Source organism: Adiantum capillus-veneris, chromosome 10 (genome assembly GCF_014529385.1).
Source record: "Adiantum capillus-veneris isolate H3 chromosome 10, ASM1452938v2, whole genome shotgun sequence".
Classification (NCBI taxonomy): domain Eukaryota; kingdom Viridiplantae; phylum Streptophyta; class Polypodiopsida; order Polypodiales; family Pteridaceae; genus Adiantum; species Adiantum capillus-veneris.
The window spans coordinates 85,214,360-85,286,448 of NC_140940.1; the positions used below are offsets into that span (position 1 = coordinate 85,214,360).

A 72,089-nucleotide genomic window follows, 5' to 3' on the forward strand; every position below is an offset into this window, starting at 1 on the left:
AATCTACTTGTTTGGATTTTCAAGTTATGAACATGGAAAGGGTTGATGTGGTTCTTGGTAGGGAGTGGTTGCATAGCCTAGGACCATCACTAAAGAGTAGCTATGAGCACAACAGTTTGATGTTTGATTCCCATGGCACACATGTGTTGTTGTTAGGAGAAAAGGATATACCATCATCACCACTGATTTGTACTGCCGAGCTTATGCATCTCATTTTTGATAATGAAATAGAACAGGTTTTCTTGTGTTACTCACTGTCTCATTTTCTTTCTAACATTGTGTCTGTTGAACATTCCTCAGCGCCGCATGCTTCTCTCTCCTCTATTCCACCAATTTCTAATTCTACACAAGCAAACGTTGCTAATCACTTACAAAAATTGTTAAAGGAATTTCAAGATGTCTTTCCTAATGATTTGCCATCAGGTTTACCACACTGACACGCTCAGTGAAACATGGCATTGACGTGGCTGCAGACTGTAAACCTGTTAGTAAACCACCTTACCATATGAGTTACTCAGAGGCTGTTGAGGTGGAACGTCAGCTTGCTGACTATCTTAGCAGAGGGTTTATACAACCCAGTTCTTCACCATGGGCTTCGCCTATCCTTTTGGTGAAGAAAAAAGACGGCAGTATGCGTATGTGCGTAGACTATTGGGGCTTAAATGCGGTTACAGTTAAGAACAAATACCCATTGCCAAGGGTAGATGATTTATTTGATAAGCTAACTCATACTCTCATTTTCACGAAAATCGACTTGCGGTCAAGTTATCACCAAGTCCGTATTCGGCTTGCCGATATACCTAAGACTGCATTTCGAACACGGTTTGGACATTACGAGTTTTTGGCGATTCCCTTTGGGTTAACCAATGCGCCCACGACATTCATGACACTTATGGATAGTGTCTTGAAACCATATTTGGACAAATTTTTCATTGTGTTCCTCGATGACATTCTAGTTTATAGTGCTTCTGAAGAAGAGCACTTACAACATCTCAGGCAGGTGTTTGAGTTGTTACATGCAAACAAGTTATATGCCAAGGAATCTAAATGCGATTTTCTCAAGGAAGAAATTCTTTATTTAGGGCATGTTATTTCAGCTAATGGCCAATACATGGATCAATCCAAAGTGGATACCATCCGGAAATGGCCACCTCCTAAAAATCTGGAAGAATTAAGATCTTTTTAGGCTTTGCAAGTTTTTACCGAAGGTTCGTTAAAAACTATGCTCACATTGCTGTACCTATGACGAACCAACTAAAAGGAAAAGGTAAGGATTTTCAGTGGGGTTCCGCTCAACAACACAGTTTTGACACACTCAAAGATGCATTAGCTACAACTCCTATACTAGCTATTGTAGATCCTTTGAAACCATTCATTTTGGAAACGGATGCCAGTGATCGTGCTATTGGAGCAGTCCTGTTACAAGAAGGACGGCCAATTGCATTTGAAGGGAAGAAGTTGGATGCAGCTCAACAAAAGTATTCTACTTACGAACGCAAATTCTATGCAATAGTGTCTGCCTTAAAGACATGGCGGCACTATCTGTATGGTGCTGACCATGAAAGCATCAAATGGTTTACACAACAAACATATTTAAAGGGTCGAAAAGCCAGGTGGGGTGAGATCCTTCAGGAATATGACGCCAAGTTAAGGTATCGCAAAGGCCGATACAATGTAGTGGCAGACGCTCTCAGTCGAATGCTAGAGATCAATTTGCTCTTGTTCACAGAACTTCGTAGTGAATTTTTAGAATCTCTCAAGGGCAAATATGAGCAAGATGAAACATATTCCAAAGTGTGGAGCCATGTTCAAAAGAGGGATCCTTCTCACTTCAATGTAAGTAGTGTACAGTTAACCTCCACACCTAGTTCTCCTTTATCAAGTGATGAACTACAGCGATGGAAGTATTCTACCATCGACAATGGGTACCTACTCCACAAGGGGAGAGTTTGTGTACCGACGGACACAGACATTCGGCGCCAAATTCTTTATGAAACTCATGATAGTCCAAGTGCAGAGCACCCGGGGATTATAAAAACTTATTCTCTCGTAGGACAATAGTTTTACTGGCCAGGTCTACACGGCTTTGTTCAAGCTTATGTCTTGCATTGCTAAAAATGTCAAGTTAACAAAGCAGAGCGCCTGAAAGCAGGAGGACTCTTACATCCTTTGGAAATTCCCAATGGAAAATGGGAAAGTATCTCCATGGATTTCATTGTTCGTTTACCAACCACTATACAAGGTCATGACTCAGTATGGGTGGTCGTAGATAGGTTGACTAAACTATGTAAGTTTATTCCGACCAAATCAACGGTTAAGACACCAGAACTAGCAAAGTTATTTGTGGAAAATCTATACAAATTGTATGGGTTGCCAAGTAACATTGTTAGTGACCGTGACCCCAAGTTTAACAGCCACTTCTAGAGAGCTATATTCAAACGATTGGATACACAACTCAACCTCAGTACCGCTGACCATCCAGAAACAGATGGTCAAACGGAACGGGTTAACCAGGTGCTAGAGGATATGCTAAGAGCATACATCAGCAAAAAACAGACAGACTGGGAAGAATACTTACCTATTCTCGAGTTTTCCTACAACAGTTCTAAGCATGTCACAACAGGTTTTAGTCCTTTCATGCTCATGTACGGGTTTCAACCTAGGTCACCAGTTACGGTGGGGTTGGCAACCAAAAAACTCCAACAGGTTAAGGATTTTCTCCAAGACCACATGGATATGCTGAAACTTGCTCGTTAGAATGTCCGACAAGCACAGGATCGGTATAAGAAATACGCTGATGAGAAACGTCGACAAGCTACCTTCGAAGAAGGGGAGGAAGTATTTTTACGGGTGCCAGAACATTCAAAAAGTCTGAAAACTGGACTGACACCTAAATTATCTCCCTGATATTGTGGGCCTTTCAAAATACTCAAGCAAGTTGGTGATCGTGCCTACAAACTACTACTACCATCACATTCTCGCATTCATCCGGTGTTTCATGTAAGCCGTCTACGAAAGTGGTTACATGGGGACGACAACGTCATTGACCAACAGGTTTTGGTTGATTACATTGAACATCCTACTTTACCGCATGAACCTGAACGTGTTATGGATTATCATGAGTTGCGTACACGACATCACGTACGACAACAAGCCTTAATCAAGTGGAAAGACCGACCTGAAGAAGATACCACTTGGGAAAACATTAGTTTTCTTAAGAAGAAGTTTCCCACTTTTGTTTTCGAGGACGAAAACTCTTCTTTAAGGGGGGAGTAATGTCAGGACAAGGCTCCTGTACCCTAAGAACTAGGATAGTCATGGACTTCGGCCAAGGGTTGGGCTAGGCAGTGTGGACAAGGGATCCGCCGTCTAGGGCAAGGGGCTAGGAGCCTGCCTATATAAAGGGAGGTTGGGAGGAGGATCTCAAGGTCTAGTTCCCTAGTTCTTAGATCAATGGCCCACAGTAGGCGTCATTTGTGTATTTGTGAATCTTTGAATGACGCAACCATGCTTACACAAATAACAACCATGCTTTTCTCTGTACATTCTTGTTATTTGTGTAAGCATGGTTGCGTCATTCAAAGATTCAACAAGTGTCACTATGGAAGAATGTTGCTGTTACCGCACAACATTACCGCATAAGAGGAGAGAGAGAGCTTCAAGAAAGAGAGAGATTGTATGGTGCAGACCCGCTGGCGCGTTTCCCGAATTTTCCGCGAGCATTACCGCATTTATTACCGCAATAATAACCGCCCAGATTACTGCAACAGGAAAAGAGAATCCACGTGGCCCATTCCTCTCCCACTTTTCCCTTTCTATAAATCCGATTCTAATTTGTTACTTTTCAGAAATTGGAACCCCCTTTTTGCATGGAGTGTAAGAAATCCCATTCTCATTGGGATTTTTAGTACCTCTCTTCTCTTTGCTTGCCTCATCTATTGGTATGATTCTCCTACTCTACTCATTTGTACTCCATGAGATTCTATATCAAAAAATATTTTGTTTCCACCTCAAAATCTTATGTCAACTATGCATTCATATGGAAATGGCAAGCGAACGATGATCAAAATTGTATTGTCACCCCCTTTTTGCACGGAGTGTAAGAAATCCCATTCTCATTGGAATTTTTAGTACCTCTCTTCTCTTTGCTTGCCTCATCTATTGGTATTATTCTCCTACTCTACTCATTTGTACTCCATGAGATTCTATAAACAAAAATATTTTGTTTCCACCTCAAAATCTTATGTCAACTATGCATTCATATGGAAATGGCAAGCGAACGATGATCAAAATTGTATTGTCTTGCGTTCATAAACAAATTGTATTGTCTTGCGTCCCTCTCCCTTTCTTTCGTTGTACGCACCTCCACATACATATCCACCCATTTGCCCATGATGGGAGCATTGAGTAGACAATGGTTGTTGACTATGGCTTGAAATTCCCTATCCAAAATCAAGAGAGAACCTTTCCCACTTGGAATGTTTGCGTGTTTTCTTGGATCCTCTTCCTCCGTCTTTAAACGAGGCAATGATGGGTCTATTGTGAAAAGATATTGAGAGACATACATAAAAGCCTCTTGTACAATCCAACCCTCTGCAATGCTTGCCTGAACACATGTACATGAAACCATTAGTGATTAAAGTAACCAATAAAAAGCGTTGTGAATACAATCCAATCCTAATAAGGTTTAAGGCTTAAGATTGATGAATACCTCTCGTTGTGATCGTAGCCTTACAAAGTCTTTCAAGGTCTTTAGGAACCTCTCAAGAAAGAACATCCACCTGGAGTGAACCACACCACAAATGGCTATCTCCTCAACAAGATGGAGCAATAGGTGAACTTGGCTAACAAGGATAGAACGTGGGAATGCATCCTCAATAGCACAAGTTGCTTCAATCGCTAGAAGTCGAGCTGTTGGAATGGCTGAAACTTCGATTTCTTTGGAACTCACAAACCTGTAGCCAAAAAACGCTTCATAATCTTCATAGTAAAGTTAGTCTTCAAAGTAAAGTTTAGGAGGGAGGATCAAATGTTCTATACCTGACAACTTCTCCCACCTTGAATATTGAAGTCTTTACCTTCATGTCCGCAAATCCACCAATGCTAATTGGAAGCACAAACTATTGCACAAACAAAAAGACTTTTTAGTATCCATAACCCTAAACCACATACACACACACTCACATATATACACACACACATTACCTAAAGAATCTTGTGCCAATCATGGGATTTAAGACTTTTTAGTATCCATAACCCTAAACCACATACACACACACTCACATATACACACACACACATTACCTAAAGAATCTTGTGCCAATCATGGGATTTGAGCCCATACAGTTGTGTGGATCCTCCTTTCTTAGTTTTAGTGAAGGTACCCTTGAGCGAACGCATATAACCTGTTGGAGTATGGATGGATGCAATGACTTGTTTCATCCGCTCTTGATCCACCCTTGATAGAATCCAAGGTGCCTTTGGAAGAACCATCTTCCCCCGAGGCCCCATGCGAGGTGTGGCCGAAGCAGGGAGACTCCTTATGGCCCTCATGTCCTCTCTAGCCCCCAATGAATCTTTCTTGCCTACTATGTGATCCCATATAGCTTGCCCAACATTTTTGAACACATGCATTGGATCCAATAGGTGTTGAATCTTTCTTGCCTACTATGTGATCCCATATAGCTTGCCCAACATTTTTGAACACATGCATTGGATCCAATAGGTGTTGGATTTTTAATGAAGCCCAATAGGGTAGTGATAAGAAAATAGAGTACCTAGACATACCCCTAGGTGGATCATTGGGAGGAGGCAATGTGTTGTGATGCTCGTTCCAATGTCTTGCCCAATCGGCCATGGTCCAATGGAGTGGCTCCATCCATTGCACGGTGGAGCATAAGATGGATGTGTGGGCGGCAAGAAGCGATGGTTATTGGGGTAGATCACCTTACCAAGTAGAGCGGGTCTCTCTGTCATGAGTGAGGGTCCACAAGTTAGGCATGCCCTATGTCCAAATGTTGATAGTCCTACAAAAACAAAAGACACAACCGCATATAAGTGACCAATGCAAAGACATTAAAGAGCGTCACAAAGTATAAGCTTACCAGAAATCTCTCCAAGCCCGGGGTAATCATGCATGGTCCACATGAGAATGCACTTGATCATTGTGCGCCGATCACGAAGTGGTCTTGATACATCAAAAACATCTATGCCGTTTCATAGCTCTTGAAGCTCTTCAATCAAAGGTTCTAAATATACATCCATGTTCTTTACCTTGTGTTTTCCTGGGACTAGAAGAGAGAGAAAAATGTTCCCCTTCTTGGTTGACTCCCATGGTGGAATGTTGTAGTTCACAACAACCACTGGCCAAGTACTCCATGAGGTAGACCGATGCCCAAATGGGTTTACCCCATCACACACTATTTTGTGCACAATGCATGCATTATACACACACACACACACTAATGCTTGCATTAGTGTGTGATTGTGCACTAATTAGTGAGTTTGCACACACTAATTTATGCACAATCACACACTAATGCAATCATTAGTGTGTGCATGCATTAGTGTGTTTCCACACACTAATTTGTGCACAAGAACACACTAATGCAAGCGTTAGTGTGTTCATACCTCTCTAGCACACACTAATGCTTGCATTAGTGTGTGCTTGTGCACTAATTAGTGTGTTTTCACACACTATTTTAGGCACAATGCATGCGTTATACACACACACACACACACACTAATGCAAGCATTAGTGTGTGCATACCTCTCTAGCACACACCAATGCTCACAATAGTGTGTGCTTGTGCACAAATTAGTGTGTCTACACACTAATGCATGCACAAGCACACACTATTGTGAGCATTGGTGTGTGAAAAAATTGCACACACTAATGCTTGTATTAGTGTGTTCTTGTGCACTAATTAGGGTGTGTGTGCATGCATTGGTGTGTTTTCACACACTAATTAGTGCACAAGCACACACTAATGCAAGCATTAGTGTGTGCATGCGTTACAAGCACACACTAACGCTTGCATTAGTGTGTGCTTGGACATGCATTAGTATACCAAAACATACCTCCATTAGCATTAACATACCAAAACATACCTCCATGTGAGTGTGCGATGAAGTTGATTGAGACCCCAATGGTCACCGAGAAGCCCAACGGTAGATTAAGGTCCAACACACACATACTAGATTAATTTCTTTGCCACACACTAATGCACACACACAATAGATTAATTAGAACCACACACACACACTCTCTAAATGGATGCAAAAAAAAAAAGCACATAAACCATTTCTTAAATAGGAGATAAAAGGAACCCTATGCAGGGAGGAATCCTATGCAATAAAGAATCTCACTTTGACTAGAATCCAATGTTAATTAGGGTCCCTTTTTTTGTGAAATTATAGGATATGGCATCCTCTTCCACGCCCGGCTATCGATCCATAGAGGACTTTCTCGCCGAGGGCCTCTCTTACGAGGACGCTTGTGATGCTTACTACTCGCAGTCTTCCTCCCACCAGTCACAATCCACCTTCGGCTTTCGATGGTTCCGAGATGCAGTACATGACCCCGCCTCGAGAGGGCATACCGCACCCAGGCAGAGTGGCTATCCTCGCAGCAGAGTCTTCGAGGGCGGTACACACCAGCACAGTTGGCTGCCTGTGGGCTCTCACCGCTTGCGACACCGGGCGTCGGCACTGCGATCGTGCAGAGTGTGCCTCCCAGTGGGCCTCCCTCTACCTTGCATTCACAACGATCCACGCCTGCATCGTCGAGTTATCCGTCGCCTACACCACCCAGCGGTTCGGGCTCGGCGGGCCAGCGCTCTTCGGGTGGCCAGCGCTCTTCCCGTAGTGGTGGCTCACGCTCTCGTGGAGGTAGTGGCTTGTGCTTCTTTGGTGGTGGAGGGGGCAGTGCTACAGATTCACCTCCTCTTACACCCCGACCTCCTCGCTCACCCCTTGGAGCTCCACATGAGGATGAGGACCGCGATGCGCCCGCCCCGGACGCTCGTGGCTACTACTATTATATACATCGAGGGGGGGGGAGGTGGATCTAGGTTCCTCTTTGGGGAGGACATTTCGAGGGCACCTTAACCAGCTGATCCACTCGACATACCAAGATTGCTTTAAATCTTTCAAAGATCAGGACCCAACCGACTTGACGTACATTCACACGACATTGCTCATGCAGTTCCCTAATCCGCAAGTGGAAGAGTTCTCCAGGCAGTGGCTCAAGGAATACATCAAGAATTTCTTGAAAAATAAGAAGTCCAGTGTGCGGAGGGCGGCAAAGCGAACATTTGAATTTGAGGGTCACAACTATCGCCCTGGAAATGTTCACGACGAGAAGTGGGAGAAAGCCCAGGGCAAGCTGGAGGACGAGAGAGCGGCAGGTGCTAGGGCGCACACTCGGCAAGTGGAGGCGAGGGCGCAGCAAACACCCACGCATTACGGCTCGGGCGGAAAAGCAGCATGGAAAGATAAATTTGTGAGTGTGCGTATTTTCATTTGAATTGATTTAATTTGTGGTAAATAAGGTTAGGTTTGTGATATTTTTTAATGGATATACAGCAAAATATTACTATGACCCGTCCAAGCTGAGAGATCCAGAGATACAGAGAGAGCCACTCCGAATATCAGACATGGTGCTGGCTGTATGAAAACAACAAAATCAATCGCGATGATTTTGAAAATGCATGTCGTACACTACAGCCTGTAAGTGTGAATTTTTTTTAAAAAATCATTGCATGCATTTTTATGTATCCATTTGTATTAATTAAAGGTTTTGTTGTTTTTTTCTTTTCCAGAGTCAAGGAGTCCCTCGAGAGGTCCCAGGATCCGAGTAGCTCAATCCTCCAAGTGTTTTTGGGCCCGCGCGTCTTCTTTTTGCCATAGTTGTATAGCCCCCATGTATCGCCTATTTGGGCAATTTTGTAATATCCAATATAATTAAACACTTGATTTTGGCCCAAAGTCTTCTTTTCGCCACAGTTGTATAACCGCCATGCATCGCCTATTTGGGCAATTTTGTAATGAACAGTTTCTCCAATATAATTAAACATTTGATTTTGGTCCAAAGTTTTGGTGCAATGAAATTGTTGTTTTTTTATTTATTAAATGTATAGGAAAAGAAAAGGCAAATGACCATTTGGATGGGTCCTACCAAGGACCATCGAAATGGTCATCTACTTTTTTTTAAAAATACTCGCGTGTACGGTAATGGTCACGGTAATACTAGCGGTAAATACGGCAGAAATAAACGTGGAAATGTAGCCGGGCCGATTACCACGTGCATTGCTGAAGGACCATTACCGCGAGGATTGACTCCAGCATTACCGCTCCCGAGATTTTTTGACTTGAACTTTTCCTTTGTTTTTGTGCATCTATCTGAGCGGTAATGTGCTCCAAATGTCATAGTGTGTATATATTCTTAGAGAAGAAAATGGAGGGGAAGAGAGAGAGAGAGAGAGAGAGAGAGAGAGAGAGAGAGAGAGAGAGAGCTTGTTATCTTTCGTCAAAGCAAATTTTTTTGTTTCTTAATTGGTACTGTCTCAAGTGCGTTACAATTGTGATGCAACAATTTTGAGTCGTGTACCTCGCAAAAGAACCGTAAGAAGGGTTAGAATTTATATAAAGTGATACGGATCGATTAAAATATGTTCATTTTTAGATATTGTCCCCTTTTTATGTTCGGAAGAAAAAGAAAACATGCAAGTCTCCTTGCAAGGGAGAGTTTGCACAGTCCTCCCTAATTTTAATAATACGAGGGAACGTGCCATTCCCACGGCAGCGTGCAATTTCCAGTGTGTTCGTTTCACTGTGTTCTCAGTAATGAGTAAAGAACACAAAGTATTTACATACCTTCTATTTCTACATTCATTTGTCGGTTGTCCTAACCAACACGATGATGTCAGCTAAATCTTCCTTTCCAAAGAGTCTCCTTGTCTTTGTTGCTTCCATGGATCCCACCATCTGTCTCACAAGAAGTCTGCACGTCTTTGCCTCTGTTAAAATAGCAAGAAAGATAAAGAGTCTACCACATCCATGTTGAGGATATCTTGCAGTCAACACATTCCAAGACATAACATTCCAAAAAAAGAACTTCTCATGCTTTCATGTGGGTACCAGATTTGGCATACGAACTTCAAAAATGTGTTCCTCAAAAATTCGTGAAGCTCTGTTTGTCCTATTGGATCTTTTGACGCTCTATCTGTCTATGTTGTCAACCATAGTATCACCAATCACATCTTTTGCCATAGCCAACAATCTTGTTGTGAATTCTCCCACATGTAAGTGTCTTGCATTAGGCCGTAAGTCTTCATGGTGCAAGCATAGGAGATTGCGGTAGGAGAAAGGCCTTCCCTTCACATCTGGTTAAAATCACCTAGAGCTTCCTTGTCCTAGCCGTGTTGGACATATCCTTCAGTCAATTCATTCCGAGTGAGAAAAGTCCAGAGAGAATAAACCAAAGCGCCACCAAACATGTCATTTTGCATATGGAAACAGGCCTTCCCTTTGCATCCAATGTGCATCTTTGCCACAATTGTGTTGGACATATCAACCATGACATTCAAGGCAAGAAGCCCATCGAGAGAAAACTTGTGCTTTTGTGAGCTTCATAAATCTATGTCTTTTTTAGTTGTTGAGGAGCTTACTGTTTATCCTCCTGATCTAGTACCAATCCTTCCTCTGAGCTCTCGCAGTTCCTGCAATCAACACACTCCAAGAAACAATTTTGATGAAATGCCCTTGTGTTACATCAAAGAAAAAGTTTAGAGCTTTCTTAGTAAGATAGAGCTAGGCATCAAACTTCTATATGAGCACTCCAAGATTTTTTACCTAGTGAGAAACCATCAAGACGAAAGTATAGGTGACCCAATTTGGAGAGATATACTTGCTTTGCATCTGCTGAAAACAGCCTAGAGGTTTTTGGCTCGGCTCTGTCGTGTGTACCCCGCTATCAGTGCATTCGAAGAGGCGACATTCCGAACAAGAAGCTCCTAAAGCAAGCACACCACATTTGGCATACATATCGACTGAGATAGTGGCAAGCACGACATTCTTTTTCACGAGCCTCTGACTAAGAATATAATTGTGAATTTTTGTACCCATATTAGCATCTTACATAGAGCCACATGACTTCAAGATGCATGCGTAGGTGATTGCATTTGGAGAGAGGCCCCCGCTTCGCATTTGCTATAACATTTTGGCCCTGCCCCTATGGGTCAAACCTTGCAATCATTGCATTCCAAGAGTCCACACTCCAGACAGGAACCTCTTCAAGCACTTGTGTAGAGCCACATGCCTTCAAGACCAAAGTTTAATTGGCTAAATTTGGAGAGATACAGTTACTTTGCATCCACTGAAACAAGAGCTTTCTGTACCTTCTCCTGTTGTGGGTATCCCCCAATCAACTGACATCATTTCGAACAGTAAGCTCCTCAAGCACCCGCTAAAACCAACCCAGAGCTTCCTGGCCTGGCCCTTGTCGGGCATATCCCTGCAATCAACGCGTTCCAGAAGACGACATCCCACACCACATTTGGCATACATATGGACCAAGGCATTGCCAAGCATGGCAATTTTTTGCAACAACGCTTGACTAACAATATCTGAATTTTTAAGCCCATATCGACATCTTACATGCTTTCAAGATGCACGCATATGTGACTGCATTTGGAGAGAGTGCCTCACTTTACATCCGTTGAAAACAGACAGATCTTTCTGGCCCTGCTCCTATTGCACGTATCTTGCAATCAAGGCACTCCAAGAGACGGCATTTGCAGGAAGCTCCTCAGGCACGTTTTGTGCTTTTTGAAGTGCACCACATTTGGAATACATATTGACCAAGGGTAAGCGAGACTACGATGGAACATAATAACATTAGGAAGGTCTGAAATTTAAGTAGGATTCATGAATCCGGCGATGAAATGATCCCATAAGTGAAGCGCTAGCAGCCTGATGCAAAAATGTTGACCTGATCTGCAAAAACGCAAGCTGATCTGCTTCTTGGGAGTGCAACATTCCAGACATCAAGGCAATGCCACATGCTTTCAAGCCAAAAGCATAGGCCATTGCATCTGGAGAGATGCCCTCGTTTTGCATTTGTTGGAAACAGCCCAAGGCTTTTGCCCATCTCAAAATCTTCCAACAACTTTGCAATGAACTCTAACTCGCACCAACTTCTCCATGCAAAAAATATAAGTCGAGGTTTGAGCTTGGGTCTGCATAAACATGTAGCAATGTTGTGTTGGAAATTGGAGGCCAAAAGTCACAAAGCAAGTGAGAGCTAGAGGAATGAATTGGCAAGGCAAGTCTTAGTTGATCCAAAAAGGCCTAAATTGTTTTCAATAGCCCCTTAGTAACAATATCATCATGAATTTTGTTGCCCATATCAGCAACTTGCAAAGCGCAACCTACCTTCAAAGACGACAGCATAGGTGATTGCATCTGGAGCAATATCCTCGCTTTGCATCAGCTAAAAACAGCCCAAGGTTTCTTGGCCCTGCCACATTTGGCGTACATGAAGGATCAAGGCAGGCATAACATTTTGTTTTTGACAGCCGCTGAGTAACAATATCATCCTGAGTTCTTTTCCCATCTCGGTGTCTTCCTAATTGCTTCATATCAGGTGAAAATAGCCTAGAGCTTCTGTGTTGAGCATATCCGCAATCAGGGCGTTCCAAGAGATAACATTTTGGACAAAAAGCTTCTCAAGCACTTTTTGGTGCTTTCTCGAGAGCATCGCATCTCGCATATGTGATCATTGCTCCTACGCAGTGCCACATGCCGTCGAAATGCAAGCATAGGTGATTACATCAGGAGAAATGTCCTCGCTTTGCATTTTTGTTGGGCATATTCCACAATCAATGCACTTGAAGAGACGACATTCCGCCAACTAGCCACAGCAGCTTGGCCCTGTCTCTGTTGCGCATATCTTACAATTAGTGCACTTAAAGAGACAACACTCGGAACATCAAGGCAGTGCCGCATGTCTTCAGGACGAAAGCATAGGTGATTGGAATCTATTGAAAATGGCTTTTGTCCATCTCATTATCCTCTAAAAACTTTGCGAAGAACGATAACTCGCTCAATCATTGGCACCAACTTCTCCATGCGAAAAACATAAGTCGGAGTTTGAGCCTGGATCTATGTAAACCTATAGCAATGTTGTGAGGGAAATTGAAGGCCAAAAGTCGCGGAGCAAGGATTGGGTTCTGATATATACCAAGAGGAAGACAAAGACTGATGTTGGGAATAGGAAGATTGAATTTTGTTGCTCATATCAGCATCTTGCATAGCGCCACCTACCTTCAAGGAGATGGGTTGAAGCAATCTCCTTGTGCTTGGTATGAGAAAGCTGACATTCATTTGGTCAAACAAGGTTTTCGTAATAGTCCAACAATAGAAAGCACATTGTATGTAAAGCGTGAGGGTGATGTACTTCTCATTGTGGTTCTTTATGTTGATGATTTGCTGATCACTAGACCAAATGAGAGACATACTGCTGAATTTAAGGCTGATTTGAATGCTACTTTCAAGATGAAAGATTTGGGGCTGTTGCATCATTACTTGGGTATACAGTTTAAGCAGTGTGATGATGGTATTTCCTTGTGTACAAAGCCTTCTTACATCTACACACTTTGTCCTCTTGTCCTTATATGACAAAACCGAGAGGCTACATTACATAAACTTCCTCCTTCCTAGCCCTACCACATTTGCCATACATGTCGACCAAGGCAGTGCAAGCAAAACATTTTGTTTTCGACAATCGCTAAGTAACACTATCATTGTGAGTTCTTTGCCCAAATTGGCGTCTTCCAAATTGCTTCGCATTCGCTGAGAGCTTTTTGTGGTGAGCATATCCCACAATCAGTGCGTTCCAAGAGACGAAATTCTTGACAGAAAGTTTCTCGAGTTCTTTTTGGTGCTTTCTCGAGAGCATCACATCTCGCATATGAGATTATTGCTCCTACGTAGTGCCACATCCCTTCAAGATGCAAGCATAGGTGATTACATCAGGGGGAAAATCTTCGCTTCGCATGTTGAAAACAGCCAGCTAGAGTTTCTTGGCCCTTTCCCTATTGGGCATATCCCACAATCAATGCACTTGAAGAGATGGCATTCGGACAACCAACCACAACAGCCTGGCCCTGTTCCTTGTTGCACATATCTCGCAATCAGTGCACTTGAAGAGACAACTCTCTGAACATCAAGGGCCAAGTCAATGCCACATGCCTTCCAAGACAAAAGCATAGGTTATTGTATCAGGAGAGATACCCTCGCTTTGCATCTGTTGAAAACAGCCCACGGCTTTTGCTCATCTTAGCATCCTTCAACAACTTTGGGAAGAACACTAACTCTCTTGATCATTGGCACCAACTTCCCCATGCGAAAAACGTAAGTCGGAGTTTGAGCCTGGATTTGCATAAACCTGTAGCGATGTTGTGAGGGAGATCGGAGGACAAAAGTGTGGAGCAAGTAAGGATTGGGTTTTGATATATACCAGGAGGAAGACAAAGAAAGGGAAACGGAAGATTGAATTTTTTTGCCCATATCACCATCTTGCATAGTGCCCCCTACTTTCAAGCCGAAAGCATAGGTGATTGCATCTGGAGCTATGTCCTCGCTTCCCATTGGTTGAAAACAACCCAAGGGTTTCTGGCTGCCACATTTTCCATACATGTCGCCCAAGGCAGTGCAAGCAAAACATTTGATTTTTGACAACCACTAAGTAACAATATCATTGTGAGTTGTTTTGCCCAACTCGATGCCTTCCAAATTTGTGTTGAGCATATCCGGCAATCAATGCGTTCCAAGAGACGACATTCCTAATAGAAATTTTCTCTTGCACTTTTTGATGCTTTCTCAAGAGCACCATATCTTGCATATGTGGTCATTGCTCGTATGTAGTAGTGCCACATGCCTTCAAGATGCAAGCACAAATGATTACATCAGGAGAAAAATGTCCTTGCTTCACATGTTGAAAACAGACCAGCCAGAACTTCTTGGTCATGTCCCTGTTGGGCATATCCCACAATCAATACACTTGAAGAGACGACATTCCGACAACTAGCTCCAAAAGGCGACAATTCATAGAAAAAGCTCATCTATAACTTTTTGTAGTTGCGTGAAAGCACCACATTTAGCATACATATTGATCAAATCATCGTCAAGCATGACATTCCCCTTCAACGGCCGTGACTAGCAATTACATCAAGGATTCTCAAACCCATGTGAAGGTCTTGCATAAGGTGACCAACTTTCAAGGTGCAAGCATGGGTGAATGCAGTTGGAATTGATTTGATTTGCGAGTTTTTCTTCTTCCCTAGAGTTGTTAGTGGATTTTTTGCCCCCCTATAGATATTTGTTGGCACCACAATTGGTATACATATCGACCAACGTACACACTCACCAGTATGATCCTAAATATGCGACTTTATAATGCGAAGCAAAATATCTCACTGTTGACTTGGTACAAATCCTTCTTTTGAGCACCTACTTCTAGTCCAAATGCATGAAGACCATGATGAGGACTCAAGCACGCGTATGTGATTGCATCTGGAGAGAGCCCCTCTCTTTGCATCCGTTGAAAATAGCCAAGAGCTTTTTGGCCCTGCTCCTGTTGTGCCTATCCCGCAATCAATGCACCCCAAGAGACGACATTCAGGACCAGAAGCTCCTCAAGAACATTTTGTGCTTTTTGAAGTGCACCACAACTAGCATACATATCAACCAAGACATTGCCAAACACAAATTTTTTGCAATAGCCCTTCACTAACAATATCATAGTGAATTTTTAAACTCATATGAGCATCTTGTGTAGAGCCACATGCCTTCAAGATGCACGCATAGGTGATTGCATCTGGACAGAGGCCCTCACTTTGTATCCGCTGAAAAAAGCCTAGAGCTTTCTGTCCCTGCTCCTGTTTTGTGTATCCCGCAATCAGTTGACGTTGTTCCAAACAATAAGCTCCTCAAGCACATTTTGTGCTTGCTCAAGTGTCCCACATTTGGCATACATATCGACTAAGGCAGTGCCAGGCACGCCATCTCTTTTCAAGGGCATCTTGCAGAGCCACATGCTCACAAGCTACACACATAGGTGATAGCGTCTGGAGAAAGGCCCTTGCTTCACACCTGTTGAAAATAGCCCACACCTTTATGGCCCGTCGGCCCTTGTTGGGAACCTGCGAACTGCTTGTGGAGAAGATCTTGTTGCTGCTGAGAGCCTTCTCTCTCTCTCTCTCTCTCTCTCTCTCTCTCTCTCTCTCTCTCTCTCTCTCTCTCTCTCAAACAGTGGCCAGAGACAAACCTGCAGACAAAGCTCCGAGCTGCTTCTGGGAACCTGTGAACTGCTTGTAGAGAAGATGCTACTGAGAGCAACACTTTTGACGTTGTAGTTTGGTAGTGGTTTTTTTAGAAGAGAGCAGGCACGCCACGTGGGTTAACGAGAGGGCAGGGATTTGATATTGCCTCCTACGCTAACGAAGTAACAAGGCAAATGATAAGGCTCCACTTTTTATTGGTTAATACCAATAATCTCCTTAGTGCACAGTGAGACCGGGCTCTAAGTGACGAGCGACTTTAGGAAATGAGAAGGCCCATGGAAGTGGAAAATCAAAAGAGTTTTTGTGTCCATATAAATAGAGATGCATTTGTTGTTTTCTTTGATTATTTTTCCTTTAGTGTTTTCTTCTCTTTAGAGTGTACTTGCACTATCTAAGTAGTGAATATATTTCTTTTGAAGCCATTCTACTATTGATTGCACAAATCTCTTCAATGCTTTGGACTCGCCGACGATGTCGACGACGAGACAGGCTGAAATATGGAAATAGGAGGGCCGTATTTTAAATTATTTTAAGCCATATTTTTATGGTGCTATTAGAGGGCCCTCCAAAAACATAATTTGAGCCTCATAGGGTTACGGAAAAGTAAAGGGCCCTTCACCTAAAATGTTGCACAAAAGTTTTAGGAGTCCTACCACCCCCTACATTTCAAAAACACCATTACAACTTGCTATAGGAGTCAAATGTGATGGTGTGCTCTGAAAATTATTTGTACAACCGACTGAAAAACTTCTCTTGAAAGGTATGGACACAGATTTTGAAAGGGCCCTCCAAACTTTGGAGGGACCCTTTTAAAATTGTTTCTTTAATGGGTGTATGGGCGAGCTCTCTTAGCAGGGCTAGTATCCGCATTCGATTTCCATGCCTCCACGCCCCGTGACTAGGGGGAAGGCCAGTTGTCTCTAAAGAAACCTCATGAAATCTATGGTTGAAAATTGAAATCACATCAAAAAGAATTTTGGCCATCAATCCAAATGTGAGCTTAGAGTGAACTCGGAAGTCGTGATCTTGGTGTGAACTTGTATGCGAACAACTTGTCAACTAAATTGTGAGCTAGATGTGAATGCAATTATATGAAAGATGTCAAAAACAATGTACAAATGGGTTCATAATTGTGAGTGCTAGCTATAGAAGCTCTCTCTCTCTCTCTCTCTCTCTCTCTCTCTCTCTCTCTCTCTCTCTCTCTCTCTCTCTGTGTGTGTGTGTGTGTGTGTGTGTGTGTGTGTGTGTGTGCGCGCGCGCGCGTGAGAATAGGGGTTGTATCCTGTGTATGTAAGAGATGATGAATGGCCTGTCACCTAGAAGAAGTACAAAAGAGGAGCGACAATGTGTAGGCTATGAAAACATCAAGGTGGTCTATACAATGAATGGAGAACGAACCATTGTGGGGGTGCATAATGCCATGTAATGTGACCCTGATCCTGATGGAAAAGGATTGATGGCCGCACCTAAGAGTGAAAGAAGACCCATCGACCGCTACTCCGTAGCCTTGGAAGAGCGAACTAAACAATTCCAATGACTGCGAAGAGTATGTAGTAGCTCATTGTGGGGGTGCATAATGTCATGTAATGTGACCCTGATCCTGATGGAAAAGAATTGATGGCCGCGCCGAAGAGTGAAAGAAGACGCATTGATGCTGCTCCGTTGCCTTGGAAGAGCCGACTAAAGAATTCCACTTACTGCAAAGAGTATGTAGTAGCTCTGTTGAGATGATGGTTGTCAAAATGGTGGATGTAGGGGAGGACTGTGAGCCCAGAATGTGGGCACATCGAGCCTTACACATGGTCCAAAGCGTGATGCTGTATATCATGGTAAGAATTGTATCGCGCTGGCAGGAAAACCAATTGGTGACATGTATATGGATCAACTGTAAAGTCCCCAGTCTATAACCCAAGGAAGTAAGCAGAAAGACCGGATCTGTTGGCAAGCCTTGAAAAAGGTGTGTCCCTGCAAAAGCCATGCAACTACCCCCACATCATGAACCCATCGCGGTGGATACCCACTCTGATCAACAATCAACAAACTATCATCCACACTGGTTGTGCAAAAGACCAAACACAAAAAAAGTGCCTCAAAGACTTAGGCTCTGAAGTACATTTGTGACAAGTCAGATCATGACCAATGATTGCCGACCTACAGACAATCATGCATCGGCTATCATCCACATATCCTTCGGCTGATCCAGAGGATCCAATGCATGACCAAATCTATCTCTGGAAAGCGAGGAGGATGCACTGATCCTGCTGAGCCTCAGACTGCTGGCATGGACAGTGAGGAGGGTGTCGAGTCTGCAAAAGAAGCCTCCTCCCAAGGGAGACAAAATACTCAAAGAAGGATAGAGGGGCTCCTTTATCGTTCAGCAAAGACCACTGCCACTCACCAGGATCCCAATCCAACTGAACAAGTGGCTTTTTTTGCCAAATCCATAGTCTCCGAAGTGGTGCCTTGTCAGTAGTGAAAACAGGGTCAAATCATGACCTCCTCTCGAAAGAGCCTACCATAACAGGCTGCCAATGGGCAATCTCTCTCTCTCTCTCTCTCTCTCTCTCTCGTGATGTGTGTGTGTGTGTGTGAGAGAGAGAGAGACTACCACATGCTGCCAATGGGCATTCTCTCTCTCTCTCTCTCTCTCTCTCTCTCTATACACACACACACACTGCTATGCACCCTAGGTTCTAATTTCTATGTTCCTAGAAGATCTATAGAGCAAATACAATACACCTACTAAAATTGGTGTTCTACCCATCAACAATTTCTATGTTCCTAGAAGATCTATGCAGCAAATACAATACACCTACGAAAGTTGGTGTTCTACCTATCAACAAAAAATAGAAATCTAAGTAGGGAGTGCATGTCATAAATTAGAGGCTACAAGTGCCAAAAGCAAAGTGAAGATTCATGTAGGCCTGCTAAGGACAAGGTAGTCTAAACAGGCCATCATAAGTCTATTTGAAAAATAGTTGTGTGTGGGTGCTCCTTTTTTTACAAGCCCCCAAAAATTGTGTGTTGTGGCCTTTCATAATTGACAGTTGGCAACCTCTTTCTTCTGCTACAATGTTGTTGCAAATGGACAAGCAAATAGAAAGAGCTTCAATAATCTTCCATGGGCATTGTAGATATTATTTTAAAATAGATTTATTGTGATGGTCCATGCAAATAGATATAAGACCAAAAAGTAGAGAAGCACATCATTTTCCACATAGATAAAAGGATCAAAGTATTAAGCTTGGATGATCAAAATGATATACAAAGTCATGTAGAAGATTTGTGCTAAGGCCTGCATCAAAAAGATAGATGATCAAGCTATACGGCTTTGCAATTGCAAGGACATGCAATTTTTATGGTTGTAATGGAGTCATAGAAATTCCATGTTACTGTCCCACAGCTCCCAAAGTTCTATAGTTGTGTTACACTTTGAGTTAACTAAAGCTGCTGTCACTCTATGTAAAGAGATTAAGGAAGCCCCCACTCCTTGCTCCTCCCAAACTGAGATACAAAAGAACCCGAAATGGTAGCAGTGGGAAAGCAAGATTTACTTGTCCTTGAGATTAAGATGAGAGATTCCATCATTTGATCTACTATTTTGGGGATATCCCTTCCCATTCTTGAGGGATCTTTGTACTTGTCTTTCTCAATTCACCACCTTTTCTCCATACTCCACTAGGGCCACTTCAACTATGCAAAAATGTTTCACATTCCATTATTCCTTCATTTCATATTTCATCCTAGCATGTATGCTTGCATTCTTTTTAAACGTTTTCTATGTAAAGTTTTTTTTTCTTCAATACAATTTCCTATGTCTTGCCCATGTTAGTTTAGCCCAAAAGGTTCAATGTGCCGGTGTGTTATGGGATGTATGAGTTTGAGTCTGTCAAGACAAGGGGACAAGGGTAGTGTAAGGGCAAGGCGGCTAGGAGCCACATGTGTTGGCATGCTGATCTCCTCCCATCCAACTCCCTTACGTAGAGCTCCTTGGCTCAACTACCGAAGCCCCTTGCCATGCATGCCATAGATGTGGCTCCTAGCTGGCCTTTGCCCTTACACAACCTTGTCCTAACTGAATGTTGTACCAGCCGGCTTGATCAGATACAAGTCTGGTAAAAAAAAAAAAAGTGAACCAAGTCTGGTCATGAAATGTCCAAAACCGGAGTCGGACAACTAGACTTCAAAGAAATCTTTGAGCCATTTATAACCATCAGCCTGTTAAAAAATTTGATCAGAGTCAAGGCCAGAAAACTATATGAACATCGATGGGGTACACCTACATACAGTACATGTTACCATTATCAAACAGAATACAGGATATCATTCTTCTCTGCGATTACTTACCCACATCCAAGTCACTGCTCGAAATCATGCCATTGATCTACACAAAACAATCGGCAAATGGACCACTAGCACTGTACACCAAAGACTGTTTACTCTACTCAACAACTAGCACATCAACAAATTTCCAATCAAAGGATAGAATACGCAGTAACATGATACAACCTTATGGCAGTCAAGTTACCATTGGAAAGAGCCAACCAAGCTAAATTGTTGACAAATACCAATATTGCAGATGTGAGGACACCCTATGCATTTTAAATGTTTAAACCTACGTGGCTGCCAAAGAGAAATGAGAGTATCATATGCCAGCACCCTGTTCAATCCATTCACCATTCCCAGAGAAAGTTGTCAATGCCATGATCCCCCGCTCACCCTTTTACACAGAAAAAGGTAGAGCAAAAGAAAAGGAAAGACTCCCTTCTATGCCCTACTTTCATACTTCTTACCAAGGACTTCCTTGAAAAAGGCCAGCTCTCTACGTTGCGGCGCATAACAGTTTCCACAAAAACCAAATTCTCAAAAATGCCCTCCACAAAATGTGGACCATTCGGCAAGTGTCTTGCAATGCTAATCCTCCTTACTTGCTACCTATTCCGTCTTTTGTAGACTCTCCTAGCATCAGCACATGCAATATCCCTGCTGTCATTCACCTCTGCGTTGATGAGCAAAGGCTCCACCTCACCTTGTTTCCTGCTTCGCCGGCTGTAAACTCTCTTCAAATCAGGGACAAACTTTATTGCCTTGGTCATGATGCTGTCAGAAGGGGCGCATGATCCAAAATCAACTGGTTTGATGGAAGAAGTTTGCAATGCCTCTGAAGGTGAAACAGATCCACTGGTTTTGCGTTTTTTGGGCTGTCTCAATGACTGAGAAGACGACACATCTTTTGTTTTATCATCACATTGTGCAGTATGATCACTAAACTTACTGCTAACATCAGCATTGTGATGAGGTGAAGAGGGCTTCTGATCTGTTCGACACATTCTTGATGAAGCTTCACCATTACCAAGTTCAAGAGCCTGCTCATTCACAACCCTCCTCGACTCACAATTCACGTCAAGTCGGAGAGGGGGTTCAAGCTCACCTGCAACCTCACAGATGAGGTTCCATTCGGCAGTCGAAATGGGGATGACAGAGAGCCGCGGCTGACGAAACATGATGAAGTTGAGTAAGCCATCTTCCTGCTTGAGACGGGAAAGAGAAAGGGGTTCTGAGAGCTTCGATACAGCTTCAATGTCGACCATGCCGTGCTTTCTGGAGGCATCAGAGGGGTCAGGATAGAAGGTTTTGCAGACACGGGCAATGCCCACGATTTCTTTAGCCCTGGAGCCGCTGTGGTAGAAGAAGCAGAGATCGCCTAGCTCCATGGCACGGAGGTGCTTCTGCGCCTGCGCATTGCGCACGCCATCCCATTGAGAAATGCCCCGATTCGCTTGCTGGTGCTCCCACGACCATTCTTCTGGTTCCGTCTTCAACAACCAGCGTCCCGCCATTGATGGGGCCACTACTAGTAAAACTCGGGCACATAAAACATACAATAGTCTATGCTGCCCTCAGCACTATCTAACAAGGGGTATTGAATGAGATGGGATCTAAGGCACTAAGGCACTGAAGTGAAGCACACTTCCCCACGAACATCGTCCGATTGTCTTTGTTTATTTTTGCCCTTGTCCGAGTTGAGTTCCATTTATGAGAGAGTGGCTTGGCTTGGGGACAAGCAACCCCACGCGGGCGTAGGGCGTTGGGTTGCCAAGGAGGAGGTCTTGGGTTCGAGTCTTCGGGAGGGGGGGGAGGAGGGGTCGCGGGTCAATGCACTAACTTTTTTCTCCTCCGTTCGTCCTCCTCGAGATCTGCGCAGCCTGTCAGAACCATTGATCCCGCCGCCCTAGGTCTTAATGACCTCGTGTTAGATAGTGCTAAGGCTATCCTGCAGACGCGAGAGAGAGAGAGAGAGAGAGAGAGAGAGAGAGAGAGAGAGCACATGAGGACTTGGTTGGCCTAAACCATTTTCCTAAAATGAGGCTTAAAGATGATCCAAGTAGCATGGGGCCTCTCGTCAATTCAAAAATCAAGATCGCATGCTACTCGACAAAAAGTAGAGCTACTCTGCAAACAGCATTGATGCACGTACCATAATCTTCTCCCCTATTGCTTTTCCAACAGGACGCCAAGCTTTTTGAATCACCATCCATAGGGCGACGATGGGCTGAAAGCTTTAGAGTACTTGTCCCTTGTTTCGAAGATTTGCATAGAGCTAAAAGCCAATATTTATTGTTCTAACAAAGTGTTAACAGAGTTCATCACCAACGTGTTAAAAGAGTTCATCACCAACCTTTCACGCCATGAGACATTAAAGAGAATGGCATTGAGCTTAGTAGTACCTACTATTGTGAAAGGGAAATACCTTGTGGGCATTGGCATCTACACAACAAAGGGATTGTTGGGCTCCATATTGGTGAAGGAAGCGGGTGGATAAGAAGTCGAGAGCGATGATGCAACATATTTTCACAAGGTAGAACCATGTTTGTTTGCTACTTTGCAAAGCTAGAGGCAACCCTAGTAGTTGAAGAGGAGGACATGGAGCCAAGGTATGCACTCATTGTGGTGATATCTTTTGAAGTGCCCCAATGTTAGGGTGCGGGTTTTGTAGTACCTAGTATGTGTGAGCACCCTCTTACATGTGAATGCTTAGTCAACTTGTGACGTGTGATAGACTATGTGATCTAGCCTATATGGAATCCTACCGTGCAGCCTACTTGGAAATCCATGTGGTATCATCCCTCGTGTGCATAAATGCTTAGCTCTAAGCTACAAATTGAGCATGTATCTAGTCTTTTCAATAATCCAATAAATGTACCTATGCTATGCTTCTATATATTGACTATCTAAGTGTGATTAGAATTCTTAGTCTCTGAATTATGCCACTTGCTTCTATATATTGACTATTTAAGTGTGATTAGAATTCTTAGTCTCTGAATTATGCCACTTGCATGACTACCACATTGGATTACCCACCTCAATCCAACAACCGTATCAAAGATTACTAGTGATTAGCATTTCGTAATTACACTATTGATCTTAGTTACCCTCTCTAAGCTACATTGTTTGGCACATTGTCTTTGCCATAACAGTCGCCATTCATACTTCTGATAATGCTCTAATTAGTTCTTGATCATCTCATCAAGGGAATGTCTATGGGCCACTACCCTCATGAGGTGATTAAGGCCAATTAAAAGCTTAATTAGCTCTTTATTATGTTTAGGATCAATTTCATGTTTGTAAGTGCATTTTTGTCACTTTACATCAAATTTCTTCCAATTGTAACCCCCACTCTAGTACTCTTTTGTTGCTTATAGTGCTTATTAATGTGTTCTTGTAGAGCTCATAAAAGTACCTTGATTGCACATTTTTGGGCTTTCAATGCTCTGTTCAAAGACCCTCCATTTTTCAGCTTTGGCTTTACAACTTGAGCTCTAGAATTTGGCATCATTAGTCCCTAATCACTTTTTCTTTTTTCTAGGTGTGTGTTTGAGAAAGGAAATTATATATATTTAAGTGTGTGTGTGTGTGAGTGAGAGAGAGAGAGAGAGAGAGAGAGAGAGAGAGAGAGAGAGAGAGAGAGAGAGCCTCGAGGGCATGTGGAACCCTAAACAAGTGAACTCTTCCACAACACGCCAATCTTCAATCACATCATGTGAATGCCCCAACCTACTCGCGTGCGCACTCCTTGCCGACATTGATCGGTTGATCCACTCTTGCATTTTGCCATCACACACCAAGATTATAGCTCTTGGCCTTGCCGACACCTGCTGCCCCAATTTGCTGAATTACAACACGTTGTCATAATCTGCATGCCCTAGCTACCCCAAGGACCTGCAGCCTTTGCCTGAAACTAGCACCCCTCAGCTTTTGCAATCCTACAATCAACACAACTCCTACAGTCCTACATCATGCGATTTCTACTTCAGAATCACCCCACCCACCCCAAACCCACTGCTCAAGCATTGACATCAGCCATCAAAGATCCCATACACTTGCCTCCAACTTGTGCTTGCAGTCTACTTCTGCATACGCTCAGCCTGCTGCAACTAACGTCGACCTTGACAATCTGCATTATGCTGCTACCTCAACCATAGTCATCATCAGCCACCATCCACCTGATGTGTGCATTTCCTCTTTTGCTCTTCGTGGTTTTCTTGGGTCCAATTAAGCTTACATTCACACTTTACTTATAAGTCGGCCATTTCCAAGACCGTCAAACTCTTCTTTTGGCCTTCATGACTCGTTCCCACAATAGTCAAGTTTTCCACAAAAAAATGGTTTCATCACTCCCTCTCTTGCCTTAATCAAAGGCTACGCACATGAGATTTACAAAACACAGACAATGGTTCAGCCAAGAATTCAGGAGGCTGCCGCAGAAGCCCCTTCACGCACATGATGTACGTCGACTCCATGGAAATCGCTCTCTCCTTATGTTGCTTAGCGACTAAATTTCCCAGGCCGCAGCGGCTAACTGTGTAGCAAGCCCTACTTAAACGCATTTGACGCAGCGGTGTTAAGATTCTTGCCACATCACAGTTTTTAGCCGTAGCGGTGAACTTTGAAGCTCATGTGCGCACCCTTTCAAAAGGTTGTGCGCTCACATGAGGGTGGGTCTTCACCAAAGAAAATTTCACATCCAATTTCTTTTAATCTAAAGGAGGACCCATTGTGCCTAAACCCTTGTAATTGACATGTATGCTATCACCTTTGAAGTGACTTGATTTGTAAATCTTCGACACGAGAAGTCGACACTACGTAGCTCAGCAATGGGTGAGACCTTCCTCTTAATGACACAAGGGTGTGAACATCATGGGAGGTGACAAGGGCACATATACATTCGCTTGCCGCAACTTCCACACGTGGCAAGCCAAACCAAAAGGTGCCTCATAATCAAACAATTGTGGTCTATGGATAAAGCACTAAAATAAAGTGAGAGAATCCATACTAGACAAAGCGTTGAGCAATTTTACACCAAATACGAGCAAGCTTTGGACATACTCCTCACATCACTTGATAATTTTGTGCACTATCTAGATAGTTGTACCACTTCTTATGAGGCTTCATTCACACTAGAGAAATACTTTGGAGCCAAAGCCAAAAACTCTAAAACTGGATCTCTATAGCGTAAACATGTAACCCAATGAAGAAATGGCCTCACTAGTCAATGAACTTAAAAGCATTTGCACACAACTCACGTATATCCAATGTGATGTAGATGAGGATGATCAAGTGGTAGTGATTCTCAAAGAACTCCCAGATGCCATGTATGGACAATTGTGATGTACTCGAAGATAAGGATCAAACAACATCTCTTAGGATGTCATAAAATCTTTACAAGGAACAACAACAGTGGAGGAGCATTTGTGGTGACCAACCACCACTCCCACAAAAAAATTGGGCGAACTCAAGTGCACTCACTGTGGCATACAAATAAGTTTTGTTATGAATCAAACCCTTGCAAGCATTGTGGAAAAACCAATCACTTATTCAAGTATTTCACATACAAAGGTAAAAACAACAAACAGAAGGCAAACACAAGCAACAACCACTACAAAGACAAAGGCAAAACTTAAATCAATGTAGCTATTGAAGATTTTGACATGAAAGATGAATCTGTTGGTTTAGTTTAATTGATGTATTGTGAGAACTTTGGCCATGTTTTCCTCACCCCTTTGTGTTGTAGGGGAGGAGTTTGTGTATCCCACCTTGTGTCGAGGGCATTTTGTGCATCTTTTCTCTATGTGTGTTCAAGGCAAAGAATCTCTCCTATGTACCAACTCCTAGTGTGTTTTAATGGGAGGCAGTATGAGTGCTTTATTGTGACATAACCCACAAGGGGAGGGTTGTTAGGGTGTGGGTATTGTAGCACCTCATATTTGTGAGCATCCTCTTACATGTGGATGCCTAATTAACTTGTGACATGTGATAGACCATGTGATCTAGCCTATGTGGAATCATGTGTCCAACATACTTGGCAATTATCATGACATCATCACTTTTGTGTGCAAAAATGTCTAGATCCATGCTATAAATTGAGCATGTTTCTAGTGTTTTCAATAATCCAATAATCATTGTGTGCCTATGATTTTGTGTGTATTGATTTTCTAAGTGTGATTGGCTACATTAGAACAAAAAGCACGTGTTTCTCCTTGTCTATAGTCTTGCTTTTAGAGGGAAGAACAACATTTATACGGGTAAGTAAAATTTTGACGAACTACTTAGGAAGTTTATCTCTGAGGCTTTTAAATAATTGTTTCCTGATTGTGGATGAAATGTTGGGTGTTGGATTAAGGTGGGAAATCCAATGTAGCATTCATGCTAGTGGCATAATCAAGAAGAGGAACAACATAGAAGCAATGGTGATGGTAGACATGATAATACAAGGGAACATGGTAGTCAACACAATGGAAAAAGATTGTAAAATAAAGATTGTAGATAAGGAGAAGCACACACATTATGTCCGTGATAACAAAGGGAGAAGTAAAGATCTACAAAAAGGAGCTTGAGCATGAGGCTAAAATAAAAGAAGAAGAACAATACAAAAGTAGTGGTGATGGTAGACATGACAATAGAAGTGACTGCAACAATTGACACAAGCTTTTTGGAGTAGGAATATAATCCCTCTATTATGAATCAGCCTTCAACAAGTTGCATAGACCTTTCTACGATTTGTTGAAATTATGGTTGCAGGGAGCACAACTTGGAGAAGATGGAGAAGCTCAAGGCACACAACATAGAGTATATGTCTTAGTGCACAATATAAAGATAATTCAGCCCTAGGATGATTGATGTATATACAATGCAATGGGGGAAAAACCTCCTAGTGAGGGAAAAAATGCCTCGGTGGTCCTAGGTGTGTTCATCCACATCACTACCACATATATGGTAACAAATCCCCCTGGGAGTGATGGGGTGAATGAGAGCTGGGAAATAGTGTATAGGGAATTGCCATGACCTGAGGAAATGATCAATCCACAAAGAGAAGCAAGCCTAAAGCTTTGCAGAAAGCTTTGAACTTCTCATGAGGCAATTCCTTCATGAATAGATTTGCAAAGCTGTCCTATGTCGGCATATAAGCCAAGTTCATCTCTCCCGCTGAGAGTCTCTTTCTAACATTGTGATAATGCATCTGAATGTGCTTTGTGCAAGCATGAAAAAGTGGGTTCCTTGCAATTATCGATGCGCTTTGACTGTCAATGTAGATGATGTTGGTAGTGTCCTATCCAACCCCCAAATCAACCATAAGGTGTCTCAGCCATACACACTCAACCGTAGCTATGAAGACTTCCCTGTACTCAACTTCACAATTGAAGGTGGCCATAGTAGGTTTCTTTTTGCTCAACCATGATATGCAAGAACTACCGAGTATGAAACAAAACGACTTGTGGACACTCGCGTGCCATAACAACCAGCCCAATCTAAGTCCGAAAAAGCATGTAAATCCGGCGGCAATGATCCCCCCTTGGGATAAAACAAGCCAAGATGTAAAGTTCCCCTCAAGTATCAAAAAATCCTCTTAACCGCCTGCCAATGCTTAAACCTTGGGCTATGCATAAATCTGCTAACCTATGAGATTGCAAACTGAATATTTGGCCTCGTATTGCATACATAAATAAGGCATCCAACAATAGTGATAAAGAGTGACATCAGCAGGATCACTAGTATCATGAAGACTTAATTTCAAACTTGTTTCCCCTAGAGTAGTAATAGATATGTGGTCATCAAGGCCAAACTTACATAGAAATGTCTCTATGTAGCTTGTTTGACACAAGGCAATACCTCCATCGCACTGCTTAAAGTGTATGCCCAAGTAATGATGCAAAAGTCTCAAGTATTTCATCTTGAAAGTAACAACCTTCAATTTAGCAATATGCGTCTCTTTTGAACAAGTACTCATCAAATCATATACATATAGAACGACAACGAGAAATACATCACCCTCATGCTTGACATACAAAGTGCTTTCAGTTGGATTGTTACAAAAGCATCATTTAACCAAATGAGTGTCAACTTTCTCATACCAAGCACGAGGAGATTTCTTCAACCCATACAAATATTTCTCATTAAGAAGAGAATGGGGTCTAGGAGGGCCCCTTTATTTGGAAGTTTAAGGGAGTCAAAACTCTAGTATTAAGAAAGCAATCAAAGGAAAACTTTTGAGTTCAAACATGCCAAACGACTACTTTATTTGAATCTAAATCTCCCCCCAAAATGGAATTTAAAATCTAGTGGGTAAAGCCATATTGTGTAACCTACAAAAAGAGCTCAACGTGTGGATTACAGATCTATAATCTGTGCTCAAATCGGAGATCGTATGTAGGAGCTATGGAAGGCCAAAACTTATCATAAAGTTGTCCACCCCCTTATTTGGGGGGAAAGTGCATCCTTTGACCACTCTTACACACCCACCATTCTTGCACACATGGCATGCATCTATTTGTCGAAATGTTAATCACCTCCATAATCTCATGGAAAATAAAGAGGCCCTCCTCTTTATAATGTTACATTTGCACACTTTATATTGTTGTCCTTTCTTGACAAAACCACGAGGATGCGCTACATAAACTTCCTCAAATATATCATCATTGAAGAAAGTAGTAACAATGTCTGATTGATGTACATCCCATCGAAAGTGAGATGCCAATGCACATAGAAAATGAGCAGTAGTCATACAACAAGGAGAAAAAGTCTCTTCATAGTCTATGCATTTATGCTGTGCATAACCTTTTCCAACAAGTCAAGCCTTGTAGCGATCAATCTCACCATTCGGCTTATGTTTCAACTTGTAAACCCACTTCGTACCAATGGGATTTTTCCCAGGAGGCAAATCACATAAAGTCCATGTGTCATTTTTTGTAAGTGCATCATATTCTGATTGCATGGAAGCCATCCAGTTTTTGAGTTTTGGGTAGAGTGATCCTATGGGTAGGGAGGGGCACCACCTAGCATAAATGCGGCTAGGACGCAAACATACATGACCTAGGGTAGCAAACGTGAAAATTCTGTCTAGGTGATCAACATGAAATGGTGGTGTAACAAACGTCCACATGTAAAGAAATGCCTAATCATTAGTCATTAGTGTGTGCACGAGGGAGGTATGTGAAAAGCTCAGAACAGGGCACACTGACTGGCGGGAGAGATTGCACATGATGGAGCACGAGTAGGGTGATATACAAGAGACGAAACATCCCGTAAACATGGGAAATCAAAATAGAGAATGGACCCCAAAGATCAAGACAACATTACACCCTTTATTGGCAATGAAGATACTTACAAGTGGCGGTCTTGACGACTACAAACCTGGCTCTTGGCATTAGGGATGCAACATAGAATACGAGAACCATATGGTGCTTGGCGAGGTTTGGAGTTAGCGGGAGGGTTAGTTGAGGGAAAACAGCAAGACGATGCAGCCACCGACGACATCAATCACCAACATTGAGAGGGGGCCAAGGTGGCATGGCGTTGATGCCTTCAATCCAAGCGTGCTCATGTTGTTTGGTGGGAGAGTCGCGACTTCTTCATGTGCATAGAGTGGTCGTGCTTAGTAACTCAACGTGGTGTGGCGAATCACGGGGAGAATGGTGATGTTGCCAATGCTAAACTGCCCAAAACTTGCAACCACACATGATGCCATTAGCTCTCAAGCATGGGTGCACTACGTGCGTAGTGGTGCTCACAATGTGGAGTGCATGGAGCTAGTGTGTTCCTCCTTCACTTGTTCCTTGTGTCTGTCTTGTGTGTTTTGTGCTAAGCGGAGGCCTCTTTATATAGACTTAAGAGGTGGTTCTTAATTACTGGTCATTGTAAGTATCCCTTGGTCGTTGTAGAAGATCTAGATGCCTCTCTAGAGAGAGAGAGAAGGTAGAGATAGAGAGAGAGAAAAGAGTGGGGTGGGGAGATTTTTTACAATCCACTAGCCATGGCTAGGTTATTAGGGAAGAGTGGGGGTTTTAGGGTATTTACACGGGTTTTGTCGATGGTTCGGGTGGTCGGTGTGAGGTTTCATTGCTGTGGTAGTTGGTTTTTGTCGTGCGAAGCCGAGATGTTATGTGTTACCTTCTTTGTTGGCCGGGGCATGCCTTCGGCGCCACTTCGTGTTTTGGTGTTGGCGACGTGCGAGTTAACCGCCCTCTTGCCCTTGATGTCGATGTTGATTGTTTTCCTTTTTTTTTTTTTTGTTGTGAGTGCGTATATGTGTGTGTGCATGTATGTGTGTATGACTGGGGTATATGTGTTGTGGGTATGTATGTAGTGCACGTATGTGTTGTGTTGTGTGTAGTGCGTATCATATATATATAATGCACATAATTGATTAAAAAAACCCACCCCCCTCCTTCTCTCGTTCCCACACACGGCACTACATACTTACCATATATTATATATATACATATATATGTGTATATATATATATATATATATATATATATATATATATATATATATATAGTGTGTTTACTGCGCAAGGAAAATGGAGTGGCGAGAGGAGACATCGTTGGGGAAGGGGAAGGGGAGAAAGTGTGTGTGTGTGTGTGTGTGTGTGTGTGTGTGTGTGAGTGTGTGTGTGAGTGTGTGTGTAAGAGATGGCCTTCGGTCCTGCGAACTGCGCCTACAGGCTGGCCGAGCACAGAGAGCGAGAGAGCAAGAGTGCGGGGGTGTGAGGTGGTGAGGGAGGGAGTGGTTGTGTGTGGGTTGTGGGAGATAGAGAAAGAGGTCATCTCATGCACCTACAGGCTGGTCCGAGAGGACGCGCAAGGGGGGGGGGGGGGGAAAGATAGGGCTGCTTTCGGCCGTCTTTGAGCGAGGAAGGGGGGGGGGGATTAAATGGGGTCAATGGTGGGGTATGAGGGAAAGGGAAGAGTGCATTATTATTGCTCCCCTTATGGGTTGTTCACACACACAGTGAGAGATCAACAAGGGCGAGGAAGGAAAGAGAGAGAAAGAAGGGGGGGAATGGAGGTAGTGAGAGAGGGGAGAGATGAGGGGGTCGGGCTCGGTCTGCCGGTGGAAAGAAAACAAGGGGGGGGGGGGGGGGGGGGGGGGGGGGGGGGGGGGGGGGGGGGGGGAATACGGATCATAATGAAAGAGAGGGAGATTTTGAAGAAAAAAAAGGGCGTCTGCCATTTGTTTTCTAGAGCCTCAGTTATCTGGTCGGGCTAGAGAGCTTCATTAGCCCTCCCCCTTAGGTTAGGAGCATTCATGCCTCTAACTCATCTGTTTGATTATTGTCGTTGGAGGTGGCGGTTGCTGGTGTATCCTCATTTGGAATGTCGATAGGTGGAGCCTGGTCAAATCGAATAAAATAAGGTTTGAGCTGCCAACCATTCAACCTGGTTTTATGAAGTTTTCCATCAGCTTCCATAAGCTGGTAGCTTCCATTGGCATACTTTTTCCTGATGATGAAAGGGCCTTCCCATCCGAGTAGGAGTTTCTTATCTTTGCGCGTGGAGAAGCGATTGTCATGGAGGAGCACCAACATTCCTTTATTTAATTCTTTTTGCCGAAGATGCTGGTTAAAGCTAAGCCGTCTGTGCTCTGCTTGTGCCGCATAATAATTTATTTCTTCTTCTCTGTCCAGCTGTAGTCTTTCCAAGTCGATGATGTGATCTCTCAAATGCATGTTAGGTCGTTGAACTTGGCTTGCCATTTCTTTGAGACTTTGTAGTTGCACTTCAATGGGCAAGATTGCTTCCATACCAAATACCAGATGATACGGTGTGAATCCCAACGATGTACGGAATGAGGTTCTGTAGGCCCACAAAGCTGGTAGTAGGTACTTATCCCAGTCTCCAGGATGATTGTTTACCTGCTTGGTAATAATTTTAGAAACCATTCCATTCACCTTTTCAATTAGGCCGTTACATTGAGGGTAATATGGCGAAGAGTGTCTCCTTGTAATGCCAAGTTTCTACATTAATTCTCCTACCAAGTCTGCTTTGAAACCTAACCCTCTATCAGAGATGATCTCTAATGGTGTGTGTGCCAAACCTACATCATATGTGCTCGTAGATAAACTTAGCTACCTCTACTGCTGTGATTCTAGTAGTGGTTGTAGCTTCCGCCCATCTAGTCATATAGTCGACCCCCATGATGATGTAAAATTTTCCTGAGTTGGCCCTGGGTAATGGTCCTATGACATCGATACCCCACTTTTCAAATGGTCCATATGAAAGAATAGGTGTCTGTGGTTCAGGCATAAGTGACCTAGTGCCGGCCTTTTGACACAACTGACACGTCTTGCACTAGTGGTGTACATCGCGATTGAGGCTAGGCCATATGAAGCCAGCCTGCAAGATTTTCCTACTTGTTATGTCTAGGGCAAAGTGAACACCACAAACCCCGTCATGACAGCTAGATATTACTCCCGTGATTTCATGAGAGAGAGGGACCTTTCTGAGTATTTGGTCCTTACCCTTACAGTACAAACCGTCATTGATGAGCCGATACCTTGTGGCCTTCCACGTCAGCCATTGCTTTTATCCCTTTGTTAAATCCGATGGGCATTCCCTTGTTTCCAAAAAATGCATGATATCAGGTAAGGCATCACTACCTTGAAATAAAGGGAGCTTTAGCTTTATAGCCCCAACCATCACTTCCTGCAGTCTTTCACTTACTAGGGCATGTGCTTCATGGTTTTGAGTCCTTGGGATATGGTGTATTTGAACTTCTTCAAACTTACCCAACACGGTTTTTACACAACTTAAGTGAGTCCTCAAGCTAGGATTCTTGCATGTCCATACTCCATTTACTTGCCTTACCAGAAGTAGAGCATCCCCAAATACATTAAGGCGTTGTATCCCTTGCGAGACGCACCATTGTAGACCCTTGGTTAGTGCTGTGTACTCACCTTCATTGTTAGAATGTGAATCTAACAATTGGCCCTGCAAAAATACCTTTACCGCTTTGTCATCAAAGACCGCTATGCCTGCAGCTGCTTTTTTGGATGCTCGCTTGTAGGCTCCATCAAAGTAGAGAGAGTGTGCTCCTTCTACCATCGGTGGTATTGGAAGTAATCGAATTTCTTCCCCTTTAGATTGCTTCTCCTTCCTCTCAAAGCCTTGGTAGGTCATGAGTCCTCCCAAGCTTGTCGTGCTTTCCACTTGTACCGTGTAGTCAAATTCTTGCAGACGAACTAGCCATTTAGTAATCCTAGCAGACACATCCATGTGTTGTACAACATAGGGAAACATCTCATCTGTGGTTAGAATCACAAATTGCTTAGGCAGCAAATATGACCTAAACTTTGTAGTTGCAAATCGTAGAGCTAGGACTAAGTGTTCCACCTGGGTGAAACCTTTCTCTGCTGTTGTTATCATTCGACTAGAGAAGTAAATTGGCCTCATGAATGATGTTGTTGTATCCTTTTGGAGTAGCACAGCCCCCAATGAGTCATCACCCACACTTGAGGTGACATAGAATTTTTCATCCCACTTAGGTGGTGAGATAGCTGGCAGGGTGGCTAAGACCTCCTTTACCTTGTTGTAGTGATGTTCGCTTTCCTTGTCCCAAGTGAAAGTTGATTTTTGTGTGAGCTATTGAAGTGGTAGAACAAGTTGTGATAGTAGATGTATGAATCTACTCAAGTACCTCACTTTTTGTAAAAAAGAGACCAATTGACGTGCGATTGTTGGTGAAGGTAGGGCTATGAGTGCAGACACCTTACTTGGATCGGTGTTGATATCTTTTGCTGAAATTTAATGGCCTAGTAGAATGACTTTAGTCTCCCCAACGTGGCATTTATCCACATTTAATTGCCCGCCTAGGCTTTGCAACCTAGCCAAACCTTCAGTTACCTTTTCTAAGTGTGAAATGTGAGAGCTATATATACAAAAATCATCAATGAACACTCTTATGGATGTTCCAAAGAACGGTTGAAAGACATATGTGACATATCTTTGGATTGTGGCAGGTGCATTTGTGAGACCAAATGCCATAACTCTATATGCAAAACAACCCCATGGCGTGATAAAAGTGGTTTTTAGCTGATCTTCCAAGGCTATGCGTATTTGAAAATATCTAGAATAACCATCACACACAGTGTAGCATTCAAAACCCGCTACTTCATTCAAAATTTCATCCAAGAAAGGGAGAGGAAAGTGATCTCTTTTTGTAGCTTCATTTAGTGGTTTGTAGTCAACACAGACCCTCCACTTACCATTCTTTTTAGGTGTCACTACTATGGGTGACACCCACTCCGAGTTTTCTACAAGATAGATGAACCCTGCTTCCAGTAGCTTCCTTACCTCGGCCAAGAGTGCCTTTTCTTGTATGACCCCCAGTCGTCGTAGCTTTTGCACCACTGATTTCACCCCTTCCTTCAGCTTAGTATGATGTTCCACCATTGTAATGCTTGTGATTCTTTCATAGTTGTCAATGAACAGGTTAGGAAATCCCATCAACATTTGCAAAAAAACTATCTTTCTCCTCAAGTGTTAATTCCGTGGACAACATACCCTTCAACCTACCTTCTCCTAGGCCAGGTGATTTGCTCTCTTTTTCATTGCGTTGCCCTTCTGGTGATGAATTACCAGTTGTGCTTACCCTTTGTGGATCCTTTATGATGATACCCATCACATCGATGGAACTGTCACTTTTGTCGGTGGATGTGGTCTCCTCCTCATAAGTGGAAGACTCGCTAGTGGTTTCATCTGCTGATGTTTCCAGATTCATTTTCTTCTGCTTGCCAGTCTTCATGTCGTAGTAGATTGTCTCCCCTTTCTTACCGGTCATGCGTAGAAGGCCAGTGCCCCAGTCCTGTTTTTCCTTCATGGCCATCAACCATGGTCTTCCCAAGATTAGTGGATAGCCCTCCCCTTAGTAGGCATTACAAAAACATCTACCTCTACCTCAGTGTTGAAAGATTTTATCTTCACAGCACTTACCACACCTACACACTTTACTTTTGTGTTGTTTGCCATCTTTGCCTTGCATGGAGAAGGCCTGTCAACCTCGAGCCCTAACTGAAACATCATAGGTTCGCTCATCACACAGATTTGTGCACCTCCATCAATGTAGGTATTTCCAATCCTCTTTCCTTTTATGTTGACGTCGATAGTTGGAAGGATGTCGTCCATGTTGCAACCCAAAATTGCTCCGGCTACCTTTGCTTTGGAGCGTCTTGTACTTACCATTTTGGACCATTGCTGTCTTACCTTTGGTGCGAGATGTAGTAGCTATGGACATGTAATCTTTGGTCCTTTCTCTGCAACATCCAATGTTAGATCATAGGGCTTAGAACTTTCCCCTAACTGGAAGTCGGTGATGCCCAATTTCTGTCGTGGCCTGGATGGCCTCTTTCTAGTCTCTCCTTTTATGATTCTCTCATCATCAAATTGTGTAGCTTTTTCCCTCCTAGATCTTTTCACAGTCATGGATTCAAATGGTTCTAAAAAGGTTACCTTCTCCTTACCCTTGTCCCTCTCCTTTGCTCTGGGTGGATCCACTACTACGGCTTTTCTTTTATCTTCTAGAATTATGATGTTTACAAGGCGATCAGGTGGTGGTGCTAGTGGAAGAGGTGGAATCGATGCTTGTGATGGTGCCTGGGGTGGACGTAGAATTTTTGTTGGTGGGGCTGGTGGTCGGGGTGGGGGGTGTTCTTTCTCGAGGGGGTGACAATTGGTTCCTCCTACCTCCTCTATTATAGTTTTGTTGTGGTTTGGGATAGTAGTACATACCGTGACCATCTTCTCCGCAGTTGTAGTAGTGATACTCCCTGTTTTGTCGTCGTGCTCTTCCTGGGTCTTGATCTCTTTCTTGATTCCTTCCTTGCTGTATCAAGTGGACATACAAATTCTGTAGTTGGTCAGTAATATGGGCCAACATATCTTGTTGGTCATCTCTTACCCCAAGAGCCGGTGGTGGTGGTGGTGGAATGGTGGTTGTCATGGTTGTTGGTCGGTGCGATGTTCCTGCTTCTGTTGACTTGGTTTCTTTGGCTTTCATTCGCAACTTCTTGTCCTTAAGGCGAGCATTCTCAACGGCTAACTCGTACATAGCCGAGAATCTACCCTTTACCTTCTCCTTGAGAAGCATCCATAAGCCATGCGTGAACCTGCCTTTCTTTAGGAAATCGGGTGCAACCTCCCCCCTTGCCAGTGACTCAATCCACCGTTCCCACAAATCCACAAATTTGGACTCATAGGTGGCATATTCTAAAAGACCCTCTTGCTTCAAGTCTCTCAACTTGTCCCACAACTTCTATGAAGTGATATCTCCCCCAAAGCGCCTCTTAAAAGCGGTTTTTAAGGGCTCCCATTCATCCTTGGTTGCTTGTGGTAGTGCATTGTACCATGATTTAGCTTCTAGCTTCATGAGATGCTTAAAGATTTTAACCGGGACTCATCTGTATCTTTGTTGCTCACTACACATGCTACTTCAAAGTCATCTAGGAAGTCTGTTACTAAATCCTCCCCCTTCTTTCCTTTAAATGTTGGAAATGCTACACTTGCCATGATTACTGAGACATAGAGGCGTGTATACCCTCTTATACTAGGACATAGATTAAAACTTCAAACGGTACATTGCCTTGTACAAAGGTAAGACAAATGGCTGATTTGATGCCAGAACCTCAAAAAAACACTCCCCACCCAGCATGGTGTTGATGACGTGCTGGTAGTGAGCTTTCAAGTCCAATATTACCTTGATTGAGCGTACTCGTGCCGGTATGTGTGATCTGTCTTGAGGTAGGTTGTACTGATTCATGTGAAGCTTAGAGGTGCTTAGTCACTGTCCAAGCTTGTGGGAGAGGGTGGTGTTCTTCCCTGAAACAAACTCAGTAGATCCCTAGTCTCTCTAGTAAGAGCGTGAGCAAATGCTTCTGTTATTTGTGATGCAGCATCAAGTGCGACTTGGAAATTGACTACCTCGGTGTCTTGAGTTACCCGATTCTCAAAGTAGAACAATGTTGATTCTCTATTGTGTAGAGCTCCCTCCATCTTGTTGTTGCGGGTTGGTTGTAGGTTGCGGACATGGTTTTGACCTTCTTCTTCTTCTTCTTGGCACCTGGCCTATGTATATCCACTGAGTTTCGCGTGTTGGTTGACTCTCCCACTGCAAATCGATTACCGTTACTCCTGGCACTCGAGCTTCAATGGAGATGCAGAGTTCTTCTAGTTGTGCTTGGAGATCTTCTTCTTCTGTCGTCCAGTTAGCGAACCTTGCTAGCCATTTATCCATCCACAAAATTTTATGGGTTTCAGTCTTCTAAACTGGAGAGTTTTATGAAAGAACCCTCGGTGGGGGTGCCAAGAAAATGATGGACGGAAATGACATGCCATATGGGGTGTGGGGTGGCCTCTACACCACACATAGCCTGAACATCCCCAAGCATCATCTCAAGGTAGGAGTAATCCTATGGGTAGGGAGGGGCACCACCTAGCATAAATGCGGCTAGGACGCAAACATACATGACCTAAGGTAGCAAACGTGAAAATTCCTTCTAGGTGATCAACATGAAATGGTGGTGTAACAAACGTCCACATGTAAAGAAATGCCTAATCATTAGTCATTAGTGTGTGCACGAGGGAGGTATGTGAAAAGCTCAGAACAGGGCACACTGACTGGTGGGAGAGATTGCACATGATGGAGCATGAGTAGGGTGATATACAAGAGACGAAACATCCCGTAACCATGGGAAATCAAAATAGAGAATGGACCCCAAATATCAAAACAACATTACACCCTTTATTGGCGATGAAGATACTTACAAGTGGCGGTCTTGACAACTACAAACCTGGCTCTTGGCATTAGGGATGCAACATAGAATACGAGAGCCATATGGTGCTTGGCGAGGTTTGGAGTTAGCGGGAGGGTTAGTTGAGGGGAAATAGCAAGACGATGCAGCCATCGACGACATCAATCACCAACATTGAGAGGGGGCCAAGGTGGCATGGCGTTGATGCCTTCAATCCAAGCGTGGGCATGTTGTTTGGTGGGAGAGTCACGGCTTCTTCATGTGCATAGAGTGGTCGTGCTTAGTAACTCAATGTGGTAGGGTGAATCACGGGGAGAATGGTGATGTTGCCAATGCTAAAGTGCCCAAAACTTGCAACCAAACATGATGCCATTAGCTCTCAAGCATGGGTGCACTACGTGCATAGTGGTGCGCACAATGTGGAGTCCATGGAGCTAATGTGTTCGTCCTTCACTTGTGCCTTGTGTTTGTCTTGTGTGTTTTGTGCTAAGCGGAGGCCTCTTTATATAGACTTAAGAGGTGGTCCTTAACTACTGGTCATTCTAAGTATCCCTTGGTCGCTGTAGAAGATCTAGATGCCTCTCTAGAGAGAGGGAAGGTAGAGATAGAGAGAGAGGAAAGAGTGGGGTGGGGAGAGTTTTTTACAATCCACTAGCCATGGCTAGGTTATTAGGGAAGAGTGGGGGTTTTAGGATATTTACACGGGTTTTGTCGATGGTTCTGTTACCATATACATGTGGTAGTGATGTGTGTGAACACACTAGGACCGCCGGGGCATTTTTTCTCTCTTTAGGAGGTTTTTTCCCCCGTGCATTGTATATACGCCCATCACTCTAGGGCTATCTATCTTTCCATTGCACACTAAGTGAAACACTCTCTATTGTGTGCCTTGAGCTTCCTTCGTCTTCTCCAAGCTGTGTGTGTTTCTCTGCAACCCTAATTCCAACAATTGGTATCAGAGCAGGTCACGTCCTCCCGGGCTTAGTCGCCAACTGCTCCAGCACACGCCTGCTCACTTTCTCCGATTTCAGTGAGCTTTGGCGAGCGTTCGCAGGTCGACAAATATTTTGGGAGAGCTCGAAGATCTTGGTCTGCTCAGAATTTTGATTTGGGCTCATTTCGGCCTCCGTTTCCACTACAGGCAGTACTGCACAGGCTATTTCGTCATTTTGTGCAGATTTTCTGTCAGTGCCGTTTTCTGCATAACAGGTGCCTTATAGTCTTCTACGGTTTGTGCTATATAGCACAAGTTGTTCCCTCTCCATTTCTCCTATTTTCGGGCAGTTTTCACATCAGGTGCAGCATTTACCATGGCTGACAACAACAACACAGATGTGTTCAAGATGTTTGCTGCTGAGGACAGGTTAGATGGGGACAACTACCCTATGTGGGCTTATATGATGCAACATGTTCTTGTGTCAAAAGGTGTCTGGAACATTGTGCAGGGCATTGATGTACGTCCTGGTTCTGAAGATGTAGGCGATGTTGAGGATGTTGCAGGTCTTGCTGCAAGGATTGCAGCTGTTAGAGTTGTTTTGCCTACGGCAGAACAAGCTCGTTGGGATATTAAGGATGCGCAGGCTCATGCATTGATTGCGTTTTCTATGAAGTGCACCATTATTCCTCACATCCGTTCAGCAAAATCTGCAAAACAGGCTTGGGATATTCTAGCAGGTCTTTATGCAAGCCGCAATGAGGCTAAAATTGCTTTGCTGCGTAAAGAGCTAGAGTCGAAGATTATGCATGAGGAAGATGATATGGACACTTTCCTTGCTAGTGTCAAGGATATCAATGAGCAACTCATTTCTGCAGGTGAAGTCATTTCGGACAGTTCCCTTGTGCAGACTGTTCTTGATGCCTTACCAGATTCCTACCAGACTTTTGCTAGTACTTGGAGACTGATGACCCAAGGAAATCCTGAAGTTATCAAGTTTGATGCATTATGCACATTGCTGTTGCAAGAGTCACTTTCTAGAAAAAACAGGACTAGGCAGCGTGCAGTTGAACAGGCTTTTATTGCTTCTCAAAGAAAGGGTGGTAACAGTAATGCAGCCACTTCTTATGGTTCTGCTGCGAGTGGCAAAAATTCTGTTCCTAATGCTTCTGCTGGCAGCACTTTGTCTGGCAATTCTGGTGATAAGGGCAAAAAGAAGATGCGTTGCCATTATTGTAAAGCCAATGATCACTTGATCAAGTCGTGTCCTAAGTTGAAGGCTAAAGAGGCTAAGAAGAAAGAGGGTGGTTCCACTGCAAATGCTGGTTCCACTACAAATGCAGCCATTGTTGAGTCTTCTGTGAAAGGAGATTGTGATGCTGATGTTGATGCAGAATAGGCTTTTAGCGCAGAGTGCACTTACAATCCTGCTATCCATGATGCATGCTTGTCAGTTGCTGCAGATTCACATGTGTGGTATTTCGACAGTGGCGCTACAAAGCACATTACCTCACATCGTGAATTGTTTACCTCTCTCGAGTCTGTCCCTCATGGGAATTCAGTCACTTGTGCCAACAACGCCTCTTATCCAGTTCAGGGAGTTGGAAAGATTGTGCTCACTGCTGCTAATGGCAGTTCCTTCACACTTGTTGATGCACTTTATGTACCTGGGATCAAGAAGAATCTCTTGTCTGTATCCGCACTTGCTAGACTTGGACTTGTAGTCAAATTTGTGGATGACAGATGTACAGTTCATGATCTCAGTTTTGGTGATGAAATTGTTGCATCTGGGCTTTTGTGCCATGGGCTGTATAAGCTCACTTTGTATGACAAGTGTGGACAAAATTTTGCAAATGCTGTTGCAGATTCAAAGGCTATTTCAGATTCAAAACTTTGGCATGCACGTTTTGGTCATCTGAATTTTGCCAGTTTGCTGCGTTTGCAGAAATCTGATATGGTTGCTTCTTTGCCGCCTCTTGAAGCACCTGTCAAACATGTTTCTGAAGGCTGTATTCTGGGTAAAATGCAGCGTTCTAAGTTTCCAAAGGATGGTTCAGTTAGGGCCACATGCAGGTTGCAGCTTGTGCATAGTGATGTTTGTGGGCCCATGCAAACTCCGTCCTTGGGCAATTACCTGTACTTCGTGACTTTCATTGATGATTACTCTAGGCATGCATGGGTATTTCCGCTTAAAGCGAAGTCCGAAGTTTTTATGTGCTTCAAACAATTTTTGGCTATGGCTGAAAATGTCTCAAAATGTACTATGGGCACCCTCCGTTCCGATCGAGGGGGGGAGTATATGTCTCATGAATTTAATGCATTTCTGGCTAGTCGTGGGATAAAACACCAATGTACAGTGCCTTATACACCTCAGCAAAATGGTGTTGCTGAGAGGAAAAACAGGTCACTAACGGAAATGGCACGATGTATGGTCAAAAGTCAAGCTTTGCCGCATTCTTTTTGGCTTGAGGCCATCATGTGTGCCACTTATGTACTTAACAGGTGTCCTACGAAAGCTTTGCAGTCTATTACTCCATATGAAGCATGGCATGATAGAAAGCCTTCTATTGAGCACACGCGTGTTTTTGGTTGTTGCATCATTACTTGGGTATACAGTTTAAGCAGTGTGATGGTGGTATTGCCTTGTGTCAGAAAAGTTACATAGAGACATTGCTATGTAAGTTTGGACTTGAGGATTGCAAACCTATTGCCACTCCCATGGAAACAGGTTTGAAGTTGAGTCTACATGATGCTGGCGATCCTACTGATGTCACTCTTTACCAAACTGCTGTTGGCTGCCTCATTTATGTATGCAACACGAGGCCAGATATTCAGTTTGTAGTCTCGCAGGTCAGCAGATTTATGCATAGCCCAGGGTCTAAGCATTGGCAGGCTGTCAAGAGGATTTTCCGCTACCTTAGTGGCACTTTACATCTTGGCTTGTTTTATCCCAAGGGGGGATCATTGCCGCCAGACTTACATGCTTTTTCGGATTCAGATTGGGCTGGTTGTTTTGATACGCGAGTGTCCACAAGTGGTTTTTGTTTCATGCTTGGCAGTTCATGTATATCATGGTTGAGCAAGAAGCAACCTACTGTGGCCACTTCGAGTTGTGAGGCTGAGTACAGGGCAGTCTTCACAGCTACGGTGAGTGTGTATGGCTCAGACGCCTTATGGCTGACTTGGGTGTTGGACAGGACACTGCCAACACTATCTACACTGACAGTCAGAGCGCATTGGCAGTTGCGAGGAACCCAGTTTTTCATGCTCGCACAAAGCACATTGAGGTGCATTACCACTATGTCAGGGAGAGGCTCTCAGCAGGAGAGATCGGCTTGGCTTATGTGCCAACACAGGACAACCTTGCAGATCTTTTCACAAAGGCATTGTCTCGTGAGAAGCTTGAAGCTTTCCGCAAAGCTTTGGGCTTACTCCCCTTTGTGGACTGATCCTGTCCTCAGGGCATGGCACTTCCCTTTACTCATGTGCCAGCTCTCGTTCACCGCATCACTCCAGGGGGGATTTGTTACCATATACATGTGGTAGTGATGTGTGTGAACACACTAGGACCGCCGGGGCATTTTTTCCCTCTTTAGGAGGTTTTTTCCCCCGTGCATTGTATATACGCCCATCACTCTAGGGCTATCTATCTTTCCATTGCACACTAAGTGAAACACTCTCTATTGTGTGCCTTGAGCTTCCTTCGTCTTCTCCAAGCTGTGTGTGTTTCTCTGCAACCCTAATTCCAATAGGTTCGGGTGGTCGGTGTGAGGTTTCAGTGCTGTGGTAGTTGGTTTTTGTCGTGAGAAGCTGAGATGTTATGTGTTACCTCCTTTCGGTGTTGGCCGGGGCGTGCCTTCGGTGCCACTTCGTGTTTGGGTGTTGGCAACACGCGAGTTAACCGCCCTCTTTCCCTTGATGTCGATGTCGATTGTTTTCCCTTTTTTTTTTTTGTGAGTGCATATATGCGTGTGTGCATGTATGTGTGTATGACTGGTGTATATGTGTTGTGAATATGTATGTAGTGCACGTATGTGTTGTGTTGTGTGTAGTGCATTTCATATATGGTAAGTATGTGTAGTGCCGTGTGTGGGAACGAGAGAAGGAGGGGGGTGGGTTTTTACTTATCAATTATGTGCATACTATATATATATATATATATATATATATATATATATATATATATATATATATATATATATGTTTATTGCACAGGAAAAAGGAGCGGCGATAGGAGACAGCGTTGGGGAAGGGGAAGGGGAGAGTGTGCGCGCGTGTGTGTGTGTGTGTGTGAGTGTGTGTGGCGAGTGTGTGTGTGAGAGATGGCCTTCGATCTTGCAAACTGCGCCTACGGGTTGGTCCGAGCACAAAGAGCGAGAGAGCAAGAGTGCGGGGGTGTGAGGTGGTGAGGGAGGGAGTGGGTGTGTGTGGGTTGTGGGAGATAGAGAGAGAGGTCATCTCATGCGCCTAATGGCTGGTCCGAGAGGATGCGCAGGGGGGGGGGGGGGGGGGAGGTAAATTGGGTCAATGGTGGGGTATGAGGGAAAGGGAAGAGTGCATTATTATTGCTCCCCTTATGGGTTGTTCACACACACAGCGAGAGATCAATGAGGGCGAGGAAGGAAAGAGAGAGAAAGAAGAGGGGGAACGGAGGTAGTGAGAGAGGGGAGAGATGGGGGTGGGGGGGGGAGAATACGGATCATAATGAAAGAGAGGGAGATTTGGAAGAAAAAAAAATGGCGTCTGCCACTCATTTCCTAGAGCCTCAGTTCTCTGGCCGGCGGGCTAGAGAGCGGTACGGATAACCGGACATCAGTGCATCCAAATTTTGTCATGCGAAGTATGCACCAGCAGCCATTTTGGCATATCTCTAGCCCTCGGGGGGTTTACCATTCACAATACCCCCTATATATCATGCGTTCGCTGGGTATTAAAAAAATTCCCTCTTTTAACATGTTTGAATGAATAAAATGACCCTTTATTTTAGGATTTTTTTTCTAAAATTGAATATAAAAACCCCTTATTTTAATGTATCTGTGTTAAATTCCTAAGATTTTTGCATTTTAAAACCCCACCTTTTGAACTCACATTATACATTGACGAAGGAAATTTGGAATGGCGGCCTCTACACCAAAACAAACTCCATTGTGCCACAAGGGAAATGAGATGAGGGCACCACCTAGTCTTGGAAGCGTGGACTAGGACCGCTACACAAAGGGAGAGAGAGAGAGAGAGAGAGAGAGAGAGAGAGAGAGAGAGAGAGAGAGAGAGATCACTATGAATGAAGCATTAACCGTGGTGTGTGTACAAGGAATGGATGACTTCAAACACTCCCAACACAAATAGCATATAGATTACCAAACAATCACTCAAGGATTAGCCAAGATCACATCAAGCACTCTCACACGCATATAAAACATTTCTCTTAATTAACATAAGTAAGAGGGGGAGAGGTTACTAGCATGAAACCATTTGCACTCTAGGATGTGCAAGAATAGAGTGAATGAATGAGCTTATGGGCTCATGGTGAGTGATACAAAGGCTCAATGGGCTGAGGGAGGCTTGAAATTACAAAGGGGAAGGCCTCTTTATATAGGAAAGAGAGTGATTAGGAGTGAGGTTAAGATCCAAGTGTAATTTGTACAAATGAAGCTTGATTAGGGACATTCAACCAATGAAGAAGCTCCTTCCAAGTGATTTGTTGACCAATTAGCTCCATCATCACTTGTGTTGTCTTCACTCCTTCCTCCATAGCTTGAGTCCAAGAGCTTCCTTATTTTAAAATGTAAAGAATCTACATAAAATCAATACATGTCTAGTAATAATAGAAAGGGGTTGAATGAGAACTTATGAATTACAACAAGATTAAGTATGACTTGAGAGGTGATAAGAAGAGGAACTTTGATGGGTTTTTGAGCTTGAGAGAGAGGAGGAAGGAGAGGAGGGTGAGAAGACTAATGGCTGATTTTCAAGAAGGTCTCAATGTGGAAAAGGAAGGGTGTGTGTGTGTAAAGGTAGGGGGGTGGTCTCCACCACACTTGAAAAACTGGCGTCCACCATTTTGGCCATATCTCCTAGACTGTAGATGCAAAAATTATAAAAAAATATATGGCCAGAATCTTCAGCTCGTCAGTTACAACTTTGATGAAGACAACTTTTCTTGGATCGGAGTGGAAGTATTTTTTAAAAATTCAACAAAATCATGTGCCTGGTTTCTTCCTTTACCAAGTCTTCCACTTGGGTCCCATTTGTTTGAATCATCATATGGCTCCAAAGCCATGATGATATGAGCCACTCATGACCCTTGAATCATGGGTGCATGGCTCCACAACCACATCATATCTTTCCTTTTCACATTTACATATTTTCCCTTCCCTTTACCACTAGGTTCTCCCTCTACCTTTCACCTCCGGTGAACTAGTCAAGAAAAAATCATTTTTTTTAAATTTTTCCAAGAGGTTGTTCTCACTCTTTCTTTTATTGTAAACCTCTAGAAGCAAGGAAAACCAACAAAATATGATAAACAAAAATTTGTGATAGGCTCGGATCATAGCCCCCCCAAACCTGGCTAGGGGTATTTATGCCTCTAGCCTACTTTCTTTGATCTTGAGCTGACCTTATCCTGATGTGATAAGGCTTTAGACGCCATCCATTTGTCCTGGTTTTGTGCACTTTACCATCAATGTCTTGAAGTCTGTAAGAGCCATTTTTGAACTTTTTGGTGACCAAGAACGGGCCTTCCCATCGGAAAAGAAACTTTCCATCCTTACGAGTGTCGAAGCGATTGTCATAACGAAGCACCAGAGATTCCTTTTTGATGTCTTTGGATGCTAGCTTTTTGTTGAACTTTTCTCTGCGCTTCTCTGCTTCTTGAGAATAGTGGTTGATGGCTTCTTCACGATCCAATTGCAGCCTCTCTAGATCCATGATCCTTTGATGTACTTTCTCCTTTTGAGAGCCTACCTGGCTACCCAATATTCGAAGACTTGTTAACTTCACTTCAATGGGCAAAAGCGCCTCCTTTCCATAAACCAAATGAAAGGGTGTGTACCGTAATGTGGTTTTGAAGGAGGTTCTATAGGCCCATAGAGCTCCATTCAGGTGTTTGTCCCAATCTTGGCGCCTTGCATGTACCTGTTTGGTGAGAATTTTGCAAATGATTCCATTTACCTTTTCCACCAAACCATTGCACTGAGGGTAGTAAGGAGTAGAGTGTTGATGCTGAATATTTAGCTTCTTCATGAGTTCTCCTACCAAGTCTGCTCTAAACCCTGGTCCTCTATCAGATAGTATTTCAAGAGGGGTGCCAAACCGGCAACATATGTGGTCAAAGATGAACTGACTCACATCCTTAGCAGTAATTCTATTGGTCGGCATAGCCTCAGCCCATCTAGTCATGTAGTCTACTCCCATGATGATGTACTCTTTACCTGACTGAGTGCGTGGTAGAGGCCCTATGGCATCAATTCCCCACTTCTCAAAGGGCCCATATACCTTTATTGGGTTCTGAGGTTCAGCTATGAGCCGTCGTGGTCCTGCTTTCTGACATTCATCACATGTTTGACACCAATATTTGACATCACGATGAAGACTTGGCCAAGTAAACCCAGCTTGTAGAACCTTTCTACTAGTGACGTCGTGTGCAAAGTGTCCTCCGCACATATCATTGTGACAAGCTTTTAAAATCTCTTCAATTTCACTCTTCAAAGGAACTCTCCTAAGCACACTATCCTTACCAAGACAATACAAGTCATCATTTACTATGCGATACCTGGTAGCCTTCCTAGCTAACCATCGCCTTTCCCCTGCATTCAAGTGTTTAGAGCCTCTCCTTGCTCCAGAATGTGCATAATATCTTCCAAGTCCTCCTTGCCTTGCTGAAGTGGAAGTTTGATGGCCACTGCTCCCACTATTGACTCATTTAACTTTGATGATGCTAGGTGGTCTGCATCCTTGTTCTGGTCTCTTGGTACATGATGTACTTGTGCCTCCCTAAATCTCCTCATAAGAGCTTTTGCTTCTCTCATTTTAGTAGAGAGACGGGCATTTTTGCAAGCCCATGTACCTTGCATTTGCCTTACCAAAAGCATGGAGTCACCAAAAGCGTTTAATCTCTTAATTGAATTATCGAGGCACCAGCAAAGGCCATGAATTAGAGCATGATATTCTGCTTCATTGTTGGAGTGGACATCTTCTAGAGTGATCCCTTCACCATGGATCCTCTCTCCCAATGGGGATAAGACCACGATGCCTGCAGCTGCCTTATCCTTGGTTCTCTTGTATGCTCCATCAAAGTAGAGGCTATAAGCATTGACCAAAGCCTCTAGAGCTGGAGGTGGTGGAAGTTCCTTTCTCTTCAAATGGCAAACTTTTTCATAGAACTTGTTTGTTAAAATGTCTGCTAAGCACGCTCGAGTTGTTCTTTCAACCTGTATTGTATAATCAAACTCTTGAAGTCGCACCACCCACTTTGCTATTTTGTCAGAGATTTCCATATGTTGTAGTGCATAGGGAAACATATCCTCCACAGTGATAATTACAAACCTCTTCGGCAGCAAGTATGGCCGAAATTTTGTTACTGCAAACATGAGAGCTAACACTAGCTGTTCCATCAGGGTGTAGGCCTTCTCTGTGTTTTCCATGAGGCGGCTAGCAAAATACACATGCCTCATAAAGGAGGTTTTTGGATCTTTTTGTAGGAGGGCAGCACCAATGGCTTCTTCTCCCACACTAGGGTTTACAAAGAATGTTTCTTCCCAACAAGGTTGGAGGATTACAGGGAGTGACCCTAACATTTTTTTAATCTCTCTAAAATGCCCTTCACTTTCTTCAGTCCAAACAAGCGTCTCTTGACGAGTCAGCTGTTGTAGAGGAAATATCACCTGGGAGAGTAAGTGTATGAATCTACTCAAATATCTTAGCTTTTGCAAGAAGGAGATTAATTGTTTGATGGAAGTTGGGGAAGGTAGCTTTAGCAATGTTTCTATCTTTTCAGGATCTACCTAGATTCCATCAATGGACACTACATGCCCTAATAGTGTAACCTTGCTTTCCCCAATGCGACATTTGTCCTTGTTTAGTTGTCCACCCAGCTTAGCTAAACGAGTAAATCCTTCATCAATCTTGCCGAGATGCATACTTTTGGAGCTGTAAATACAAAAGTCATCTATGAAAACCCTTATGGACTTACCAAAGTAAGGTTGGAAGACCATGTTCATGAATCGTTGAAAGGTGGCTGGAGCGTTGGTGAGACCAAAAGGCATGACTCGAAATGCAAAACATCCCCATGGTGTGATGAAAGTAGTCTTTTTTTGGTCCTCCTCTGCAATGCGTATTTGAAAGTAGCCAGAGTAGCCATCACACACTGTGTATCTCTCATGGCCTGCTACTTCATTTAGAATCTCATCTTGAAATGGGAGAGGGAAGTGGTCCCTCTTTGTTGCAGCATTTAGTGGCTTGTAATCCACGCACACTCGCCATTTACCATTCTTCTTTGGCCTCACCACTACTGGGGAGACCCATTCTGAATCTTCTACTGGGTATATGAATCCTGCTTCTAAGAGTCTCTTCACCTCAGACAACAGTGCATTTTGTTGCACAACTCCTAATCTTCTTAGTTTTTGTACTACTGGCTTGCTCCCTTCTTTTAGATGGATATGATGCTTCACTGCCGTGACACCTGTAATGTGAGTGTAATCAGAAATAAACAATGATGCATGCTTCTTGAGAACATTTACATAACCCTCCTTTTCTTCTTCCTTTATATCCTTGGATAACATCTCCTCTAGGCTGGCATCCCACACATTCTCCATTTGGATCCTTGGGTTGTCTTCTGATGAGGTAGTTTCCTTTATGGTGACGCCCATGACTTCGAGAGTGCTATCACTCTCTTCACTTGAACTCTCTTCCTCGTCCATGGATGAGGAGCATCCACTTGAGCTCCACTCATCAGCTGACGTCTCTAGTTCAAGGTTCTCTTGTCGCCCATTCTTAAGGTTATAAACCACCTTCCGGCTATGGCCACCCATACGAGGCCTCAACTCCAAGTCTCCTGTTGCCCAATCTTGCCTAGCTCCTATACCCATGAGCCAAGGTCGTCCTAAAATAAGGGGGTATCCTTCTCCCTTTACTGGCATCACATAAGCATCAACCTCTGTAGTGATTCCAAAAACAGAAACTCTCAAAGCTTTCACTACACCCACACAAGTGACAGAGACATTATTGGCCATTTTTGCCCTAAAGTTTGATGATTCCATTACCTCTAAACCCAATTGATGCATTAGCTTTTCTGTCATGACACAAACCTCTGCTCCACTGTCAATGTAAGTTTTTGGAATCCGTTGTCCCTTGATTTGAGCCTCCACCAAAGGCACTATATCCTTGAGACCATATGCTTTGATTACACTTACTAGCTTACTTCGCTTTGCCCTCGTGCTCACCATTTTTGACCATTGTCGTCGAAGCTTTGGGGAGATATGAAGTAGTTGTGGCCAAGTAATCTTTGGTCCTTGAGAACTCACATCAGCTGTCAAGTCATAAGGTTGTGTCCGAGATCCCATAGGGAAATCAGAGATGTCAATTTGAGACCTAGTACGGGTATTTCTCTTCTTGGCTTCATCTTTAGTTGCCCGAGATGTACTTGCTTCATTGCTTGCATCCTTGCTTGTTTCTTTACCTACTTCATCTTGGACACGCACACGTTTGATAGGCATTGTAGCCACTTCATCTATCTTCATCTTCCCTTTAGCTATTTCTTCCTGGTTGCTTCTGCCCTTGAGGACCTCCTCCATCCTTATGATGCTCACATTTGGTTGAGTAGCAGGGGCTTGAGCTTGAGCATGAGGTGGCTGCAAAATTTGAGGTTGCGGTTGCTCTTGTGCTTGAGCTCTAGCACGGGGTGGACTTACTTGTTGTCGAGGACCTCTGACAGGGTAGTCATATCTTCTAGGATGAGGGCAATTATACATGCCGTGGCCAATTTCCCCACAATTGTAACACAACATTTCCCTTGCTTGACGTCGCATTGGTGGCCGATTCCCACCATTTCCCTCAATAGGCCTTCTTGCACCCTGCACAAGATTTACTCTCAACCCCTCTAGCTGGTTTGTGAGATTGTTTATTTGTTGGAGCATATCTTCTTGTTGACCTCTATTGAGGTCTGGTGCATTAGGCACATTTGGAGGTATGTGAGAAGCTTCCATAGTTGTGATATTGCCTCCCAAAGCTAGCTGGCCAGCTTGGGCTTGATAGAGAATCTTTCTATTCTTTTCCCTAGCAATTCTTAAGGCATCTTCAAAAGCATTTGGAAATTTGCCCTTTACCTTCTCCCTTAGCAAGGGGTACAAACCTGAGATAAATCGATCCTTTTGGAGGCAATTGGGAGCTCACTCACCAGGGTTTAGTGAGTCTGATCATTGCCCCCAAAGTTTCAGAAAACCTTCCTCATAGGTTGCATAACGATGAGGGTCAACTTGATGAAGGGACAGAAGCCGTTGCCATAGTTCTTCTGCCGAATTGGCCCGTTGAAATCTTCGTAGGAAAGCCACCTTCAATCCCTCCCAATCAATTCTTTGGGTTGGATCTAGAGCCTGGAACCATACCCTAGCTTCTTCTTTGAGCACCAAAGGAAAAGCTCTCAATTTCAATGCTTCGTCATCCCTCCCGGAGACAAGGAAAGCCATCTCCAAGTTATCCAAAAAATCCCCAGCATTTTCCCCACTACGCCCAAAAAAATTTGGGAAAGCCATCATAAAAGTGGGTTGCCTTCCTCTCAATACAGCACAAAGATGAAAACGTCTAGGCCCAAATCATATCTTATTAAGGGTAGAATAAATGGATTGATAGATGCATTAATCTCAGCTAGACGACGAGGGCCTAGTAAGTCCCTTATGATGTTTTGGAACCTAAGCTTTGTGCTAGCTATAATATGCACAGTTTGTCTAGCAAGAGGTTGGAAAGGTCCATATAAATCCCTATGATTCATGGAGTATGCTTAAAGCAAGATGAAGATGTGAACATCAAAAGATACATTATACTCCAAAATAGGAAATATTATAGGGTCAGGGGACAGCAATATCTCTCTCAACCTCTCAGCTCCAAAATAGAAGACCAATCTTTGTTGGAAAAAAATCTTTCTATCAATGCGCACATTCACCCTAATATTCTGAACTGATTGAAAGTTGTAGAAAATGGGATTATTCATTGGTGCATTAATTACAAACTTCCATGAAGCACTTCATTGAAGTTGAGCTCTCTTGGATCCCACCATTTGAGAGATGCGAAGAATTTGCTCACCAGTGATTAGCCTAGCTTTGGTGTGACCATCTTCAGCTTTGTAGAGTTCATAGGGTTCGATGGCTACCCTCTCAACCACCTTGAGCCTTCTTGCTAGTAGTAGTTGGAGTGCATCACCATATGTAGCCTCTTGCCAATACCGCATCCCATTGATGTGTAGCTCCCCCTCCAAAAACTTGTTAATACTCGAGTTTGAGAGTGCTTTCACCACCTGAAGTCGAGGCTTCAAAGGAAGTGTCTTCACACTAGCCACAAAACACTCCACACAATTTTTTGACCTAGGGACTTGATGATTACAAGATTTTCCTTGAAGCAAAGAAGGGTGTGTGTAGTTAACTCTCTTTACCCGCATACGTGCCGTTTGTCGATAAAGACGCTTCTTTTCTCGAGCTTCTTGGGGAGATTATAGTGGAAGTCTCGGAGAATTTGATGGATCTTCCTTCATAGGATTGATAGAGCGCTGCTTGAGAACTCCTCCGTGGGGGCACCAATTTATGACGAAGGAAATTTGGAATGGCGGCCTCTACACCAAAACAAACTCCATTGCGCCACAAGGGAAATGAGATGAGGGCACCACCTAGTCTTGGAAGCATGGACTAGGACCGCTACACAAAGGGAGAGAGAGAGAGAGAGAGAGAGAGAGAGAGAGATCACTATGAATGAAGCATTAACCGTGGTGTGTGTACAAGGAATGGATGACTTCAAACACTCCCAACACAAATAGCATATAGATTACCAAACAATCACTCAAGGATTAGCCAAGATCACATCAAGCACTCTCACACGCATATAAAACATTTCTCTTAATTAACATAAGTAAGAGGAGGAGAGGTTACTAGCATGAAACCATTTGCACTCTAGGATGTGCAAGAATAGAGTGAATGAATGAGCTTATGGGCTCATGGTGAGTGATACAAAGGCTCAATGGGCTGAGGGAGGCTTGACATTACAAAGGGGAAGGCCTCTTTATATAGGAAAGAGAGTGATTAGGAGTGAGGTTAAGATCCAAGTGTAATTTGTACAAATGAAGCTTGATTAGGGACATTCAACCAATGAAGAAGCTCCTTCCAAGTGATTTGTTGACCAATTAGCTCCATCATCACTTGTGTTGTCTTCACTCCTTCCTCCATAGCTTGAGTCCAAGAGCTTCCTTATTTTAAAATGTAAAGAATCTACATAAAATCAATACATGTCTAGTAATAATAGAAAGGGGTTGAATGAGAACTTATGAATTACAACAAGATTAAGTATGACTTGAGAGGTGATAAGAAGAGGAACTTTGATGGGTTTTTGAGCTTGAGAGAGAGGAGGAAGGAGAGGAGGGTGAGAAGACTAATGGCTGATTTTCAAGAAGGTCTCAATGTGGAAAAGGAAGGGTGTGTGTGTGTAAAGGTAGGGGGGTGGTCTCCACCACACTTGAAAAACTGGCGTCCACCATTTTGGCCATATCTCCTAGACCGTAGATGCAAAAATTATAAAAAATATATGGCCAGAATCTTCAGCTCGTCAGTTACAACTTTGATGAAGACAACTTTTCTTGGATCGGAGTGGAAGTATTTTTTAAAAATTCAACAAAATCATGTGCCTGGTTTCTTCCTTTACCAAGTCTTCCACTTGGGTCCCATTTGTTTGAATCATCATATGGCTCCAAAGCCATGATGATATGAGCCACTCATGACCCTTGAATCATGGGTGCATGGCTCCACAACCACATCATATCTTTCCTTTTCACATTTACATATTTTCCCTTCCCTTTACCACTAGGTTCTCCCTCTACCTTTCACCTCCGGTGAACTAGTCAAGAAAAAATCATTTTTTTTAAATTTTTCCAAGAGGTTGTTCTCACTCTTTCTTTTATTGTAAACCTCTAGAAGCAAGGAAAACCAACAAAATATGATAAACAAAAATTTGTGATAGGCTCGGATCAGCGTCAATTGGAGGATATGATCAACATGAGAGCATCGAGCTATTTTCTTACGGATGTGAAGGGAAGGTGTCAATTACAGGATCTGCTCAGCATGATTGTTGAAAGAAAGCACTGAGCTGTTTTATTCGGGATGCGAAGGGAGGACCTCGCAGCTCCAGATGCAGGCACGTACCTTGATGGCATGTGGCTTACACAAGACCTTCACATCAAGGAACTTTGTGTGCTCTCATGAATTGGCAATTAAGTCCGGTGCTCAATGGGAAATCCTCTTTTGGATGGCATCTCTCAGAGCATGCTTATTGCAGGATATGCCTTGGCATGGAAGCTTCGGGCTATTTTAACAAGATTCGTGTTGACTGCAAGGTGAGGTCTTCTTGCGATGCGCAGTTCTCTCCATGTTCAAATTGGAAAAATAAAGGGGTGCAGGAGCCCCCAACTTGTCTGCGCGTGCGTGGATGACTTGGAGGCTCTTGCACCCCCTTGTCTTTTTCCATCGTTCATTGCTCACTTTAAGGTTTTTTCACTTGGGCCTCTAGTTTGCAACTTATTGTTGCCAGACAAAATGAAGACCTTTTTAGTACGCACAAAACAACCAAATGGGAAATCCTCTTTTGGATGGCATCCTTTGAAGCACGCTTATTGTAGGATATGCCATGACAAGGCAGCTTTGGGCTATTTTAATGAGATTCGTGTTTACTATTTATTGGAGGGTGGGATCTTCTTGCTAGATGTAGTCTTGTGCATGTTCAAAATGGCAAAAAAAGGGGGTGCAGGAGCCCCACCTCGTCTACGCGTGCAGACCGAGCCATGGGCTCTTGCACCCCCCCTTTTTTTTCCATCCATCATTGGGTTGTTTACTCACTCTACCAAAGCCCCCCCCCCCCCCCCCCCCCCCCCCCCCCCCCAAACCCCCTTTTTTTTTTGCCATCCATCATTGAATTGGTTGTTCACTTTAGGGTTTGTTTAATCAAGCCTTTGACTTGCAACTTATTGCAAGATAAAGCCGAGACTTAAGTCCACATGGCATGAATAAAACAATTGTGCATCTTATTGGGAATAGAAAAACTCAATATGCGGTGGCCTTCTCACTTCACCCCCAAAAGGTTGAGTGGGATGTCAACTCGTTGGCAATTGGAAACTGGTAATGTGCCTCAAACCAAGCATGTGAACCAATCAGTTTCACAACCTATGAATGGATTGTGGCCAATATGAGACACTTTTCCCTAATGTAGCATGATGTTGAGAAGAAAAAATGGGAGCAATAACTCTCTGATCGTCTGCGTGTGCACGGATGATGGGAGAGCTCTTGCCCCCATTTTTACTTCTCAATCATGATTGAGCTCTTATGGTAGAACAAGCCATGACCTATATTTTTTTGCTAAGAGATTCTAGTAGACAAGAAAAAGGGAGGCAAGAGCTCCTCCATCATCCGCGTGCACGCTGATGATGGGGGAGCGCTTACCCCAATTTTTTCTTCCCAATTAGGAGTTGCGATGTTTTTATTTTTTGAGAAAGTATAACTAAATAATTAAAGAAGATAAGAAAAATTACAAGTCCCCTTGGGGAAGGAAATGTGAAATCTAGGAAAAAATGGTAAAGGAGAAGACCTAAGAGGGAAGAGAAGGGGACTTGTAGGTTTGTTGATAGGAACATTATCCAAGAGGACATTTTGCATGAGAGAAGAGTTCCTTTAGGTTTGTTAGGAACATTGGCCAAGAGGGCATTTTGTATGAGAGAAGAGTTCATTTAGGTTTGATAGGAACATTGTCCAAGAGGACATCTTTGAGTGGAAGTCCTTTCCAAGATTGATAGCTGTATAAACAGAAAGAAGGAACATGTTTTTTGATTAACAAATCCCAATAGTCAAAACTACATTCTGATCTAAGGACCCACCTAGCAGTCAATCTTGTGGACATATGTTTTCTATTTGGAATCCGAAGCCTTCCTCGGTATTTTTCCAGAGTGCATGTTTCCATCACGAGATAAAGAGAATGATAGTCTAAGAAGGTATTAGTAAGTAGTGATTGAGTACAAAATCTCTCAAGGTTATAGAAGGCTACGATGAGGACTAGTTGAAAACGCATTTCTTGAATTTTCATAACCACCCAATCCCATCTCTACTTCAAGGTGACATTGAACCCCTTAGCTTCCCAGGCTTAGCTTTTGGCACTTGTTTTGGGCTATAATGGTTGGGGTAGAGTCATCATCAATTTGTAATCCACAAATTTTGGATCATGTTGCATATAGTGCTAAACCTGCCTTCCCCAAGCATCAAATGCTATTGCATACATCTTTAGAGAATAGGCATCAAAAATCATTCTATTGAAAGCCACTTGGGAACAAGAATTACAAATTTCATCTTAGATGTTACAATCATGCTAAGGGAGCTCTGATGTTTTAACGAGTCATGACAAACTTTTGTTAATAAGAGATTCTTATAGAGATTAAAAAGGAGGGAAAAGAACCTAGTAGTCATTCTCCTTATCAAGAAGGAGCTTCATCAAGCCTCTTTAAATTTTACTCCAGGCTATGATTAGGGTGAAGGTGCCAGTAAACGTGCATCTAACAAAAAAGAGGTAATTTTGGGGGGATTTTGCTATTCAATGCAAATTTGAGATCATAAGATATATTTGGATTTGTCTTTTCAAGGCACATTTTTCAAGACCAACATTGATATTTTTTTTAAATTTCTACAAGTTAGTATTTGGGAACTTTGAAATTTGACTCTAAAGGGGCACTTTTGTTCCAAAAGAAGGTCACAAAAAGATAGGTTCTCAACCAATCACGTTTTAGGATTTTGCATTTTTATTGGCACAAGGAGTGCTTACTAATGGCCTCACACACTTGGCCATTCATGCACGCCTCCGTACTGGTACACTTACCCTATATGATTGTGTCATATCTCACTCTGGCCTACTCTCTAATGCGGCATGATAAGTTGAAAGAAGAAGACCAACACAGAAGTAGTGGTGATAGTGGATATTATAGCTTAAGGGAATGCGATGGCAAAGTCACAGAAGAGATGGTGATGGAGATTATAGTAGACATGACTATTACAATTATGGAGATTTTGGTTGACATAATCAACATGAGAGAAGTATGAAAGACGAAGAGACCATGATAGAAAAAATGAAGATAGAAGGATCATGGCCACATGGATGATGCTAATGAGACTCACACAAAGCGAGATGATCGTATGATGAATGCAAAGATCCGAGTAGGAGAGATCAAGAAGACGAGGAATTGAGTCATGGTAGGGTTTCACATGTCATGATCATGGTTGCTTTGTGTAACTTGCTAGCAGTCGTGACTTCAAAGGAAGAGATTGTACATATATCTAAGGTTATAATAAAATATCTAGTTGGGTGATGCTTGGTCCATGATCCTTTCAAAAGAAATCAATCACCAAATTAAAGCAAGTTAGTGAATTGCAAACACCACAAAGTATACAACAAAACTTTTGTCATGCTTGCTTTATGAAGATTCCAATATCATCTTGTTCTTTATATATTAAATTTTACTCTCATACATTTAAAATCTTAAACCCTTTACCTTCCAACCCTTTGAATATCCTAAGATTTAGTGACCTTCCTAAATCGTGAAGCTCATCCAATTTCTCAAATCTTTCTAAGGATTTTTCAATGAAAAACAGTTGTGGGTTCCTACTACCACATGTATGATTGTTAATGAAAAGATGGAGATAAAGAGGTATGGAATAAGGGAGTGCTCAACATTGTAATGGGTAACATGGATAGACAAGGTTCAATTCACACCGGCATGCATTGTGCATTCCTAAAATTTTCTCTCTCACACTAGCCCCCCCCCCCCCCCCCCCCCCCCTCTCTCTAGGGAAAACTTTGTCTATATTACATTACTCTCTCTCTCTCTCTCTCTCTCTCTCTTTGTGATTGCTCATTGGATGGAATTAGTTTTCCACCCCATGGCGGCATGACTAGGCCATACCATGTTTTGTGTTGTTGGTCTATGAGTCACAATGGTAGGTAGCATCCAATTCATCTATATCTTTTGTAGTGTGAACTTCTTTCTACCAACACTTTCACTACTTGGTTATTTTCATGTAAAGAGAGAGAAAGTAGCAAGAAAATTAAATAGGTGTGAATGCTTATGAGTAGTGTACATTCATCTACATGCACAATAGTAGTATTGAGCAAACAAACATGGAAAAAGAGAAAGAATGCTCCCACTTCTTTTGTATATTCAACACATGAGAGAGAGAGAGAGAGAGAGAGAGAGAGAGAGAGATATCAATGGCATCAAGTGTGAAAAATTAGAAGGGAGGAAGATATGATAGTCTAGAGGAGTGGGTGTCTATGTTTTATTTTCTCATTTCAAGCGTGTTAGCATGTACTCTATGTTGATTCTCTTATCTATGGTGCATACTCACCTTTTTTTGATGATTTGATATGAAATTTATAAATGATAATCTCTATGCAATGTATAAATGCAACCTTGCCTGACAAAGAGAGAGGAAGACATGTGAAATTGGATTTGAAGACCAAAGAGAGCCATTTCCACCCTATGGTTTGAATTTTGTATCGCATAGCATTCCACAATGAATTTTTCCTGCACTTGAATTGTGCAAAAATTCCCTCTATCTGAATTGATTCTATTATTGATGGTGCCACAATTACCTCAAGTTTTCTCCCAAGTAATATGACATGTTTATAGAGGAATGCCACGTCTTAAAAAAACTTGATAAAATGTATATGCATATAAGATGAAGATCTCACTAATTCTATGTTTCCACTTTTTTTGAGGCTAAAAATTATATGCACATAGAATGAAGAGCTTACTCATTCTATGCCCTCCACAAAGGAAATCCTAATAAAGTTCCCATTACATTTCTCACATTGTTACTTGCAACAACATTAGTAGCAACAATCAAAACTTCAGTTCTCACATGTGTCAAAAGTGTTGGCATGTCTTAAACCCTAAACTCTATACCATGACATTGAGGTAAGCACCAAAATTGCATTGAGATAGAGGTAAAAATCTTGAAAGCACTACCAAAATTACAAAAGCATGAAAAGAAAATCTCGCAAAAAGAAAATTTCCGTAGTATGATGTGCATGCCCCACTACCACTTGGAATCTAGTTTGATTTTAAGGCTACTTGTGTTGATTTGGTAGGTTACTTTGACACTACGTGTGTTGTTTGGTAGTCTTCACAATCGGATATTTACTCAATACTAATTACAAATGGTGCTTTTTTCAAAGTTACGTTTTAGTCTAATAAAAGAGTGCTTAGGCTTACATTCCCTCAAGCATAGACATGCATGCATGTCACATTTAATTGTTTGGTAATTGAAGGAATGCACAATCTAGTGTAGAATTTTCTCATGCCATAATGATATTTTAAGATATCATTAGATCAATACGAGCATTAAAAAGCTCAAAAATAAAGTTTCAATTGCAAAAGCTCGAAATTGGAAGCTCGAAAAATTATAAAATCCCAAATTGAGAGGGTGATTTCCTTTTGTTGTGGTTGACTTTGCTCCCAGATTAAGGAGCATATGGTTGTTTTTGTGCAAAAATTAGTGTTCTTGTATCCACTCTTGCAAGAGTGAGATTTGTATATGCTCGAAGTGGCTATAGGTAGACTTATGGTATGCACTATTTTTTATCAACTAATATTCCGATCGTGAGTCTACTTCATATAGTTTACAAGTAGTCACTGGTTACAAGTTCCATGTACTTTTGGCAGTTGAGACTTGCATCAGTATGACAATTGCAGAGCACATTGTGGCTACACTACACTGGTGGTGAGCTCTTTTGAGAGTGTTTTCTCTTTGCGGGGAGCTCCTTTCATTTTGATTGGTGCACTTGTCTTTGGCATTGGAATCAAAACACGAGTTTTGAATTGTTGTTTTGACTGATTGTATACAAAAAATTTCATGTATTCTATTTTTGATGGTTCATATCAGAGTCTGATGAGGAGCTTGGTATACCAATAGTTAGGACCCCAGGTGTTAGAAAACAGATCGCAAGGACACCTGGTAGTGATTCAGAACCACGCAGGTCTAATAGGGTCAGATTTCCTATGGGACACGTTGACTTATGATGGGTATGTTACTCATCATTATGCTTACATGGCAAAGGTTGTTCAAGATGTAGAATGCACATGTTTTGAGGGTGCAATTGGCAATGAGAATGGGGGAAATGCCATGGATGAAGAAATTGTTGCGCTTGATGTAAATCAAACTTGGGAGTTGGTGCCATTACCAGAGGGCAAGAAAGCCATTGGGTGCAAATGGGTGTATAAAGTAAAGCATAAGGCTGATGGTACAACTGAAAGATATAAGGCAAGGCTGGTCGCAAAAGGGTATGCACAGACTTATGGTATAGATTATGAGGAAACCTTTGCTCTAGTAGCAAAGATGGCTACATCACTGTCATTGTGGTGGCTGCAGCAAAAGGGTGGTTTATGCATCAAATGGATCAAGAATGCCTTCTTGTAGGGGGATCTATAAGAAGAAGTGTATGTGGAGTAGCCACCTGGTTATGAAGATGGTAAGCATCCAGATTATGTTTATCGTCTTCGTAAGGCCTTGTATGGGCTGACATAAGCACCTAGAGCGTGGCATGACAGAATTACAGAATTTATTTTGCGCATTGGATTTTGTATGTCACATGCTGATCACTCACTCTATGTACGTCAGAGTGATGCTGGATTTGTGCTTATTACCATCTATGTAGATGAATTGATTATTGTGGGTGACAATGAGACAGAGATTACAGATGCAGATTGGGCTGGTAGCGCCACTGATCGACGGTCTACTAGCGGGTTTATGTTCACACTTGGGGAGTGTTTCCATCACTTGGAGCAGCAAGAAGCAGCCCACAGTTGCCTTGTCTAGTATAGAGACTGAGTATAGAGGTGCTGCAGTTGCAGCATGTGAGGTAGCTTGGTTACACAAGCTACTTATGGATTTGAGGCTGCAGGTGGACAGAGAGATTGTCATTTACTATGACAACCTTAGCAGTATTCAGTTGGCCAGGAACCCTGTATTTCATGCGCGGACCAAGCACATAGAGGTCCATTATCATTATGTTCAAGATCAGGTTCTGGCAGGCGACATCGACTTGGTTAATGCCAGCACAGAGGAACAGGTAGCGGATATCTTCACCAAGGCCCTGGGAGCTGAGAAGCTCCGTCATTTTCGGACTATGCTTAGAGTCCTTCAGTTGGCGTCGAGCTTGAGGGGGAGTGTTGAGATGTCGAGCTCTCCATGAGCTAGCACTCTTGGTAGGCCTTGGTGATCGTTCGCCACATTTACATCACCAACATGGTTGGTGACTGACCTTGGCAGCAATTCTATAGCTGGCATATCTATCTAGCTAGCATAGCTACTTAGCGGGTTCACATTATGGACCGCATCTCTTTTTTGGTTGTACTACTTATGTAGTCAGTTTTTCATGATGTATATACACACTCATTTTGTGAAGTAGATGAAGAAAGTTCAGCCCTCTACCGTGTGTATCTTCTTCTCTGTGTGTGTCTGTGTGTAGCTTGGGAGAAGGTCTCTCTTCTCTCCTCTTTCTTTTCATTTCTTTCCTAAGGTGATTAATATATGTCTATGGTCTCGCGTATGCAATGATACATAACTTGAAATTATAATACTAACATGTACCATAGCTCCGATTGGTCCGATTAGTGGAGACATAGCATGTTCCGCAAGATTTTCCCCGTTACTTGTACCAGCTTCATGATCACTAGCGTCTTGGGTTTGAGCACGCTTTAGAGCCATTTTTTTGTACTACACTTAGAACTTTAAACTGGTCAATTTTCCTAGTAATTTCCTTGAGATCTAAGGTCATTTTTACATACAAGTAACCTTGTTATTTTTTTGGATATTAACTTACTAAAATTTTCCAAAGAGAGTTCATAATTTGAACCGTGGTCAATTTGGATTCGCACTTAGTGTTACTACACTACACCTAATTTCTATATATCAAAATCTTTCCTAATCTTAATGAATAAAAAATTAAGTGTGTAAACTACGAAATTGAAATTTTAGAAATGCATTACTTTTATGCATGACATTTATAATCCAATTCTAACTTCAATTCCTATACTTCAACTAAATCAATTTTTAGTATTATTCAAAATACCAATTAACCTAATCGATAATAAAATTGGTGAATGAGAATTTCATTATGCATAATAAGAGTGTGATGGGTACTCTTATGTATTAACTTTCAATGAACTATGCATAAGAGATCAATTAAGATGTACTAACTAGAGAGAGTAGGTATAATTTGAGAGATTAAAGTAAGAGATCTTTTCTAAAGCTAATTGAATCTTACTAATCCATTAGAGAGATTAGAGTAAAAGAGAACATACACACATCATTTCTAAAATTAATTGAATCTTACTAATCCACTAGAGAGATTAGAGTACGAGAGAACATACACACATCCTTTCTAAAACTAATTGAATCTTACTAATGCACTAGAGAAATTAGAGTAAAGAGAACACACACATCCTTTTCCAAATCTAATTAAACTTTACTAATCCAGCAGAGAGATTAGAGTAAGAGATAACACATACACATCCTTCCTAAAGCTAATTGAATCTTATAATCTATTAGAGAGATTAGAGTACGAGAGAATACACACATCATTTTTAAAGCTAATTGAATGCTTAATTAATACATACCTTACTAATCCACTAGAGTTCTTGCTCTCTTAGTTGTTTGTGGATGCCTTCTCTTTAAAAGAAGTGGCAGCACTTCGTGAGGGTTATAGAGGCAATCTCTATGTCGAAAGTGTGAGTATGGATGCTCTCTTTATAGAAGAAAAGAAAAATGTCCAACTTTATTTTCAAAAAAATGTACTTTAAAAAAAAATTTATACCTGCATTTTTGGTCCCTTTGTGGTACCCATCAGTTTGACCAATTTGTCCTCATTATCAAGAGATAAGGCCACACCTCCCCCTCATTAAGATTAATAAAGACTAACCTCTCCTTTCCATGTGACTGTGTGTCCCACTTTGACCCCTTCTATGTGAGTCCAAGTGAGTCCATGTTCCTTCCTATGTCATCCATGTGTATCTTTTGACTTTTTAATTATTTTATTTATTTATTTAATGATAAAGTAATTTACATTCTTAAGTTAAACTTTACACTCTTAGAATAACTTTAGAGTAGTAAGAGAAAATTCTACACTCTGTAAATAAGTCTTGTCATAAGTTAGTTAAGTCTATAGGTAAATATGTCATAATTTTGTAGCATAAATTTTAAATTCTAGGTTTTCTCAACCTATGGTTCATTATTTGAACTCAAATATCTTACATATTGAGCGTAATAGAACTTGTGTGAAATTCAAAAGTAGAGACCTTACAATCTTCTCAACTTGGAATTTGAGATACCCTCATCTCAAGAATAGTGAAGGGTAATACTTAAGAAGAGTTGTCTCATCTTCCCAAGTAGCATCTCCTACATGGAAATTTATTCCATAAGATAATATGTTCTTTGATAGATCTATTCTTAAGCTTTCTTTCTCGAGTTTCTAGGATAGTACACACTGAAGTTGTATAATATCTTGAGCAGGTAAAATGATTTCCTCATCTTCAAGGACATGGTCAGTGTTATGTACATAAGGTTTTAATAGACTTACATGAAATACATCATGCATTTTAACATGGGAGTTTATAAGCTTGATCACTTGCAACCTTGATTATTTCATAAGGTCCACAATATCGGTAGCTAAGCTTCTTATACCTTCTGAGAGAGAGATTGCTCTTTTTGGGCTTTACTCTAGTAAGAAAACTTTGTCACCTTCCTTGAAAATCCAATCAGATGTTTTCAAATTGTGTATTTCTTTTGTCGATCTTGATCCACTTGAATATCCCTTTGAATAGCTTTGGTTTTAGCTTCCATTTCTTCGAGTATTTTCTTTGAGGCTTCTACCCTTAAACTGGGGTCAAAAAAGTTAAGAGGTGATAAACATTCTTGATCATAAAGAGCATTAAAAGGTGTCATTCCAAAACTGCATACTCTACTAAGGGTAGGTATTGAATCCACTTGCAAGGTTCTCTATTGCAGTAGGCTCTGAGGATGTCTTCAATTACTTGATTAACTCTTTCAGTTTGGCCATCAGTTTGAGGATGATAAGCAGTACTAAAACATAACTGAGTCTCAATATCTTGAAACAATGATACTGAAAACTTTGACATACACCCTCTCTAAACTTTGACATACACCCTCTCTAAACTTTCCATAGTATGACATGCACCCTCTCTAAACCTCACCTCCTTTTGCATGTACAATAATAGTCTTTGTTAAGCATCAAAACTTATTGTTGTCGGGCAACATATCTTCACTTCCATCCTCACTTTGTACTCAGTTAGATCCATCATCTTCATGGATCTAACTTATTATTGTCAGGCAACATATCTTCACTTTGTACTCAGTTAGATCCATCATCTTCATGGATCTAACTTATTATTGTCAGGCAACATATCTTCACTTCCATCCTCACTTTGTACTCAGTTAGATCCATCATCTTCATGGATTGCTTTTGCCTCAAATGGATCAGAATACCCTCTTGAGCAATTTATTCCTTTTTCTTGCAATGGATTTTTTCATTTTTGTCCCATTTAGCTCTTGCAAAGTATAAGTTACATTCCCATGCACAAGCTTAACAACATAAGGACCAAAAAATCTCCTTGCAAGCTTCCTTATTGTAGAGTGGTGGTTATCAAGACTATTGTCATACACCAACACCCAATCACCTTCCTTAGTATCTTTTGGAATGAGCCTGTGTCTCTTATCAAACTTGTCTTTATTCTTCAACATTTCTATCCCATCTAGCTCTCACAAAGTATATGTTACATTCCCATGCACATCCTTAACAACATAAGGAACAAACCATCTCCTTGCAAGCTTCCTTATTGTGGAGACTTGGTTATTACCACAACTATTGTCATACACCAACACCCAATCACCTTCCTCAATATCTTTTGGAATGAGCATGTGTCTCTTATCAAACTTGTCTTTATTATTCAACATTGCATCTTTCAATCATGATACTGCAAGATCAATATCTTTGGCCCTTATTTCTAATTGTTGTATTTGCAAAGCCAGAAGGTCTTCCCAACTCATCCCTTCCTCTCAGGGCAATACATTCCATGTAGGGATCACATCCTCAATTGGAATTAGAAATTTCTAACCATACATCAACTCAATAGCCATATAACCATTGACTGAGCTATGAGTTGTAGAATCAGCCCATAAAGCATAAGGCAATAACCTTGACCACTCCCCAAGTTTACCTGTACAAAGCCTTAGCCAAAGCTTTAATAATTGGAGAATGCCCATGCTCACATTTACCATGCCCTTCACGATTGTAAGTCATATTCAAAGTAACTTTGATGCCCTACTTGGAAGATAACTCCTTGGCTTCCTCAAATTCTAACTCACCCCTATCTGTTGCTATTTTTTCAACATAGCCATGGCGGAAAGTTTCATCTTCTAAAAGAAGCTTGCATATTTCTTGTGTGTCTTTGTCATTAATGCATGTTCTTCCACTAAGTTAGACCAATCTTCTCTTACAATGACCATGTAACTGATTTCCCATAAACCCAAAGGCATAGCTACCAAGTCTACTACCCATTTGTAATGGTTGGTTAATGGGCAATTAGGGTGCATCCCATCATGATACCTTATATTTGAATATATTTGATAGGTAAAACAAGACTCCACATACTGAGATACATCTTTGTAAATTCCTTTACACTAATACCTTTCTTTCAATTTTGGCAAAGGTTACTCATATTGTGACACATATTTGTACATTCCTTTCCATCAATACCTTTCTTTTAGTTTGACAAAGGTTTCCCATACACCTTGGTGACCAGCACATACACTCTCATGAAACTCCTTGATGAGATTCAATTAAATTTCTGTATCACATACTATCCTTTGTGGAAATATACCCCTTTGTTTTAGATGCTTCCACAAGTATCCATTCTTCCAAAATTACCCATATTCCTTCTTTCTTATCCTCTTGAATTCTGGTTTAGACCAATCTTCTTGCTTTTGCAAAGTACTTAAGTAGCTACCAATAATTAACCATTCACCCACAACGTCTAATCTTACACTTCACTACTAGGCCTTGGGTGAAAGCGTGGTTTGGTGGTACAAAAAAAGGACCTATTTTACTTCTACCAATGAAAAAGTGGAGACTGGTAAATTTTTTGTAGTTTAGGTCAAAACTTGTCGGACCTTGTGTTTTTAGATTCTGCTTTTGAAGATCTATCCACTGATATATAGTATGATAGGTAGTTTTTGATGTGACATGTAGAAATTGTAGCTCAAAGATTTGTCAAAGGTGATGTCAAGGACAATACTTTTTGTACCACCAAAGCATGCTTTTAGCCCCTTACAAAAGGTACCAATGCTCATCATCTTACACTTTTGGGGCCACCTAGTGGTGGAGTGAGTAGGAGAGTTCATAAATGTTCCGGTATGAGCATTGGTAGTACCAACTGTGATAATGATTGTGATACCAATACTCATTTGAGGTAAAATTATTTTTAAAAAAAATTTTGTGAGCTCATAGTGAGCTCTTGATGCAAATAAGAACAAGAAGATCTACTTTTGTAGGTAAGCCTACACACCCTACCTCTCTCTACACTCTCTATTGTGTACACAAACACAAACACACACACACACACACACACACACACACACATTGTTAGCAGCAGGCTAACCTGTATACCGTTTTTCGGAGTTCTCATTGTAAAAACACTTATTATTTTGATAAATCGGGAAAATTGTAACTCTTATTTTTTGGATAAACCTTGTAATTGATGAGTTGGGACTACAAGCTTCCAGATTGTATCAACCTGTCATTACCCATTTTTGGTAGAACTCCCAGATTATTAGTTTTGACCACCAAAAACCTTGGCTCAGGTATAAAAGCCAATTTTTGTAAGTTATTATTAAGTTTTGGATAATAAAATACACAGCGTGAGCTAACGACGCTCACTTCTCTCCCTCTCGCGCTTCCTACTCCCTCCTCGGTTGTCACATTGCAATCGCGTTTGCTGCATTGCAACTGCAGATAAGAGCTCTACGCATTGACATAAGCATTTCATAGCATTTGTAGCTTTTGGCGTCGTCGACTCACGGACTAATTTAATCATAAGTAGGAAGTTACACTTCAAAATCAAAAACTAAGTATAGGCGGGATATTGGGGCATCATTGCTAAGCATTTAGGTGCATTTTGGGTAAAAAATGACTAGGTCAAAAATTGTTAATAATCGCAATTTTGGCACCTGACCTAAAGTGAAATTTGAGACCATAAGCATGTGTGCTTAGGTCTTATAAACATATCCTAGAAGTTTCATTACGTTTGGATGTCATTTGATGCTGTAACGGATGTGATTTGTTTGCCGATGAGCGATTGGCTTTTGGTGATTTCAGTCACTTGAGTGTAGCTTGAGTTAGATGCGAGTTGTTAGTTGTTTTCCGAGAGATTGATAACCTCTTGTAGACTCTATGTACTAGTCGATTGAGCTTCGTCCCATGGATTGACAATTTAATCGTGGTTCTCGCTAAAATCTGCAATAAGATAGGAGTGAGGTTAGACACCCGTCCCACATTTGGCGCTGCTACCGGGGATCAAAGAGACCTAAAATAGGAAAAACATGAGCGTCTTGTGAAGTTATCATTTAACTTCCTCTAGGATCTCTTAGAGTAGAAACCTTCTTTTAGAAACCGCATAGCCTAAGATTGTTGTCTTTTGCTGTGTAGACGTAGCTTGTAAGTAATCGTACTTGCTAAGTGCCTTTAGAATTATAGGATTGTAGAACTAGATTAGGATTTTGAGGATGATTGATAGACGAGACAAGTCTTAAGATCAATGCTCATAAAACCATAAGAAACAAGAAAACGAGTGTTTGTAGACACTGTCTATAACCCCATTGCATGAGAATCTAGGAGTAGGGTAAGTAGGATCCGAGGTGGATTTCAGAACATTGCTCTCTCTGAAAGAATCAAGTATGAGTTGTTATTGTAAGTTCAATAATTTCAGGTCTACGGCAAGAAATAGCACGAAAAGACTCCAAACCACTCAATCCGACTGGAGAGTATGCTTAAAAGTTGTATGAACCAGTGGATAAGTTCAAGGACACATTGAGGTAAAAATTTTAAGAGTTTACAAAAACTCAGATTATTTACTTTTTCTTGATATTTTAGGCCAAATTAAGTTCTGACTTGATTCATAGGCTTAAAATAGCTCCTGAAAAGACTGTCCATTGAAAAATTACAAAAAAGTGTTCATTTTGGACATAAAGCAAATAATTGTGATTATTATCTTTCACCTCAAATTTGACCAAGGTTCATACCAGTGACTCATTCCATGTGTACAAATAACTTTTGTAAAGGCACAAAATATTTGGATCATCAAACTGGCAAAAAACTGGATAAAAATAAAGTTTGTACTGACTTTTTGGAACTTGAGTGTAAATTGGGAAAAAATTTGTCCAAACTTGATGAAATTTGATTCATAGGCTTATATTGATGTGATACGCATATATATATGGTCAGTTGATAAAAAAGATGCAAAAAGTTTCTAGTTGTAAATAATCATGATTATTTACATCTGCCCCAATTGTCAACTTTTTTGACTAAGTTGGCATACCACTAGCTTTACCATGTTGTAATAAGCCCACAAACCAAATTAAGTAGGAATTGGATCGTTGAATTGAAAATTGTGACTAAATTTGCAAAGGTAGTCTGCGGACAGAAAGCAGATGACCGTTTTGACCAAAAATTGTCCAAACTTGTTGAAACTTGGCTAGAGACCTTAAATTGAGGTGCTTAACAGATCTATGTTAAGGTTGGGACAAAAATTTGTAAAAATATAGCTGGAGTAATAATCATGATTATTTACATCTGCTTTAAAAATTGACAATTTTGCATATTTGAGTATACCACAAGGTCAAGCATATCAAGTAGACCACACAAATCAATTTTGGTGAAATTTCGATCACAAAAGTGAGACTTAAGCCATATTTTTGAAATCAGAGTCTGCAAACACGAAACAATTGATAAACTTGAACAAATTTTGTCCAAACATGTTGAAACTTGTCTAGGGACTTTAACAAGTTGTATACTTGGCAAACCAAGCCAAACAGTGCAAAACATTGACAAAAGTAAATAATCGTGATTATTTACTACTCTACATAGGGACACCAGTTTTGACTTTTGAACTCGTGATTATTTACTACTACTACGTAGGGACACCAATTTTGACTTTTGAACTTGTACAATGTTAGACCAACATAATACAAAGCCACCGGGGAAATTGGGTTCAATCGGATCCAAATTGGTATATGTTCACTCAGTTTCCAGGTTGCAGATTAATCCTTTAAATTTTTGCCAAAGTGTGCGCTCCTTGCCGCACTGTCGAAGCAAGGGACTTGCCTAACACTGTGTGCGAGCCACATACGGCTCCAAGCACACAACTAGCTTAACTAGTAAGCTCAAAAAAAGCAATGGTGTGTCACTCACCGCTCTACGCTTGCTTCGTGGAGGATTCCTCGCCGCAAAGAAGAAGGAGCCGCCGCTTCGCCGCGCTCAACCGCTTCGCCGCCACCGTGCCGTCGTCGCAATGCTCGATCGCGCACACACACACACACACACACACACACACACACTCTCTCTCTCTCTCTCTCTCTCTCTCTCTCTCTCTCACATACACACACACACACACACACACACACACACACACACAAGGAGGTGAAGAAGAAGAAGATGGAGATGGAGATGGAGCAAGAGCACTCTTCTATTGCACAAATGAGAGAATGAATGAATTTTAGGTTTAGTTGGCTTTTATATGAGCTCACTCCATTCACACTTGGGCGCCTATGCTTAGCCAACTAATCCCTTGAATGTCCCAGTTAGAGTGCGCCTCTCATCGGCGATCACTCTTACCCTTTTTCTATTGGCCCCCCTTCCTGATGTAGATTCCGTCCTCGGAAGCTATTGAGTTGAAGCTCGTTTGTCGAGGTGGAAGAGCATTTGAGATGAATGTCCTTAGCCTTCTTCAGTCACTGCAAAATCAAACAACATTGGCACAGTAATTGCATTCTCATAAGTGATTAAAAAGCATATGCAGTTTTAGGTAGACAAATTGATTGGTAAAAGAATTTCAAACAACTTGTTAGCAATGAACATTAAATTGCAATGTAATCAAATGCATAAACAGATGTAAAGGTAAAAAATTAAACAAGTCTGGGGTCGCTAATTTGACGGTCGAAAGGCACTAGAGATCGAATATTAATACCATGGGTAAGCTTCTTAATTTTCTGTGGTCAATTAAGTTGTTTAATCACGAGAGCCAAGTATTCATGTTCGAGGGCTGACTAGAGGCTATATCTAGAAGACCTTGTAGTTAAGCTACCATAAAAGGAATTTCTCATGAAATCATCGCCTGACTGATTACTTTTTCTTTGACCCCCCAAATTCTTTTCACGGTGATTCAATTTTGATGTGTGTGCTTATTTTGTATGCCTTGGGTTTTTTGCTTTTCAAGAAAAAGCACCCATATTGGGAACCTCTAGGGCTCTAGAACCATAGGCGATACATGTGAGTGAAGTACCCAATCAAGCTGAGATTTCTCTTCCAGCTTAAGATTTTACAATGTGGCACTTTGATTTTTTGTTTGTTCATTTTCATCATTTTAATTTTGTAACTTTGGGGGGTCATATAACACTGATACACCTCCCCAGGCTCATCACACTAGTAAACTCCCTTTATAATACTTAAGCTAAAGGTCAATAGGGTCAAGCCCACTAGAAAGCCCTAGTACATTTCACACAATGCTGCCTAAATCGGATTAAGAACCTAAGTAACCATTAATTATTAGGAAGGCATTCCCCATGGTATTAAGAGAAGATCTCTAACACCTAACTTGGTCAAACTAGCTTAGTTGGACTTGCTTGATGTTTAAACCTAGACAAGGGATTATGACAAAAAAGACATTGAATTAAATGTTTGATACTAAGCAAATGTGGTGGATATTATGCTACCAATCACAATCAAAGCAGACAATCATAGATGCAAAAAAGATAAGGGACAATGCTGATGGACAAGAAACACCTGTTTGTGTTGATGCTGGCGCTTGATCTGAAGTGTGAACGAGAGAAAGGTTCCATGAAGGTCCAAATCCTATCAATAGCAACACGCTCATGTACACACTAGGAAACAAAAGGAATACCTCCAGGAGGCACATTAGTTGGAAAAGGTACCAACACTTATTGAACACAACAAAAAACACAAGGAACCCTAACCTAATTAGTTGCAATCCCCCTAGAGAGTCAAGGGAATAGGATATTGTAGAGGTTGGGGGGAAACCCTAAGGCTAAACCCCTATCCTCGTCGTCGAGATAAACAAAGTCATCATCCATGAGACCATATGTGCCATCTGTGTAGTCCTGTAAATTTTCTTCTTCATCATAGGTGCCCATGTTTACTAAGAAGGTCACTAGACTCCTATAGTCATCTTGGTCAAAAGGGTAGGCTTGTGCAATGGGAGAAACGCTCTCTACTAAGTATGGATCATCAGACGTGGTCAAGAGACGTATCAGCCATTCTAACTCCTCAAAATTCCTCTCACATGCTAGCGTACCTATCAAATCCCATTCACATGCAAGCACTGGAAAGACCATGTGAAATATTTGTGAAAAGTAACGAGGGTACCTCTCACCTAAGGCAGGAGTGGATGACTCTAGCATACTAGCCATATTTGTACACGCAAATAGATGATGGTTAGAGTGCAAATATTACAAGGGTCGTGTTCTTGTGCATAATTTGTTTTTATGATTTTGTGTTATGGCTCTTGCTCTTTTACTTTTTTATCTTGTTTTTGTGAGTATAAGGCTTTATATATACATTCCCTAAGATTGGAGATTAAGGGGTCAGGGGGAAAGGTTGAGAGGAAAGTGAGTGAGTGATGATTGTCAGCAAACACTCCCCCCTTCCTTGGGTAGATCATACCGTTTGAAATGAGCTCGTCACCCTTTGAAACCAATTGTTCCAGTTGGTAATAGGTGAGGATTTTTGCCAGTAGTTTTCTATTACCCTAGGTGCCTCGTCAAGTTGCAAGGGTGGTAAGGTACTCTCCCAGGATCGAACTTGAAGTGGTTCATTAGGTGATTCTTGAACACTGGGAGGTGTGGATTCTTTTGTAGCTTCATGGAGGTCCACTACTATAGATGGAGGCTGTGTAGAAGCTTTTACCTCTATGGATGTATTACATAAGGAGCTAGATAAGGAGATTTTACCTCTATGGATGTATTACATAAGGAGCTAGAAGCTTCATGGAACTCTCCCCTTCCTGAGCTAGGTGGAATAAATTGGTTTTGCCTTGGAGCCCAAACTAGCTCTGGACTAGGTGTGTAGCATTCTGTGATCTTTCCCTTCCCACGGTCTGCCATTGGCTTTAGCGTTACACTGTTTGACTCATGTGGGTTTG

The 72,089-nt window shown here is 42.1% G+C and overlaps 1 protein-coding gene across 1 annotated transcript; it reads right to left on the reverse strand.

Annotated features, from left to right (window-relative positions):
• Positions 1–20,806: 20,806 nt before the first annotated feature.
• LOC147449173 (uncharacterized) lies at positions 20,807–22,255 on the reverse strand. Its single transcript, XM_086522559.1, has one exon. It carries the CDS (start codon positions 22,184–22,186, stop codon positions 21,278–21,280), a length of 909 nt encoding a protein of 302 aa, XP_086378685.1. The 5' UTR covers positions 22,187–22,255; the 3' UTR covers positions 20,807–21,277.
• Between the last annotated feature and the right edge of the window lie 49,834 nt (positions 22,256–72,089).

Bases quoted from the DNA above. Each gene is read 5' to 3' on its own strand.
- LOC147449173 (XM_086522559.1), bottom strand. From the start codon at position 22,186: ATGGCGGGACGCTGGTTGTTGAAGACGGAACCAGAAGAATGGTCGTGG.